The 60,948-nt window shown below is 42.4% G+C and overlaps 2 protein-coding genes across 4 annotated transcripts; one reads left to right on the top strand and one right to left on the bottom strand.

Moving 5' to 3' along the window:
- Nucleotides 1-28,178: 28,178 nt before the first annotated feature.
- gan (gigaxonin) lies at nt 28,179-47,096 on the bottom strand. Of its 3 annotated transcripts, none has more exons than XM_034084902.2 (13): nt 46,741-47,096; nt 45,449-45,645; nt 43,778-43,892; nt 43,306-43,656; nt 40,384-40,452; nt 40,088-40,239; nt 37,827-37,948; nt 37,579-37,691; nt 36,930-37,079; nt 33,530-33,666; nt 29,864-29,998; nt 29,132-29,241; nt 28,179-29,033 (listed from the first exon to the last, which is right to left on the bottom strand). In XM_034084902.2, exons 2-13 carry the CDS (start codon nt 45,631-45,633, stop codon nt 28,861-28,863), a joined length of 1,812 nt encoding a protein of 603 aa, XP_033940793.1. In that variant the 5' UTR covers nt 45,634-45,645; nt 46,741-47,096; the 3' UTR covers nt 28,179-28,860. The 3 variants fall into 3 exon arrangements, with proteins under 3 accessions (XP_033940793.1, XP_033940796.1, XP_033940794.1); XM_034084905.2 differs by having other exon boundaries at nt 45,449-45,597; nt 46,741-47,089; XM_034084903.2 differs by lacking the exon at nt 46,741-47,096 and adding an exon at nt 46,388-46,734.
- acd (ACD shelterin complex subunit and telomerase recruitment factor) lies at nt 31,746-50,147 on the top strand. The gene is made up of 2 exons (XM_034084906.2): nt 31,746-32,457; nt 47,297-50,147. Exon 2 carries the CDS (start codon nt 47,616-47,618, stop codon nt 49,407-49,409), a length of 1,794 nt encoding a protein of 597 aa, XP_033940797.1. The 5' UTR covers nt 31,746-32,457; nt 47,297-47,615; the 3' UTR covers nt 49,410-50,147.
- The last annotated feature ends 10,801 nt before the right edge of the window (nt 50,148-60,948 follow it).

A 60,948-nucleotide genomic window follows, 5' to 3' on the forward strand; every position in this document is an offset into this window, starting at 1 on the left:
ATCAAGCAACAATTATTGCTTTTATTTTAAATCGTATAATTTCGGACTTTTGTTGCCGTCTGTGAGGAAAATAAATGGGGCTCAGAGCCTCAGGATACTGAAATCTGTATTTTTAAATATTTTTTTCCTTCTAATTTGTTATTCTTTTCAAAATAACACACTGTTATTTATTCACCAATAACACACAATTATCCTTGCTTTTATTTATTGGTTTAATTCCATAATCTCGGGCTTTTTTGGTGTCCGTCAGGAACTGAATTTCAAAATAAAAATAACCGGAAACAGACGTAGGCCTATAAGGGACATTTCGAGCATCATTGCGATTGTCAACATTTCTGAGTTTAGGATGGCCGAAGACACTACACTACCCATAATCCCCAGCTATCGTTTAGGACTACAGTTCCTGTAAGGTTACGCAGAGCGTCAAACAGCTGTGTGAAATGGAACGAAACCACGCCAGACTATCCAAAACTGGAATCGAACACCCCTCCAGAACTACACATGCTGGCTATTGTGTTTCGCAAAATGTTCTATGGGACGTCTCTACTGAACTTTTTCGTTTTTCCCACAATTAGAAGTTGCCATTATTAAACACATTGGTGTTATCAAATGTAAAACATATAATTAATAAATGGGTGAAAATCACTTGTGTCCATAATGCGCAGCATTATATTAATGCCGTATACCCACATGACAGCTCATTGCTACTTTGTAATTCTACTCCACTACAATTCAGAGGTTAACCTGGTATTTGTACTCCACTACACTTATTTGAGTTACTTTGCAGATTCTGATTAATTATGTGAAATATAAACAACCCTTAAATCAGACTTTAGTTACACCTGAGTAAAATTCATGTACGGTGATTGTCAAGTGCCAACAATCAGGAGAGATATTTGATAGTTGGTGCTTGAGAAGACTAAACATGTATCTGCAATTGACATGAATGGAAACAAGTAATAAAGTATATTCATTACTCGTTATTCTCTACTAATAGTTAATTAAAGACTGTATATTATGGCTATTTTGCACATCCCTTTCAAGATTTTCAAAGGTTTATTGACATATCATACACAACTACGGTGTAGTTATGCAATGAATGAAAAACGTGGGTCACAGGTTCCTCAACAGTGCATTACAAGACATCTATCAATATGTGTGTACCTCCACCAATAAACTGTCATATTCTGCACATTACTTATTGTATCTACATACATAAGAGTATAATTAATGTGTATAATATCAGTTAAAATAAGTGCTTCAACATAGTTAACATTGCAGGAAAGCAATATATTAGACGTTAATTACTTTGTCAGGCTTAATATTTAATGTTTAAATAAAGGTTAATCCGTTTTTCTGTTTTGCACCTCCTCCTATTAATATCTGTGTACATCTTGCACTAAACTGTTTTATTGTAGAGATCACTTATAGTATCTTCTTGATTTTTTATATTCTATATTTCTATATTTATACTTTCCCCCTATGAAAGTATGTACCCTTAATATTTTTTTAATCAAATATAACACATAAAAACAATAATTCAATAATGTGCTTTAACCACTAGGAGGTGCACACAAGGTGCACACAGCCATAATAACTGTGTATTATTAGTGTGTATGTACAACATCTGAAGATGTATAGTTTTATGCATGCTTTCACATCATTTTACAGCATATTGCTATACTATTTCAGACTCAGTATTTACATTCTTACATTCAAAGAAAATCAGTAATATCTTTGAAAACTACAGTCCTTTTCTATCAGCTGTGCACCATTATGGTGTAAATATAATAATATAATAATAATATCTATGAATTAGATCAAATGTAAAAGTCAGCCGAATTAGTGTTGATACTGCAAGGAGACGTATTGTGTGAAGAGAAATTGAAGATGTTGTTTAATTGTTGATATATTTATGATCCACGTCAAGTATTCAGTTTCGGCGCCATTTCTTCCAGTTTTTCCAAAGGTCTTCTCATCAGGGCTCTCTAAATAAAGAACTACGGCAGATCTGTAATATGTAATGCAGCCGAACCGTGTATTACAATGCCGTTATGTGATGACTTTCAAAGAGAAAAGCAAGAGCACTCGGAATTAAGTATTATTTTATACTTTTAAAATGTTTTCCGGATTTCATATAATATAAACACCAAATCCCAGCATGCATTGCGGCTAACACATCCAATCAGCGAGCTTAAAACCATAGCTGAGGATCTTGGGTAATCGCTCGAAATGCCTACGTCTGTTTCCGGTTATATTTATTTTGAAATTCAGTTCCTGACGGACGCCAAAAAAGCCCGAGATTATGGAATTAAACCAATAAATAAAAGCAAGGATAATTGTGTGTTATTGGTGAGTAAATAACAGTGTGAGTAACCATGTTCCTTTCGTCAAAAAAGTGACAGGTGGTGTGACAGCTCACACCTCTCCCTACTTATGCAAATGAGCTCTTTGATGTCAGATTGGCGTGAAAGACCCCCCGGAGTGATTCTTTTATTGTAGCAATTAAGATAGTTAAGGTATTTGACTCCTGACCCCAAGAGTGGAGTAATTGCCCCGCATTTAGATTAGCCCCAGGCACCCCCTTTGTGTATAGGCCTTTTATTGTATCAATTAAGATAGTTAAGGTATTTGACCCCTGACCCCAAGAGTGGAGTAATTGCCCTTCAATTATATTAGCCCCAGGCACCCCCTTTGTGTATAGGTCTTTTATTGTATCAATTAAGATAGTTAAGGTATTTGACCCCTGACCCCAAGAGTGGAGTAATTGCCCCGCAATTAGATTAGCCCCAGGCACCCCCCTTTGTGTATAGGTCTTTTGTTGTATTGATTAAGGTATCTGACCCCTGACCCCGAGAGTGGAGTAATTGCCCCGCAATTAGATTAGCCCCAGGCACCCCCTCTGTTGTATAGGTCTTTCTGATGTATTGAATAAGATAGTCTCTTTGACCCCTCCCCCTCAGAGCCCTTTGTTGTCTAATCTAATTAACCTTTGATGCCTGCCCCTTTGATGTGTAATTTCACACTGATGAAAGCCTATGTATAAATGACTAGGCCACGACCATATAGAGATATGCTCAAAAATAAATAAAAAAAAGACAGACAATTCAGCTTACCAAGTCAACCGTCTGAAGCGCCAGTCAAGAAACGAATGCGGCATAGGGGGGGTGGGTTCAGAGTACAGCCTCTTTCTGGTCATGTGTGTTGGAGGAGGGGCTCTGTAAGGAAGGTTGAAGGAACGAGCAGGATTTCTCCCCCGGTTTGACTGCAAAAGACTCTGACTTTTCTCCAAGGGGATCCGCCTACCCTCAACATAACAAGCCCCACCTTTCCTCACCAGATCATTTAAAAATGAGAACCCTACAAGGACATTATAGTTTTTCAGCGTACTCTATAGTTGTAGGTTTGTGAACTAATGTATAATTACTTTTATTAACTATAGGTTTGCATCCATTAAAGTGTATCTTACAGTTCCTTTGTGAGTTAATTACACACAAATCTGCAGAGTTTTATGTTTTGGCTATAGGGGGATGGTGGGTTAAGAGACAGATTCTTAACTAAATCTTTACACATAAATATGCCGAATGTCTGTAAAAAAGTCTTTAAATCAAAAAACTTGCTTTGAGTCAGAAGCCTAACGAAATCTCATCAAACAGAGTACTTTATGTTAGTGATCCTCTTTTATACACAAAAGTGTATCTTTTTGTAGTACTTTCAAATTATAGCTCACTCGAGATGGTTTCTCCAAAATGACAGCATGTACAAAGTTACAACATATAAAACACAGACATGAAAGGCAGACAAATACAGCTGTAAAACACAAATAAAATGGCACATTAGCCAGTCAATATGCGAAGTAAAACAAACTATTAAAATCATTCATAAACTGGCAACATTTAAAACGATTTCAGGATATACGAGCACTCACATCGACCAAAACTAAAAAAGTCGAACGAAAGCTCATCAAACAGAGTACTTTATGTTAGTGATCCTCTTTTATAAACAAAAGTGTATCTTTTTGTAGTACTTTCAAATTATAGCTCACTCGAGATGGTTTCTCCAAAATGACAGCATGTACAAAGTTACAACATATAAAACACAGACATGAAAGGCAGACAAATACAGCTGTAAAACACAAATAAAATGGCACATTAGCCAGTCAATATGCAAAGTAAAACAAACTATTAAAATCATTCATAAACTGGCAACATTTTAAAACGATTTCAGGATATACGAGCACTCACATCGACCAAAACTAAAAAAGTTTTACGCAGTGACTGACATTCTGTATGGGAGTTCACAACCGAGCTGCTGTAGGGAGTTGAGTATGTTATGGCTCTCGGGGGATGGTGGGTTAAGAGACAGATTCTTAGTTTTTGGACTGCCTCAGGGGATTAACGAAATATACTAAAAACAAAGTACTTCATTATCTACTTTTTTTCAGCTTTTATACACAAAAGTGCAGGGAAGGTAGGCAGATTTAGAACACTATATGTGCGATGAGAAGGAAGAGGGACGGGGGAGGAAAATTCAGAGGATGAAGAAGCAGAAAACAGCCATTATTCTTCACTCTTCTGTAAAACGGACAGTTTCAAGAAAGATGACACCGTGTTTATGCATGACATGCAAAATATATTGAAGCCCTATTAAAAAAAAACAAGTTACAAGTATATTGTGTGAAAATATCTCAGAAAGTCGTAATATTGTTTATTAGTGATACCTGAGGATATTCTCTTTTTTATTTGTAGCGACTGTGAACTAATGTGTATTTACTTTTTTACTAACTATATAAGAAAAGTCTCTCTGAAGAGAGGAAATAATAAAACAATTTAAAAAACATAATCTTTGTCTTTTATAATTACTTTACACCACTATAAGGAAACCCAATATGAGGCTGTATGGTGTACTATTAGACTTTGTTGTAGGCAACAAAGAGAGGTTTTCTTAAAATGTGTTCCTGCCCCCAAGCACTCCATGCGGCTCCAGGAGGGCTGATCAGAACAAAGGGTCTAAAGCAGACGCAGAGTCTCCCTCGATGGGGGGGCATCTTTACACATAAATCTGCCGAATGTCTGTAAAAAAAGTCTTTAAATAAAAAAACTTGCCTTTTTAGAGTCAGAATCCTAACGAAATCTCATGAAACAGAGTACTTTATGTTAGTGGTCCTCTTTTATACACAAAAGTGTATCTTTTCAGTAACTTTACCAGAGAATTTAAGCATAAATCTGGCAAATGTTCAAAAAGCCTTGTTTTTCACTGAAATAGCCTCAAAATCACAAACTGCCATTAAGAGTCAGGGGGTTAATGAAATCTACTAAAACAAAGTACTTCATTATCTACTTTTTTCAGCTATTATACACAAAAGTGCAGGGAAGGTAGGCAGATTTAGAACACTGGGATAATACCCATAAAGAATGTGTGTTTCTGCTCCATTTCACTCCATGAAGCCTCCAGCTTGTACAAGGGCTCCGCCTCCACTCAACATAACATGTCCCGCCCTCCTCACCAGATCATTTAAAAGTAAGGGAATGGAAATAGACGAAAATAAATACGCTCAAACTAGATAACAGGCCAGTCATTTCCAATCACCAAGGCACTTTTCAAAAAAGAAAAATGGCAAAGAGAAGCATAGATATGGGTTTAATCAGCGAGACGCCTGTGACAACGTACAGCCATCAGTCCGGAGCGCCAATCAAGAAACAAATGCAATATATGTGCCGGGTTCAGACGCCTCCAGCCGAAGAACTTCATGAAGAATGGAATCTGAAAAATGGCAGATTTATGCTTAAATTCTCTGAGAAAGTTACCGAAAGATACACTTTTCTTTTTAAAAAGCTGAAAAGTAGATAATGAAGTGTGCTTTGTGTGTACAGACACACAGAAAATACTGAACAAAACTGAAAAACACAACAAGAAGGACTGTAATACACATGTATCAGACACGCTCCCCTTGCTATAATGATGACAGTTTTTAGATGTAAAAAAACACTTTTTTTTATTTTCTTCACACACAAAATCAATAGTTATACTGATTGTAGCATCCCCAGGACAGTCTCCAGCTTAGAATTCCCCATATTACTGGAGATATCGTGATGGAGTTTTTTCCCTTCAGTCAAAATATTCACGTGTATGCTGTTTTCAACACACAGATGCATTATATCTACAAACAGAGCATACAATGAGAGCACATGATACACTTTTGATGTTTGTTTCATTTCTGAGATAATGTTACAGAATGTTTCGGAAAATGAAGATTCCAGGACCACTTTAAATGTTTCGTTTACAATCGTTTCCCAATGACCCAGAATAGTACTGCCAGAACGAACGATATCCAAAATGTCTTCTAGTTTACAAACTTCAGCCATTCTTTTTACACAGGGGTCACTACTCGTTCTGTTTTCAATCGTCCCCATCATCACACTTATTAAACGGGTAAGGACTACATTATGATCAATATATACAGAGCGTTTTGCATAGTAGTTTCCCATTTTTATTTTACTTAAAGAAAAAAAGTCACTGTATCGAACAAGTCCCTGGCTTCTCCATCCAACTGCTGGTTGTTAGTCTTCTTCTTCTCCATCCAACTCGGCATGGATCTTTTCAAGTCTCTCCTTGAGGCGTCTGCAATTTTTGAGATTGTGAAGAAAAGCCTCCGAAGCGCCTTGGATCCTCCAATAATCCGTGAAAATGTCTTTATCATTAAGAGTCTGGTCGATCTCAGTAATGAAGTCCGTGAGCCAGAGTCTTTTCATTAACGCGTTGTAATTGTTTCTGAAGTAAAAATCGGACATGTCATTCAGAAAATCGTGTTGCCTCTGGCCGGGGTGACTGACTCGGCACCCGTTGCATATTTCTTCTCTGTACCGATGTATCACCCTCTCCACAATATCAACCAACACCGCTTTCACTGTGTCCATAAACAGAGACGTTTTGGCCCAAGGAGCAAAATCAGCAGCAGTAGTATTGCAAGATTCGGGTTTCCCACATGGTGGTGTTGCTGGTGGACTCTGTTCCTGGCTGCAACTCGCGGGGGGAGTCTTGGCTTTTCTCTGCTCCATGGCTAGTTTACAACGGTCGTCTTAGCGAGGTCCTTCGTTTTAGATGATATGCTGAGTGGAGGGTAGGGCTTATTGTGTTGAATGGGGGTAGTCAATTATAGAATTGAGAGTTTTTAGAAAAAAGTTCTTTAAGCTTTGTAGCTTTTTCATCTCATCTCCAGCAATAGGTCATCATTTAAGAACAAGTAATAGTTTTGTCACGATTCTACTGAAAAAAGTCAGAAAAGTATAGTTGCGTACATCAGGGTGTATCTCAAAGTATCTTGGTAACATAAAATAACTAAAATATGTAAGTTTATCAGAAAAGAAAAAACCTTGTTTATCTGAACAAGTGTTGCATACGCCAAAGTGTGTCTAAAAGTATCTTAGTAACACAAGAAAAAGAGAAGAAAGCGTTAATGTTAACAAAAACTGGATTGTTCCACTGAAATAATAAATAAATAATTTCAAAAAGTGCGCTTAAAAAGAACAAATGTATTCAGATAAAAGTATTTTGTTAGACTATTAAGTCCACGATGGTTACATTTAACCCCTAACCCATTTGTATTATATGTTTGTTTTCCTAATAAAGCCAGAGTCACCTGAATTAATTTAGTCTCCATACCTTTTATTTTTATTTTTTACATTTTGTAACAATCTTAAAACATTTGTAGAGAACAAACACTGTGGTTAAAATGAGTGTCTTTATGACGTCTCTCACACAGTTGGTATTTTTCACAAAATTCATTTTTAAACACATCTTCTTGATACAGAGACAACCCCGACATTCTTTTTACATAGGTAGAATACACAATGTCTTTCTTGAGGGGTCCTTAGTTTAAAATGATCTGGTGAGGAGGGTGTGACTTGTTATGTTGAGTGGGAGGCAGAGTCCTCTGTAAAGGTGAGATTCTTTTTCACCAGTATAATGTCCATCGATGTCTGACTCTGTTTAAAAAGTTCTTTAAGCTTTGTAGCTTTTTCATCAATCATTTTCATCCAAGCAGTCAATGGTACCCGCACTGCTGTCTGAAATACTCCACATGTAGAATTAAAAATCTCCAAAACAAAATCATCAGAGGGGTCCTTCCCCAGCGTCTCCAAATGGCTTGCACGGTAATACCATCGCCCCGATGGTCCGCTTTTAGTTTCCCAGACGGTGCTTGTCAGGACTCTTCTCACTTCTGGCAGCGGGGAAATAACTCTTTCTTCCTCCACATTGAGGGGCGGCGATGAAATCTCTTCTTTGATCTCGCATGCTGTCTGTGTTTCTTTGCTTTTCTTTGCAAATATCTTGTTCCACTATGGTTTCTTGATGCACTACTTCTTCCGGTACCGTGGTTGCGTGGAGATCTCTGGAAGACACCAGAGTTAACACAGCCCAATCTGTTGAGGTCAGTGTCGCTTTAACACTGCGGGGTCCGTACGTTTCTCCATTCTTCAGATTGTAGAAATGCAGTTCATTCGCCATATAGTTGAATACATAACCCCAAACATCGCCATTTTTCAGATTCCATTCTTCATGAAGTTCTTCGGCTGGAGGCGTCTGAACCCGGCACATATATTGCATTTGTTTCTTGATTGGCGCTCCGGACTGATGGCTGTACGTTGTCACAGGCGTCTCGCTGATTAAACCCATATCTATGCTTCTCTTTGCCATTTTTCTTTTTTGAAAAGTGCCTTGGTGATTGGAAATGACTGGCCTGTTATCTAGTTTGAGCGTATTTATTTTCGTCTATTTCCATTCCCTTACTTTTAAATGATCTGGTGAGGAGGGCGGGACATGTTATGTTGAGTGGAGGCGGAGCCCTTGTACAAGCTGGAGGCTTCATGGAGTGAAATGGAGCAGAAACACACATTCTTTATGGGTATTATCCTAGTGTTCTAAATCTGCCTACCTTCCCTGCACTTTTGTGTATAATAGCTGAAAAAAGTAGATAATGAAGTACTTTGTTTTAGTAGATTTCATTAACCCCCTGACTCTTAATGGCAGTTTGTGATTTTGAGGCTATTTCAGTGAAAAACAAGGCTTTTTGAACATTTGCCAGATTTATGCTTAAATTCTCTGGTAAAGTTACTGAAAAGATACACTTTTGTGTATAAAAGAGGACCACTAACATAAAGTACTCTGTTTCATGAGATTTCGTTAGGATTCTGACTCTAAAAAGGCAAGTTTTTTTATTTAAAGACTTTTTTTACAGACATTCGGCAGATTTATGTGTAAAGATGCCCCCCCATCGAGGGAGACTCTGCGTCTGCTTTAGACCCTTTGTTCTGATCAGCCCTCCTGGAGCCGCATGGAGTGCTTGGGGGCAGGAACACATTTTAAGAAAACCTCTCTTTGTTGCCTACAACAAAGTCTAATAGTACACCATACAGCCTCATATTGGGTTTCCTTATAGTGGTGTAAAGTAATTATAAAAGACAAAGATTATGTTTTTTAAATTGTTTTATTATTTCCTCTCTTCAGAGAGACTTTTCTTATATAGTTAGTAAAAAAGTAAATACACATTAGTTCACAGTCGCTACAAATAAAAAAGAGAATATCCTCAGGTATCACTAATAAACAATATTACGACTTTCTGAGATATTTTCACACAATATACTTGTAACTTGTTTTTTTTTAATAGGGCTTCAATATATTTTGCATGTCATGCATAAACACGGTGTCATCTTTCTTGAAACTGTCCGTTTTACAGAAGAGTGAAGAATAATGGCTGTTTTCTGCTTCTTCATCCTCTGAATTTTCCTCCCCCGTCCCTCTTCCTTCTCATCGCACATATAGTGTTCTAAATCTGCCTACCTTCCCTGCACTTTTGTGTATAAAAGCTGAAAAAAAGTAGATAATGAAGTACTTTGTTTTTAGTATATTTCGTTAATCCCCTGAGGCAGTCCAAAAACGAAGAATCTGTCTCTTAACCCACCATCCCCCGAGAGCCATAACATACTCAACTCCCTACAGCAGCTCGGTTGTGAACTCCCATACAGAATGTCAGTCACTGCGTAAAACTTTTTTAGTTTTGGTCGATGTGAGTGCTCGTATATCCTGAAATCGTTTTAAAATGTTGCCAGTTTATGAATGATTTTAATAGTTTGTTTTACTTTGCATATTGACTGGCTAATGTGCCATTTTATTTGTGTTTTACAGCTGTATTTGTCTGCCTTTCATGTCTGTGTTTTATATGTTGTAACTTTGTACATGCTGTCATTTTGGAGAAACCATCTCGAGTGAGCTATCATTTGAAAGTACTACAAAAAGATACACTTTTGTGTATAAAAGAGGATCACTAACATAAAGTACTCTGTTTGATGAGATTTCGTTAGGCTTCTGACTCTAAGCAAGTTTTTTGATTTAAAGACTTTTTTACAGACATTCGGCATATTTATGTGTAAAGATTTAGTTAAGAATCTGTCTCTTAACCCACCATCCCCCTATAGCCAAAACATAAAACTCTGCAGATTTGTGTGTAATTAACTCACAAAGGAACTGTAAGATACACTTTAATGGATGCAAACCTATAGTTAATAAAAGTAATTATACATTAGTTCACAAACCTACAACTATAGAGTACGCTGAAAAACTATAATGTCCTTGTAGGGTTCTCATTTTTAAATGATCTGGTGAGGAAAGGTGGGGCTTGTTATGTTGAGGGGTAGGCGGATCCCCTTGGAGAAAAGTCAGAGTATTTTGCAGTCAAACCGGGGGAGAAATCCTGCTCGTTCCTTCAACCTTCCTTACAGAGCCCCTCCTCCAACACACATGACCAGAAAGAGGCTGTACTCTGAACCCACCCCCCCTATGCCGCATTCGTTTCTTGACTGGTGCTTCAGACGGTTGACTTGGTAAGCTGAATTGTCTGTCTTTTTTAAATTTATTTTTGAGCATATCTCTATATGGTCGTAGCCTAGTCATTTATACATAGTCTTTCATCAGTGTGAAATTACACATCAAAGGGGCAGGCATCAAAGGTTAATTAGATTAGACAACAAAGGGCTCTGAGGGGGAGGGGTCAAAGAGACTATCTTATTCAATACATCAGAAAGACCTATACAACAGAGGGGGTGCCTGGGGCTAATCTAATTGCGGGGCAATTACTCCACTCTCGGGGTCAGGGGTCAGATACCTTAATCAATACAACAAAAGACCTATACACAAAGGGGGGTGCCTGGGGCTAATCTAATTGCGGGGCAATTACTCCACTCTTGGGGTCAGGGGTCAAATACCTTAACTATCTTAATTGATACAATAAAATACCTATACACAAAGGGGGTGCCTGGGGCTAATCTAATTGAGGGGCAATTACTCCACTCTTGGGGTCAGGGGTCAAATACCTTAACTATCTTAATTGATACAATAAAAGGCCTATACACAAAGGGGGTGCCTGGGGCTAATCTAATTGCGGGGCAATTACTCCACTCTTGGGGTCAGGGGTCAAATACCTTAACTATCTTAATTGCTACAATAAAAGAATCACTCCGGGGGTCTTTCACGCCAATCTGACATCAAAGGGACTTAGCTCATTTGCATAAGTAGGGAGAGGTGTGAGCTGTCACACCACCTGTCACTTTTTTGACGAAAGGAACATGGTTACTACTACTAGCGTGTTATTTTGAAAAGAATAACAAATTAGAAGGACAAAAAGATTTAAAAAATACAGATTTCAGTATCCTGAGGCTCTGAGCCCCATTTATTTTCCTCACAGACGACAACAGAAGTCCGAAATTATACGATTTAAAATAAAAGCAATAACTGTGGCTTGATATTGAGTAAGAACATGTTTTTATGAACCACACAGCTTCCGGTCTTCCACGACCCGACCGGAGAAAAAGACGTGCTGCAGCCTGCAGGCACGAAACACATTACCAGTAGAAATACATTGCTTTTAAAATCGTGCTGTGCAACACGAAAAAAAGGGGCAAATCGTGATGGTGAACACGAATCAATAGATTAAAAATCGTGTTGGTGAACACGAAATGCCGTGAGACTGGGTTGTGTCTTCACATAACTCGCAAAGACGGCTCAAGGAGCTTCTTTCATTTAACCCTTCACATTCAAACAGAAACTGAACAGGCAGATTCGAAGGATTTATTTCTTTGGAAATGTTATTTGAAATACAATTAAATCAAGTTATATTTGTAAAACTAATGAAAGATATAAGAAAAGAAATATTGAAAAACAAAATATTTAAAAAAATATTTTTAATGTTTTCAAATATTATTTTTTTGAATATTTTAGGCCCTCAGAGAGAAAATCCCATTAGTCCCAGCAGCTTCTACTGAAGCCAGTCCCCAACTCCGGGGACTTCCGGCCGGGGACTTCGGGTGGCAGTATATGCCGTGAAGTTGTTTGCGGCCTGCCAGTAAACCCAAAACAGAAGAAGAAGAAGTGATGTCAGCGGCTTCATTTGCGTGATCTTCCCTCAGGGACTTATTCCGGTGTGAACGCGATCTGCTCTGGGGGAACTAAGTGCTGGGGACTAAGTACGGCAAAGTACTTGGTGTGAAAGCGGCTATTGACTCTGAAACGAGGGAGCCGGTAGTGGTAAAATGCTAACTCACTTCCGGGTTTTAGGACTCGTCACTGCACCACTCTATAGAGAACCGCAGTGACGCGTCCTAAAACCCGGAAGTAAACTTCTTCCGGTTCCTTCGTCAAAAACACAATGCAAATTCTCCATAGGATTTTGGAAAATAGCTCGAAATAAGGTCTGTGGTTGATACACATTTAAGAGAGGGATCACGTTTTGTTCAGCCGGATGTCTACCCTACTTTTATAATTTTTGAATCATAAATCTAGTCGCCAAAAGCGAAATGCTAACGTTATGCTATAAACGAACTACAAGCCAGTACAGCAGCAGGGTCGCACGACTTCAACGTCACGCCAACTTAAGATCGTTTCAACTGACTTGCACTGAAACTGCACTTTGAACACTTTAAATATATTATTAACATTTTAAATTGTATACCCCGTTTATCTAGGCCCTTTTTGTTTTGTTTTATGTATACATGTCACACTGTGGGAAACGATATTTCTGGATGTATAACACATGTAGAATTGTTGACAATAAAGCTGACTTTGACTTCCGCGTGCTTGCATATTTTAACAAAGCTTTTCATTTTAGCCACACTGAATTTAACTAGAAGTCATGGCTGTGTCAATTACCAGTCTGATATCGTTTTACAAAGAAGACGAGAAGAATGGAGATAGAGGAGAGAACCACTACAAGTCAGGACACGTAAAACAGTGCAGCCTAGATGAAGGTGTGCTTACCGGTGTTGTCAGGGCTAGCATGAGGGACAAGGTTTATAGTGTCGGTGAGTAGTGATAGCAAGAGTACCGTTAACCTAGAGTTCATTTATTCACATTAATTCCCATCAACAAATCCATTTTATGTGTCACATGAAATCTTTATTAGGCAAAGCAAGTTTATTTATATAGCACTTTTCAACACATGGCAATTCAAAGTGCTTTACAAAAAATGAAAGACATTAAGAAAATGGCATTAAAAAGAGAAGCTAATAAAATAAACATTAAAAGAAAAAGTACATGGATAAAAGTTACGGTGCAGTTTAAGATATGAATAGTTCAATTAAAAGCAGCGACAAAAGAAAAGTCTTCTTGCTGGATTTGAAAGTAGTCAGAGTTGCAGCAGACCTGCAGGTTTCTGGGAGTTTGTTCCAGATGTTTGGAGCATAATAACTGAATGCTGCTTTACCATGTTTAGTTCTGACTCTGGGGACAGAAAGCTGACCAGTCCCTGAAGACCTGAGAGATCTGGATGGTTCATAGTTTAGCAGGAGGTCAGAAATGTATTTTGGGCCTAAACCATTCAGTGCTTTATAAACCAGCAGCAGTATTTAGAAGTCTATTCTTTGACACACAGGAAGCCAGTGTGAAGACTTCAGAGCAGGAGTGATGTGATCCACTTTCTTAGTGTTAGTGAGGACTCGAGCAGCAGCGTTCTGAATCAGCTGCAGCTTTCTAATAGATTTTTTAGTGAGACCTGTGAAGACACCATTGCAGTAGTCCAGTCTACTGAAGATAAAAGCATGGACACGTTTTTCCAGATCCTGCTGTGACATTAGTCTTTTAATCCTAGATATGTTCTTTAGCTGATAGTAGGCTGATTTAGTAACTGTTTTAATGTGACTGTTGAAACTCAGGTCAGAGTCCATGACTACACCTAGATTTCTGGCTTTATCTGTTGTTTTGAACATTGCAGACTGAAGCTCAGCGCTAACTTTTATACGTTCCGACTTGGCTCCAAAAACCATTACCTCAGTTTTATCTTTGTTTAATTGGAGAAAGTTCTAAAATTTGAAATGTAAAATTCTCAAATCTGTTGGGCATCAGGGACCTGAGGCAATTGTGGCAAGCATGGCATAGTCTGAGGAGCAACAGAGGGCAATTCAGGTGGATGCCACTGGTCAGCGAACCAACCCAAACTGGCATTTGTTCAGGAAAGGAAGGTTGACTGCCAGCAACTTTGGAGCTGTCCTGAGGTCAAAGCGTGTGACTGCTTCCCTTATTGCCAGGGTGCTAGGGCAACAACAGGCCCTTGATGGTGTTTTGTCTGTACAGTGGGGGACTATGAATGAATGTGAGGGCGTGTCAGGGACCAAGCAGTAAGACAACAGGACACAGGAGTGGTTTAAAAAAACTAGGGTTTTTATTTACCCAAAAATCCACAAAACATCATATAATAGCAAGGCCTATAAAAGTGGTCAACAGACAATACCTCAAAGAAACATAACAGGTGTTAACTCAACAAACGGACCTGCTACAATGAAAAACCAAGGAACCTATATAGTGGCTTGGTCAAACCAAGTTGAACTCAAGGGATAATTAATAGTCACATCATACAAAGGACACTGACAAAACCCAAATCCCCCCTTGACATGGAAGCAGGTGGTTTGTCCCAATCTGCCCCAATTGGCTCCTTGCAGTATTTATGAGTCCTCAGCGCTCGGCCACGCCCTTTGCTGAACCAGGAAGTAACCTCCCCCAATGGACATGGTAACATCTAGAGCAAATGTGTGGTGTTAATTGGCATGTTTTATTGTAGCTGCACTAAAGCAAAACTACTGAAGATGAGGATGCAGTGTAGTTGGTTTACCCTGTGTGGCTGTGGCCATCACAGGGCGTCAGGGCATTCGCCACTGCAATCCATGAGTCAGGTTTGTGGCTCTCCCAATCAGGAGTGCTGAGGGCATCTCCAGATGGTCTGGTAGGGTCTTCCGCTGTGCTGGAGGTAAAGTGTCCCTGCGGAGCCAGGGAAATCACAATTAGTGAAGCATTGCAAATCAAGGGCTTCTGTGTCAGTAAGGAGGGAGAAACATTCAGCCTGCGTGAGGAGCATCCTTACTGGCACCAAGTGCAAGGTCAGCTTCACCTCACTGCAAGAAAGAAGAAGAAATTAAAAAAATTGTGCGTTTTTAATTTACATGTACTCGCCTTTGCAATGTTGTGGTTGTTAGAGTGTTAGGCTTCCTGTCAGCTCGTCTGTTGGGAAGATATAAAATATTAGTTTCATGGAAGTCACACCGTCACATATAAGAGCATTAAGACATACAGTACATAGGCTAAAACAAAAACATCTAAAGATATAACCTTGCACTTTGTCTCGTGAACATTTTCACTATTTTGACATTTTTAGGGCCTGAGCACGTAGTGCAAAGACCTATTGAAATCGTCAGTATTATTATTCTTCTGTTACCGGTTCTGCACTTTCTACCTGTTTTTGAGGGGGTTACGACACTATTCATGTAGCGACATTTGGCAACGCCGCCAGGACCGGTGAAAACATTCTGGATTCGATGGGAGAACATTTTTCAACTTGCTCTCTAGCGCCACCTGTGTAAATTCAGTGTTTCGAAAAATTTACAAAGTCACAGCGTAAGTCTGACGGACCTGACATTTTGCACACTTATCCGGGTGAAGCAGCTCTACATATTATCCTCTCATATCCCGAAGCTCCGCCTACTTTGATTTTTTTTAAATTAGCATAATGTGAAAAACATTGAAATATTAACTTAAATTCCAATTTCTTGATTTTCCAAACCAAACTAAGTGCACAGCATCAATGGAAGGGCAGACACATTACCGTACAAAATTAGCACGAGGTGTGGAAAAATGTGGCCGACATCAATCAATCTCACAATTCATCCAAAATGTATCCAAATATCACAGATTTCGGTGGATAGCTTCAGTGTGTCTTGGGGAATAGGCACAACAAACAATGTTCATTTCGAACAACAGGGGGCGCCAAAACCACAACTAATTTATATCTCAAGAACCGATGGACTAAAAAAAAAATATATTGTCATAGACATACTGGCAGGGTGAGTATAAACTGAGATTTAAAGGGTCGCAACCAATGAAAAATGTGGGCGTGTCCTATTCAGTTTTTTCTCGAAATCGAAGGGTTAAAAAATGTACCGAGCCATAAGTAGGGGAGAAAATGAGTTACGGCCTTTAAATTCGGAACGCATGTCACAGCCCACAACCTTTTCCAGACTGTAGAAAAAAATCGGACGTTTTAGCAAATATGTCTCAGTAGCGCCCCCTATTGTGCGGTAGTCAAATATAGTTTCTTCGAACTACCCGAAACTTGGCACAGAGATTCCTCATGGAAATGCGGACATATTTCAAAATGGCTTCCATTATCTCCGCCCCCCATGAAGTTGGCCATTTTGAAATATGTCCATTTTAAGCGCATTTTTGCATACTTGTCCTAGGAAAATGATCGGAAAAATTTCAAACCAGGACAAGATCAGCCCATATCCAATGTGATGCTAAATTGCGAATGAATAGTCGACTGCTCAAACGGGGAGCTCGTAAGCTAACGGAACATGTAACAATTTTGACGATTTAAATGCCACAAAATCGCTAAAATGACTTTCGGACGCAACATTTGGAACACACGTCACAACCCACGTCTTTTTCCAGACTGTACACAAAAAATGTACATTTTTGTACACCAGCTCAGTAGCGCCCCCTATTGTGCGATAGTCACATATAGTTTCTCCAAACTACCCCAATCTTGCCACAGACATTACTGATGGAATTGCGGACATATTTCAAAATAGCTTCCATTAGCCCCGCCCCCCAGAAAGTCGGCCATTTTGAAAAATCTGTGTTATTCATGCATTTTAAGCGCTTTTTCGCAAACACCTCCTCGGGAAAAGATCGGGAAAATTCCAGTCCAGGACAAGTTAAGCCCATATCCAATATCATGTTAAATTGCGAATAAAATAGTTGCTAGCTCAATCGGGGCGAACGTAAGCTAACAGAGAATGTACCATTTTTGACGATTTACATGTCTCAAATGACTCCAAACTACTCGCATATAGTTTTCCAGATATTCACGAAACGCTGTATACACATTACTATTATGATGGCACACAAATTTACCAGCAACAGCTCTGCTTATTAATTTCCCACATTAACCATAAACACCCAATACATATAAAACTCCTAAACAATGTATGGTGAAATGTTTTCCATCTTTGTTTTTCTATCTACGACTACAAACAGTATTTCCACTACAAGCACAACAGTAACACATCTTTCTATGCAATACAATAGAACAGTATGTGTTCACAGCCAATCCATGATTTAATGAGTATTTCCTTTGTGCCAAGAGCTGATTTAGTATATTGCATCAACGACCTTTTCAATTAAATTGACAATTCTTTTGTGTAATTAATAGTGTGTGAAACCAGGCAGAGTGAGTGACATGGTGTCAACACATCGTCTGCTCTGCTTAACAAGCTAGCAGGAATGGGGGCTAACTCTCCAGGTGTTCCCACTAAAGGGTCCGTGTGGCAACACAATAAGAGAGGTGAATTATGTCCAATAACGTGTCACCACAACACTCAGATTGGGTTTATTCTGTACAGAAAGAAGCCTTTGTACTGACTAGAACGCGGAGCTTCACTCCTCTTCCTTTTCAACAGCTAGTCTTCATCTTTACTTCTATGACTTTCACCCTGCCTCACTTTGATAGCCATAATTTGAATTATGATGAACAACAAAGAAACACAACATAACCTTTTTTGACCAAGTAAACATGAAGATTTAAAGGCATGTCATAGACATGGTCTATAAGAACGTTGTGGTGCAGCAGGTCACCTGATGTCAGTGTTGTTACCAGACGCTTAAACATAAGCAGGTATAGCGGTTCAGAAATATAGCTTATTGATGATGTAGCCATAACATACAGTATCCTGAAAGAAAATATTAGCTTTATTGTAAAGTGACTATTGACCAGGGCTCTCATCAAAAGAGCAAACAACTAAATAAGAAAACTGAATCTCCTCTGAAACAGTACATCATCCTCTATCTAGCCTTTTGTTTTTGCTGCTATATTTTTGGAGTAGCTTGATATTATTCAGCTACTATAATGTCTAGTTGTGTAGGCCCAAGAATAATAACTTAAAAGAAATATCAATATCAACATCCCAGTTTCATTTCAATTGTTACATATATCGAAAGAGACCAGTGTGGTGCGCACCAAAATTTAAGTTCCATTTCATGTATTGAAGTAGTGGCAGCTGGATCTGGATATGTGGTATATTAGCATCCTTTAAATACAAACCGCAAACTGCAAATCAGACATGGCTTACATTTGATACACATAGGGGACGATATATTCAGGTGGAAGAACATAGCAAGATGACATCACTGTTTGAAACTCCGGCGGGGCCAGGTGAGTGTTGGGGTCGAGCAGCGATGAGCAGTATTTATGAGTCCTTAGCGCTCGGCCACGCCCTTTGCTGAACCAGGAAGTAACCTCCCCCAATGGACATGGTAACTCAAGAGACAAAGTAATTAATACAAACAAATACTTGTGTTAGCTGTGCTAAAATGTTTGAAGTACTGTCAGATTACAATCAAATAAAGAGTTTACCCTCTAGAGCAAAAGTGTGGTGTTAATTGGCATGTTTTATTGTAGCTCACTGAAGCAGAACTACTGAAGACGAGGATGCAGTGTAGTTGGTTCACCCTGTGTGGCTGTGGCCATCACAGTGACCAACACACGTATGTAACTCAAACCTGGCGGAACACTCAATTTAAAACAATATGTTTATTCATTTTTCATTCTTTTAAACAACAAGACACACCATCCCTTACAAAACTTACGACAACAAAACATTACAATAAAACAAATGTGAAAAACAGAGACAAAGAAAAGACATTACAAAAATTAAATTGAAATATAAAATATATAATAAAAATAAGAGACATTAATGAAAATAAATTTAAATAAAGATAAAATTGGGCAGTCGCAACATTATCCTAAAAAGTGTACTTCGTCACAGCAGTTTAAGAAATACTTTGCTTTTCCATTCAACCAGATCGCTCTCATGGATTCCCATTGTTACAGTTGAGTGAACGGCCCCAAACCCTCTCACAGGTTTCATCTTTCCTTTTCAGAATATACGTTATCTTTTCCATAGAACAGCAATTACTCATTTCCCTCATCCCCCCTGTGGCCTCCGAGTGTTGGAACGCTCAGAGGCCACAGAACACCCTTTGACTTTGTGCACTAGCAACACGTGTGTCAGCTTGACAACAAGAGGGCAATGTTGTCGAACAAATGGGAAGTCTGCCAGAATCAAAAACTACATTTATTTTTCATGAAAGAAAAGAGAAATGACCCAGACCAATCTCCGAACAAATGTAACCAAGCGGCAGAGATGGGGACTCGAGTCTGCGACTCGGACTCGAGTCGCAGACACAGAGACTTCAGACTTTACTTGGACTCGTGGCCAAAAGACTTCAGACTCGACTCGGACTCGTGTGTTGGGACTCGTGAACAATCATTGTGTTTTCTATTTTTGGCGTATTAAAGGTGGGGTAGGTACATTTGAGAGAAACCGGCTCGAGATCGCTAGAATTTGAAAATACACAACCGGAGATAATCTGCTCGAGGCTGCTACTTCCTTATAGAGCCCGCCTCCTCCAACACACACGAACGTGCACATGACCAATGAGGGCACGAGATAAGTTTGTGCCCAGATGGAAGGCTGACAGGCAGGTAGGCCATCCAGTTATTTTAGCCGGGCTCATTACGCAGACGTGCGCGCCTCTGTTACTACCTCGTAGTAACACCATGGCGACCGGCGGCACACCTGCAGCTGTACCGCTTGTAATTAGGTTCAACTACAAAAACTTCGAACAAAACGCTGGCGGCACCAACAAAAGGAGCGCACACTGCAAAGTCTGCAATATCAAAATCAAGGATGCTGGTGCAACAACGTCGAATTTCATCAGGCACTTGGAAAGTCACCCGGAGAGGTCAGTCACATTAACGCATATGGACGGTTAGCAAACACGTTTAGCTCAGCATCAGCTGTGATGCTAACTTAGCTTGCTGCTAGCTTTGTAACTGAATATTTGAAAAGATTAGTGAATTGCTTGTCACACTTGTTTGAGTTGAGTGGCGTTGACATCCAACTCTTGACATGACATAAAAAAGGTCGGTAACGTTAATCATTACGTTCCGCTGCCACCATCTACTGGCTAACGTTAAACGTAGAAAAATACATAGTTACATACATAAATACATCTGTGGGTTTATAGGCAGGTTACAGGTTTATTGTTGACCACGTAGCGTTAATGTTACAGGTTTATCAGGTTACCATGACACTGGCTTTGAGTGAGAGGATAGAGGAATATGTTTATTAATAGTAGACTTAAAATATGTCATTAGAGACCCAGTGTAATTAAACAATACGGTTGCAGAGCTGTGCAGTATTCTTAACAGACTGGATAGCAGCAGACAATAGAAGGCTTATTACAACCAGAAGAGACTTGAGACTTTTATTTTTTTTAGAGACTTGAGACTTGACTTGGACTCGTGACCAAAGACTTGAGACTTGATCAAGTCTCACCCCACAAAGACTTGAGACTTGACTTGGACTCGTGACCAAAGACTTGAGACTTGACTTGGACTCGTGACCAAAGACTTGAGACTTGGACTCGTGACCAAAGACTTGACTTGGACTTGCAACAAAAGACTTGTGAACATATCTGCAAAGCGGATCACATCTTGAGGTTTTGAGCATCTAAGGGTTTAAGTTCATTTGGACAAAGAAATGAAATGTTTTGAACAACTCCCTTCACAATATGGATTATTACCCAATTCTCATCTATTGAAGTTCTTCCAAGTGAGTAATCATCGGCCTGATGTTTAACAAAGAGTCCTATTGATTCAATTAAAGTCCAGTTAACCATCAAGATAAACACATTACTATGAATGTGACAAAGTAAAGGGGGAAATGAACTTTCCTGCACTATACCATCAACAGATGTGCAAACACATTCGTTATGCAAACAAGTCCAACTACTGGAAAGAATACACGTGAAAGATTCAAATGTATTGTTGGAGAGAATGCGAGAGCAGATGACAAACCAGTCATAAATAGTGGTCTTATAAAGTTTTAAGTGGCTTCTGGGAAACGTTTATATTAAAAATGTCTACTATTTGTATCACCCCTCGAAATAAAAACCCACTGAAGAAACCAGAATGTGCTGGAGTGGTGGTTCACGGAACATCCCATGTGGTGTGCACATTCAAACACTGATCCAGCAGGCCGTTGACGTTTTATTCTCAAATTAGAGTTGACAAAGGTTTCGCTGCTGTGGATTATTTTATCTATTCAAAAGGAATATTTACAAACTATTAGCAGTCTTACAATAACCACAATAATTCTAATGATAAATAAGGTTCAGTATTCCACTTACATCATGGCATGCATCCACAGGATTACACTCTTTCTTTAACATAGGTATGGGTCAAAGGAATCTAACACAAACAAACCAGTCTGTTAAAGTCAGGATCAACATTTCATCCACTGATCCACGTGCCAAGTCACAGTTCCTTTGTTCTTCCTTCTCTGGTGGGAAGGAAGCGAGCGACCGGCCTGAAGGGCGGAGCTTTGAAGACTGTGATGGGGAGTGGTCTACACTTGATTGACAGAAGTGGTGATGCAGGTTGAGAGGGGAGAGACTTGTGATCCCACCTGTATTAATACTTGGAAACAATCCAGAACAAATGTATAAGAAAGATGCCAACTTATTCCTTGTAAATATAGTAGCATTAAGTAAACAAACGACAGGCAGCTGGTTAAAAGATAACTTCATTCAATACAATTGTAATGACCACATATCAGTTCCATCGCCATCAGGTCAAACTGCCTCGTTGCTGGACGGACTAAGAGCAGCAACGTCTTCCGTTTTCAAAACTAACATCAACTACAGAAATGGATGAAACAATGATGTGCGACTGCCTAGCCCGTTACGTTGTGCTGTTATATCCACAATGCTACCAAACCAACTTCACATTAACAATGGAGAACCACAAAGAGATGTGGGTTCCTGCGGGAAGAGGACATTTGGTTCCATCAGAAGAAAAACAGAAATGGGTTAAGACACACAGTGAAGTCGAGCACTGGTGTACTCATGGATAACATCTTCCAGAATGCAGTCACGTAAGTCCTGCCCGTCGTTCACACTGCCTTGACAACAGTCATAGGTCACGGAGAATAAGTGCTGTTTAGGATACAGAGCCGCTTGGAAACCTGATCATTGTCAAGCTGTTATAGACATAGTGGAAGTGTCCAAAATAAGGAAGCACTATTTCCAGACAGACTTCGGCTTCAGGAACAACTTTATTTCAGCTGCTGTCAGAGAGCCTTCCTGTTTCTGACATGTTTACACTTGGGTTTAACACAGGGGCAATACTTACATTCCCATATCTTATACAATATTGAAATCATTCCTTTGGCTTGTTGATCAGCTGAACATTATGATCAAGCTGTAATGGCTTGTTGACAGTATTGAGATTCTGATCCAAATGATGTTTTAACTTATGTAAAACACACATCATTAGTATAGAGGTGTTGGTAAACTTGGATATAAAGTCATTGTGAATGATCATCTGGTGTAATGACTACTTCCTATGTAAAGACTGCTTCTACTACCAGAGCTATGGTTCACCCTGGCTGTGCCGAATGTGTGTGTTGGATTGCCTTTCTGACATTATGATGTGTGTTTGAGTCAACAGTCCTCGAGCTCCACTGAGCGCGTGTCATGTTATGTGCTGCCCCTGAGCGGAGGACAGACAGCAGCAGCTGTAACTCACACAGAACAAATGGGGTCAAGGGATGCCAAAACTGTTCTGACTGGAAAGCCAGAGGTCAGCAAGGCAGCGACACATCCAGCAACTCAAGAGAGTGACTCAGAGCAATGTCTATTTGTGAACAGGCTGGGCACAGAGCGCTCGGTCAAAGATCACATCTCAAGTCAAGCGCTTGTGCTCCAACATGCTAACATTCAGTTAGTGTGTGGAAACTGTGGAATTCATCTTTCTAGGATGTGGTCAGTGAAGTGAATGTTGTTATTGCATTTCAGCGTCTCTCAGAATACACCTTCATCCATTCTGTTGATGCAAGACCAGTCTGAACAACGCATGCAGGGATTAGTTGTACGGTGGCCCTGAAGTGCAAGACACCGCAGCATTTCACAAAACACTACAGCATTTCACAAAACACTACAGCATTTCACAAAACACAACAGCATTTCACAAAACACTACAGCATTTTACAAAACACTACAGCATTTCACAAAACACTACAGCATTTCACAAGACACAACAGCATTTCACAAGACACAACAGCATTTCACATTGGACGGAAAGGGTATTCCTGAGGGAGAACACTTCTTGTTTGTGATTGGACAGAGCCAGCCAGAGAAGCACTGCTGTGATTGGTTGTTTTTGCTGCCAATCAAGAAATGACTTTGTGATTGGCCCAACACATCAGCCGTTAGCTGTTAGCACACACTCAGAGCTCACAGCTCCTCATATCTGTTCAGAAACTGGCCAAAAGTTAAAGATATGCAAAACACAGACTGTCTATGTCATGGCGAATACAGTCGCTGCTTTATTTATGTCTGTATGATGTTGTTGTGAGCGTGGACGGAGCAGCTACAGGTTAGTTTAGCCTGATGGATCCGATTCCGATAGGATTTACATGGAGATACGGCCCGCCCCCTCTCCAGCGTCTTGTTTGAATGACAGGAGTAAACACAGAATTAATGCTTTATTAACTCATGGTTTTTAAGGGGCTTATCTCCATGTAAATACTATGGTAGACCACCCAATATTCGCATCGCTCTAATCGCTCGAGTTTCACCGCGGCTGTCAGCTGTGTTTGCTTCTGTCAATGCTGTCATTCAAACAAGAGGCGCTGGAGAGGGGACGGGGCGTATCTCCATGTAAATCCTACAACAAAATGAACATATTTGACTGTGATTTAATTGTAATACACGTTTCAAAGAGATGCCGAAGTAACTACATACTGATAAAAGTTAGTAAAAACCATGAATTAACGCTTTGACAAGTCTGCAGACAAGACGGCAGGCGAAATGCTTTTAAAATGCGTGTTTTCTGAATCGGATTCATCAGGCTAAACTAACCTGTAGCTGCTCCGTCCACACAACAACATCATACAGACATAAATAAAGCAGCGACTGTATTCGCCATGACATAGACAGTCTGTGGTTTGTACATGTTTAACTTTAGTCCAGTTTCTGAACAGATATGAGGAGCTGTGAGATCTGAGTGTGTGCTAACGGCTGATGTGTTGGGACCATACGTTGTGGGACCATGGTTGGGACATATTTCGCTGTCGGGTGTTGACCAATCACGAAGCGTCATTTCTTGACTGGCAGCAAAAACAACCAATCACAGCAGTGCTTCTCTGGCTGGCTCTGTCCAATCACAAACAAGAAGTGTTCTCCCTAAACTTGGAATACCCTTTCCGTCCAATGTGAAATGCTGTTGTGTTTTCTGAAATGCTGCGGCGTTTGGGGAAATGCTGTGGTGTTTTCTGAAATGCTGTGGCGTTTTCTGAAATGCTGTGGTGTTTTGTGAAATGCTGTAGTGTTTTGTGAAATGCTGTAGTGTTTTGTGAAATGCTGTGGCGTTTTCTGAAATGCTGTAGTGTTTTGTGAAATGCTGTGGTGTTTTGTGAAATGCTGTAGTGTTTTGTGAAATGCTGTGGTGTTTTGTGAAATGCTGTAGTGTTTTGTGAAATGCTGTAGTGTTTTGTGAAATGCTGTAGTGTTTTCTGAAATGCTGTGGCGTTTTCTGAAATGCTGTAGTGTTTTGTGAAATGCTGTGGTGTTTTGTGAAATGCTGTAGTGTTTTGTGAAATGCTGTAGTGTTTTGTGAAATGCTGTGGCGTTTTCTGAAATGCTGTGGTGTTTTGTGAAATGCTGTGGTGTTTTGTGAAATGCTGTAGTGTTTTGTGAAATGCTGTAGTGTTTTGTGAAATGCTGTGGCGTTTTCTGAAATGCTGTAGTGTTTTGTGAAATGCTGTGGTGTTTTCTGAAATGCTGTAGTGTTTTCTGAAATGCTGTGGCGTTTTCTGAAATGCTGTAGTGTTTTGTGAAATGCTGTGGTGTTTTGTGAAATGCTGTAGTGTTTTGTGAAATGCTGTAGTGTTTTGTGAAATGCTGTGGCGTTTTGTGAAATGCTGTGGTGTTTTGTGAAATGCTGTGGTGTTTTGTGAAATGCTGTAGTGTTTTGTGAAATGCTGTAGTGTTTTGTGAAATGCTGTAGTGTTTTGTGAAATGCTGTGGCGTTTTCTGAAATGCTGTAGTGTTTTGTGAAATGCTGTGGTGTTTTCTGAAATGCTGTGGTGTCTTGCACTTCAGGGCCACCGAAAGTAACCTACCATAGCCAATAACAAATACATGTAACGTATTTTATTTTTGTTGTTTATACATATCTTATTTTACTATTTTATTTATGCATATGTTTTTATCTCTCCAGTTTAAAACGATATGTCTGGTTTACTGTCCTATAGTTTACATTGGAATTATTTCAAACCTGTTTTATCCCAATAATTATAAAAGAGTGCCTTGGAAATATGTGTTTACATAAATTGTGATCAAACCGTTTGAGACCCACTGAGATAACTTAGACTAAAGTGAACTATCTAAACACTGAGAGTCCTTTACCACACTGAGCTGAAGTTATCAGCCTCTCAGTCTGACTGGAGAGGACTCTCCTCCACATCATTGTAGAAACATCTTCTTCTAATCCGTTAGAGCAGCTAGCACCAGATGCTAATAACAACAGCGCGTACCGGTGCACCCTGCCTTTCTCCCTCGCTCGCTCCCTCGCTTTTGGCTGTCAGATGCGGGTGCCAGATAAGCCAACATCCCCCATTTTCATCACTTACAGCGCCCATCGTAAACAGGGCAAATGAAAAGTGTAACCGGGATGAAAAGGGTGTTACATTTACTTAATTATGAATATTGTTACATCAAGGCCGAACATTAGGATGAGCCCCGACGGTCAAAACCTTTTTTCCCCCTCCCAGAGCTGTCAGCGCAGCGCCTCCACAGATCTGGCGCCCTAGGCGAACATGGTTACACTGTAGGAAGTGTAGGTACAACGCTACATTCCCCCCCAATCATACAGTAGGCTACGGAGAGCAGCGAGAAACATTTCCTCAGGCATCGAAAAGCGGAACCGAAATTCACATTTCTAAATGATGCCGTTGGAATCAAACCCTTCAAACTCTTCATTTTCCATCAACCTTCATCATCTGCTGCACGAAGTATCTACACGGTCACACATAATTCATTCATCATGGCACTAAAGGTCCTTACACTGTTATTTTGGGATGTCTGCACCAAAACTGACAATTGTGAGAAATGTGGCAAAACATTGTCAACTTTCTGACCTGAACACTATCGGCAGAATGACATAATTTGTTGGACAACAAGTATTTGTAAAGTAATGCTCTGAGGGATCTTGGTTTGATTCAAAATGACTACATTGCATAGGTAAGGTGACCTTCGGTTGTCATTGCTACAATAAATCCTTGGTAATGTTGACTCTGTTGCCAGGAAATGGAAATGTCTCAATAACTGATGTCTCAAAGTCAGACATTTTGTTGACCCACCCACCCCACTGGCCTTCAAATCAAGAGGACATATTGTTATATTTGATCTGGATTTATCCTTTAACGCCCACATAAAATCCATTTCAAGGACCGCCTACTTCCATCTACGTAACATTGCAAAAATCAGGCATAACTTGCCTCAAAACGATGCAGAGAAACTAGTCCATGCATTTGTTACTTCTAGGCTGGATTATTGTAACTCTTTATTATCAGGGAGTACCAAGAAGTCAGTCAAGTCGCTTCAGCTGATTCAAAATGCTGCGGCTCGTGTACTAACCAGAGTTAGGAGAAGGGACCACATTACTCCTGTTCTGGCTGCCTTACACTGGCTCCCTATAGAACACAGGATAGAATTTAAAATTCTTCTTCTCGCCTACAAAGCCCTTAATGGGCAGGCGCCATCTTACCTTAAAGAACTCATTATACCCTACTGTCCTACTAGGGCATTGCGTTCCAAGAATGCAGGGTTGTTGGTTGTTCCTAGAATCTCTAAAAGTACAATGGGAGCCAGAGCCTTTTCTTATCAAGCTCCACATTTGTGGAATCAGCTTCCAGTTTGTGTTCGGGCGGCAGACACCCTATCCGTTTTTTAAGAGTGCGCTTAAGACCTTCCTTTTTGATAAAGCTTATAGTTAGGGCTGATTAGATTCAGCCCCTAGTTTTTCTGATATAGGCTTAGTCTGTCGGGGGACATCTTACTTCTTCCTTCTCTCTGTCTGTACCTGTGTACTCTCATGTTCCGGTCCTGAGTCCTGGATCGCGAGTCGTGGCTGTGGTCCTGGATCATCGGTCCTGGATGGATATCCTCGTGGATTCATCTTCCTATTATACACACATGCATTTCCAAACATCTGGACTACCTATGTTGCAAATGTATTATCTTTTCAATTTACACACGGCATCTATTGCACGTCCGTCCTGGGAGAGGGATCCCTCCTCTGCTGCTCTCCCTGAGGTTTCTCCCATGTTCCCAGAGGGTGTCGTATTGTCATACTGATATTCTGTACACACTGAAGTCCACTGAGACAAATGTAACATTTGTGATATTGGGCTATATAAATAAACATTGATTGATTGACATGAAGTCACGCTGGATACCCTTGCAAATGTGAACATTTGAGCACTTATTGAAATATTGACATGGTAGTTCTACAATGCAAATGAAAAACTTGGTCCTAAACGTGATACAGTGTAGTCTGACACAGATTACGACCAATATTTTATTAGAGTCAACTGTGTGCCATGCTACGAACCCACAACATCATTGTTATTTTATGTAAAGACCGCAGTTCTCTCTGATTGTCAGGGACCGACACCAAAGTCTGCCTTCCCCTTAAAGATTTATATTACTATAGCATTTATACCTCCGCTGCAGCTGTAACAAATATTAGGTCAAATGATTATGTATGTTAATGACCAGAAAGATGGACAATATAAGACTAAAAAACACAACATCCTAAAACTCAAATTGTAACACAGCACTTTCATAACTTATTTTAAGTAGCAGTTTATCAATAATTGTTTGTTGTTTGATCCCTCACCAAGCAACAGTTCACCAGTTAACATTACTGATGAGGAATGTCCATTACAATATGAAGCAATTCCCACAGTAAAAAGCAAAACATATTAAAGGTTTATAAAAAAAGCCATTAAACCTATAATGTAAAAAATATGAACTTTTATCCTGTGTCTCATTCTCGTATAAGCCCGTGAACTGAGAGTCACAACCCTCAACTCTAGCCAATATAATACTTTAGTGTTCTTAAAATCCCCAAACCCAGACGTACAGCAGGTAGACAGAAGCAGCGTACAAAAGTGGAGTGTGGCGCCCACAGGGTCACACTCGGACCCGGAACATGTCCTGGCTCCACTGCAGGCGGAACAGTCGACAGTTGGCGATGCGCAGGGCTGCGCACGCTGTTTTGGAGAGATCGCTGGGTAACATGGGTCTGGTGCGCTGCCACGTCCCAGTACTGCGGCGAAACTCCCTGATGTAGTCGAAACTTGTTCCTGTAGGTCAGAAACAGCAAACTCACACATGTAAATATTGAGCGGACTGTAACCTGATCAGAAAACTGTGGTTGTTGGACCTGGTTTCTCTTACTGACCGGTGTCCAGGTCTCCAACCACATAGATGCTGGCTCCGATAGGCACAGCGCCATAAACGAAGGAGGAGCTGGTCTGGATACACAGGGTCTGATCATCCAGGAACATCCACCTGTACTCAGCATTACACACATATTGGTATCAAAACAATTTGTTCTGTATTTTTTATTGAAAACTTTCTTATTTTCATATTAGGAAATATGTAGGAAATTGATAGTTGAATATTCTGTTCCATTTTGTACGACAGTCAAGTGTATATGATTGCACTGTACAATGCATTCTCTATGTATGTCTCGTGTCCCCACCAAATTAACTTCACAATGGAAATGAAAAAAATGGTTGATTTATCATTAGCCCATATAAGGGGGGGAACAAAGACAGACAATAGCTGTTTTGCAATTTCATCTGGAAATACCTATCTTTTATTATATTATATAAATGCTATATTTAGTGCCAGGAACTGTATTTTGTTCATTAACGTAACTGATGGGAATCCATTAAAGAATACAAATGTAGAAAGTCCTGCTAATCAAGATCATGCAATAAAGTCAACATTTCCAAAAAGACTCAGCTGTTGTTTCCAAGGCTAAATGGAACTTTGAGTCAAAATGTTTAGACAATAAAGACATTTTCCTTAAAGAAATTGAAGTATTACAGAATCTTATAAAAGTTGTTTTGAATGTGGTATAAAAGTAGCTTTAACACCCTCCTAGACGCACTGCTCCCATACTGACCTCCTCATCTCGTCATGGTAGAACTCAGACTTGCAGGTCATCATCTGCCTTTGCTCTGGGTTTTCTTGCTCTTTGCTTCTCACTCCGCCAAACACGTAGAGCTCCTTGCCAACACCACACGCCACCGACCCAAACCTGGCCAGGGAAATGATTGGGAGTGAATGTCTCCTATTGGCTAATTCCTGACAAATCTTGAGACAAAAGTTATCAACTGACAAGAGACCAGTATTGACATAGACCCTATGATCAAAGGTTTCACAGCGCAGAAGTTGATCATGGACAACTAGTTAATGTGAAAGATGCAATCATGGTTGGATAAAAAGGTAATATAAATTCCTTCAGCCAAAGAAAAAGACTAGAGTGATCTGACTATAGCAACAATTTTTAAAAGACAAAAGACAAGTTATGTTGGGGGCTAATCTTTCCTTAAGAAGTTGAACTTTGGGCTAGTATTTGCTCGTTTCAAAATCATTACCCGTATACATAAATGGTAGTACGAATCAAAGCATATGCAAAGACAAAGACTGAATAGAACATTTTTACCTTGTTGTTGTGATTTTCACAGTTACTTATATCATTTTATTTTAAACGTTATTATCCTTGTGTGAACTCTTGTCTGTACTGTGCTGTATTTCATGCCTAGTCTGTTGCTGCTTTAAATCCTACATTTCCCTACAGGGATTAAGAAATGTCCATCTTAAATATGTCTTCACCTTAAAGCCTGTCTCACACTGTCCCGAAATTGACACCAGATGGACACACGATAAAGGAAATGTTCAAATTCGGCTCTGATCGTAACAACATCGGGCCATTCGTGAGGGCATCTTAAGCCATCGTATGACCGCCGGTGGAGTTTCTCAGGCTTCGGCAGCAACTTCGTGAGCGGTGGCAAAATCTTTGGCATGCCAAAAAATTGCCGAAGGACCTTGCGAAGGTTCATTTTCGTGTTGAATTCCTGAGTCCATTTTGCCCTTCGTAAGGCCATCGTGAGGGCATCTTGTCAAATCGTGTGTCATCTTCGTCTTTACTTCGTGTGATCATCTGTATCATCGGGCATTTTTCGCCTCATGAAGACAATACGAAGGAAACAAGAAGCTGCCCGATTGTCTTAGGAAGGCAACACGACTACGTGAAGCCCTCGCAATGCCGTCGCGTAGCCATCGTATTATAGTACGATGACATCGAGATGGGACCACGGTGTCGCGAAGACAGCCACATTTGAGTAACTCAAGCGTTTCCCATGTGTCATGGTAACGTGGACATATAAAAGGCCAGCCTCAGAGCATCTTCCTCAGTCAGTCCTGAGCAACTCTACAGAGCAGAGGCGTGTGTAACTCCCAAAGCTTCAATCACAATTCAGTTCCTGCAGAATGGCATACTTTGGTGATGACCAGGAAAAATAAGGCAGCAGCATTGCTTCTTTCGATGCACCTCAGAGAACATGATGAGCAACTCTTACAGGCCCAGCACCTCCTCTTACAGGTAAAAATAGTCTTATTTCACTTTGTCATTTCTTGCTATTTGTGACCTGCTCTATCGAAATCAGTAGCAGTGATGATACCTGTATTAAGCAGGTGAAACAGGAGCATGAGGACACAGTGTGCTATGTTTCCTTGAAGATCGCTTCTCTGGTTGTTTTAATGCACAACAAAATCATGTAAACATATTATGTAAATAATCCAATTTGTGTTCTGTGAAACTGAAAAGGATATTACATTGTTTTTGTTACTTTCGTTGCAGTTGTATGTCTTAAATGTAATTTAGGTTAACTTCCTGTTTTATTTTGAAGGAGAGTTTACGCTGTTGACAGGGAGTTGTTGTTGCTATGGAAACAACATGCCTTCGTGTGGTTCGGGTGCCATCCCGATGGCAAGTACGATGCATTCTGTAGGCATCGTACTTGCTTCGGCTGTTGCTTGGCTGTTGACCAAGTTCGGGGGTTCTTCGTGCGAAATTCACAATTCCATATTCGTGTGTCCATCTGGTGTCAATTTCGGGACAGTGTGACACCAGCCTTAAGGATGACGGGTTCTCCAATAGGCGCGTTCACACCGCAGTACTTTTCCCACTTTAGTTGCGATATAGTTCCGAAATGTTGCCTTCACACTAGGGGTGTAACGGTTCACAGAAGTCACGGTTCGGTTCGTACCTCGGTTTGGGGGTCACGGTTCGGTACGGTTTGGTTCAACAAGAAAAAGCAAAAAAAAGTCCCAAATACGTAATTCCAGGTTTGTTGTTATTTATGTTTGAACAGTAGTGCAAGTTTCAGTTTAAAAATAAAGAACTCTGACATTTTGAATAATTAACTGTATTAAACAGTTAAAAACAAACCATACACCTTACACTCAGATGGCCATATTATCTATAATGGCTGATGTCAAACAAAAAGGTTTCATCAAGCTGTAAAACTAAAAAGAATGTCTTGAAAATATGACATCAATAATAAGAAAGTGTTTCAAGAGCGCAAAGTCGTTGAAAAACATATGCCAAAAGCTTCCGTTATTTATTTTGGTCTCTCGGCTCTCATGTCTATTGGCTTCTTAAAAACAGCGGGGATCAGCTGTTGAACAGCTGTTGTCTTTTGCCGGGCTCCGGTGAGTGGCAAATCTGGGTGATGCCTTCTGATATGATTTAGCATGTTTGGCGTGTGTTCCCATTAGCATACCGCACCGCTGTCTAACAACGCCGACACACCGTCCTCGTCCGATCCACCACTCGCACACTTCATCGTTATTGTAGTCCACAGGGAACCCGAAATGTTCCCACACAGCTGATTTAAAAGAAGCAGGTGGGTTCTAGCTCCTGAGTGTTATCTGAAATCGCCATACTAACTTTTCTTCTTCTTGTATTTTGTTCGTTTTGTTGTTGTGTTTCTTCTTGTTCTTCATTTGTTGTTTAAGGGCGGCTGGCAAACAGCTTTTAGGCGCAATACCGCCCCCTGGAGTATATATAGTGTAGTGGATACTGCCCTGAATTACTTTTTTCCCACTCGTAAAAAAAAGGCGTATTCGTCGTGTGACTGCATGTGCCGAACCGTGACGTCCGAACCGTGACGGTACGGGACGAATACGGATACCGTTACACCCCTAGTTCACACCAAAAAAATCCGGAACTAAAATTAGTTCATGAGAACCTTTTTACCCCCTTTTCCCTCCCTGCTAGAGAAGAGTGACTTTCGTGGGAGAAAAAGGTTCCCATTTCTGATTGGCTGGGCGGAATGCTAATCCTCCCCCAGGGACTTATTCCGGTGTGAACACGATCTGTACTTAGTTCATGAGAACTAAAGAGTTCTCATGAACTAAGTTCTCAGGAACCTTTGTGGGAACAGTACTGCGGTGTGAATGCGCCTAATGACTCAAGTGTGACTCAACATCCTCAGTTATAGTCATGTAACTATCCTCTGAACTTTTTGTGATGACTGTTTCAGTATGACGATCTGCCATTTGAGGGATATTAAGCTGAAGACAAAACTGACAGTTGTGGGAGAGCTACACACAAGTTCAGACTTAAATATCACTGTCGAAGCGAGTGCGTATTATGTGACAGAGATGTCTGCACTGGAAAGAAAATACACAATAACATGGAAAGAAAATAAACAAATATTGCATTTTATGTAAGATTCTTTTGTCCTGACCGCAGCAGCTAAGGCTACAGGATTGTGCTTACCTTCTCTCCTTCAGAGGACAGAGGCCCGTCCACTGCAGGGTTTTCGGGTCGTAGCATTCAACGGAGTCAAACAGCTTCCCGTAGGAGCCCCCGCCGATGGCATAGATCTTCTTATTCATGGAAGCGTAGCAACCCACCTGAAGGAGCAGAAAAACAGCTGTACGAGTCACAGCATGTTTGGAAGTGTTCACGGTGGAAGATTCATCACTTGGTCTGAGTGTTGTATTGGCCCTGGGCCCATTCTTTACTTTGTTCAGTCATTTCAGTAACATTGTGTGAGATAGCGAGCTAAGAAATAAGAGGCAGGAAAAGTCAGTTTTTATGTTGTATGGAACTATTTGTCCATACAAGTCTATATAGTTGGGTTGAGAGAAGGTTTTGATTAGCACTGAAACGAAAAATGGACAGAACATTTTTTTACTTTTATTTTGAGAGATGCATGACATAAGGGACAGAGAAGAAGGACGACCTTCAACATCCACAGCCAAACTTAAACCAGAGCTTCTGCAATAACACAGTTAGTATCTTAAGATATTGTCTTAAGATACTTATTTTTGTTGCGTATAAGTGTATAACTTTAACCTGATGGTGCTAATAGAAAAATGTACAGGGTTCAGTGATTACTTTTATTAGTTATGTTTATCAATGACTTTTTAATACTGACCCACTTAAAAAACAAAACTGAACGGAACATTATCTATTGGTAAGGGAGGGTATTATTCATAAAGTAGCTGGAACTGACATCTTGGCCACTTGTCACTTACAGATAACATTACATTGCTTGCTTAATCTATCTGTTAAAGTGTGGCCTTTTTGTCATTCAGGCAGAGCCATAAAGATTTTAATGGAATAAGGCAATGACTTTGGGCGATATTTTTAAAATAATAACAATGTTACCATATTGCTTCAGGACCTTAAACCTTGTATGGGATCATCTCAAAAGGCCAGTCGGCATTGTTCCACCAGCAGTAAGCAATGTATTATGTGTGTCCAGTGGAGCTCGTGGACACACACGTGTTGGAGACGAGCAGCAGGGGCAGATGAGAAATAGCTGGTACACAAGTCCACAGAGTAAATGCTCCTGAGGTTTGTTTAGCAGCAGTTTACTAACAGAGCTGCTGTGCTCCCAGATCTCAGTCGTAGGGAGACGGACATTCTGAGTGACATTATTTCAGAGAGCCCTAGTTAAACATTTGACAGATAGGACTAAATAACATGAGCCGTAAAAGTGATCAGAATCCAAACTATCTATGACATGAACTATTTTGATAGTTACAACTGATGTGTTTTTATTTATAACATCAGCCGTTAGCTGTTAGCCCTCAGAGCTCACAGCTCCTCAGATCTGTTCAGAAACTAGACAGAAGTGAAACGAGTACAAACCACAGACTGCCTGTGTCATGGCGAATACAGTCGCTGCTTTATTTATGTCTGTCGCTGTGAGTGTGGACGGTCGGAGCATATATAACGTTAGCTTAGCCGATCTCCATTCAGAAAACACGCATTTTAAAAGGTTTTTCGCCTGCCGTCTGTCTGCAGACTCAAAGCATTCATTCATGGTGTTTACTAACCGGTATCAGTATGTTGTTACTTCGGCATCATTTTGAAACGTGTATTACAATTAAATCACGGTCACATATGTTCATCTTGTTGTAGCTGTAGCCCCCTTGCCAGCGATTCTCTCTCTAGTTTAGCATACTCAGCCCGACTCAGCCTGGTTGTTGGCCCGGAAAGAACCTGGATTTTATGGGGCCAGAAAAACTGTGAAATAGCACCCGCTAGCCGGTACTACGCCAAGTGGAAACGCAACCGCGCACGGCACGCTTAAACCGCGCTGTAGTGGAAATGCGCCATTAGAAGGTCTGCAGGAGGGCCCCTCACCCCAGAAGACCTCAGTCTCCTCAGCAGGTAGTCTGCCCTGTCCCTTCTTGTACAGAGCACTGAAGCAGCAGAATTATCAGTGCAGTCCAGTTTATTGTTCAGATGAACAGTGTTGGCGCCGTCTGAAGTCCACCACTATGTCACCGTGTTGAGCTGGAGGTGGTTCCTCTGGCACCAGAGGGGGAACGTTACGTTACATGTCACTTGTTAGAGGCTTTTATCCAAAACGACTTGCACACATTCAGTTCTGTGGGCAATCAGCCTCTCCCCTGATCCGGAGATCAGTTCACTATCCCACTGAGTCACTCATTAGAGATGAGTCATCAGAGAACTTCTGCAGGTGACAGGAAGCAGTGAAGAGCGTGAAGTCTGCAGTGGAGAGGGTGAAGAGAAACGGTGCCAGCTGGAGCTCCCTCCTCACCTGGTTGGTTGTGAGGGACAAGGTGCAGTCAGCGGGTGGGGGGGGTGGTGATAAACAGGAGACACGATGGTTGTTAAGAGTGACTGTGAGCTGATGGTCGGGGGGTGAGTAGAGGTGGGAGAGGACCATTTCCAGGCCGTGGGGACAATGTGGGGTGCAGTAGGGGGAATGGGGAGGGGCACCAGACTGGTCGTTTGCCCACTGCTGGTCCCCCCGGACCTGGGAGTAGCCAGAGATGGTCTTCAGGCCTCTCCAGCTGTTCCTCCATCCTCTTCCTGTAGCTGTTCTTCCCCTCTCTGATCTTCCACCTCAGCTCCCTCTATATAATCCTCTCTGTTCCACAATCTGAAGGCCCTCTTTTGTCCTTCAGGAGAGCCTTTATCTCAAGGGGGGATCCAGGGTTTGTTGTTTGCAAAACACTGTGCAGTCCTCTTGGGTAGTACGTTTTCCTCACAGAAGTTACTTTCATCAGTTATACAGTCAGTTAGGCTGTTGATGTCCTCCCCGTGAGAGTCAGTGAAGACATCCGATGCAGTAGTGTCAACACAGTCCTTCAGGGCCTCCTCAGACCACTTCTTCACGGTGTGTGTGTGGACACCGGCAGTCTGTGGACCAGAGGTTGATACACAGGCAGGAGGTGAACCAGATTGTGGTCAGATCTGCCCAGGAGAGGAAGGGGAGATGAGCTGTATGCCTCCGTGGTGTTGGCATACAGTAGGTCCAGTGTTTTATTAGGGGACGTATTATTTGTATGTGTTTTTGAGAGAGAGGCCTGATTGAAGTCTCCAGAGATTAGGATGAGGGCATTAGGGTGCTGTGATTGCAGTCTGCAACAGTTGGAGTTGACGTCACAAGTGTGAATTTTCGTGGCAAACAGTGTGTTCTGATTTTGTACCTAGGTTCGATATGATCATTCATAGCGATATTACCATTCCCTGCTTTACTTCTGATATTCTAGAATGTATTATGCAACATTATCTTAACAGCACATCTGGGATACAGAGGTTACTGCTGTTGTGATCATATGTTGTCCCAGTCATAAACTGAGTTACATGTCCTACTATCTTGTCAATGTGATATTAATATGCGTGTTGTTACCTTGCGGATCATGGTCATACTGGTCTGCATTTTCCAGGCACTGCAGTGAGGGTCGAACACCTCCACAGTGGTCAGCTCTCTTTCTTTGGTCTCTCCTCCGAGGACGTAGATCAGACCGTCCAGCTCCACCACGCCAAAGTTCTGACGCGGCTGTGTCGAGATCAAAAGCAGCAATGAGACACACACTCAATCCCACAGAAGCTCCACACACCTGATGCAAGACTGCTGTTATGTCTTCCACAGCTCTTTTAAGCAACAATTTAGATAATGGTTTACAGTATATGAAATTAATCTGATATTATTATTGATCAAAACAATAACATCTTAGTCTGATGTGCATCCATACGTTTTGATGTGTACAACAAGAAATATTCAAAATATAATGTGAATGACTTTTCCTATAAAGCGGCATAAGGGACAAGGGGTTGATTTGTCTGTGTCAATTCTGCTGTTACTGCTGACACCTAGTGGCCATGGACACCAGCAGATTCCAATTCAATTGTTTATCTTTTTTCAAATCACTCAGTGTAGTAAAAGAAAAGAAAAAGGGCAGAGAAATTGTCAGAAAGAATTGTACAGTAAAGATCAGCCGTTGAAATAGTTTAGTGGAGGGATGAAAGTGCTTCTCTCAGGAGAAGTGCAGTCGTACCTGTAGCATTGGGGGTATAGGGCTCCAGGTGTTGGTGTCAGGGTCATATTTCTCTCCACTGTCTAGGACTGTGTTGTGTTCATCTGCTCCGCCGATTGCAAACAGGAAACCCTCTAATAGACAGAAGCAGAGTAGGATTATTATACTTCAACTTATCTTCATTTTTAATGATGATCATTCATTCAGGTGATGACTAGCAACAGATGTGTTCCCTGCAGGACTTCAGGTTATGGCTGGGCCGCACTGACCGGCAGTGACGACCCCGTGGCCCAGGCGGGGGGCGCTCATGGGCTGCAGCGTAATCCAGGCCTGCCTGCTGGAGTCGTAGAGCGGGCACATGCAGCGCGTCTCAGAGGTTGGCTTCCTGGTTCTGTACAGGAAAAATCCATCAGGTGGTAGCATGTTAGCAGAACATGTGACTTTGGGAACTCATGACTAATTTAACCAAATTTCAGTGTAAAATAACATTATTTATCAGTCATAATTATATCATTATCTTTTCCTAAAAAAAATGTGTGGAGTGAAGAGCTTCTTTGTAGCTCATAAATGAACACTAAACCTGTCCGCCAAACATCAAAGCTTATAATTATTACAGTTATGGTGGAGATATACAGTATATATCATTATTAGGGTGGTCCTTAAAATTGAAAGTGGGAAAGTCTAAGCTCCAGCCCCCAGAATTCATTCTATTAGTCAAGAAAACTCTCCTGGAGAATTTTTTCCTCAATTTGACAACATTTACCACTTCCTCATCGACCTTGAAGTTTAGCCTCAGTGGCAGCACCGTGCTGCTGGTGTGGCAGCCCAGGGCGATGAGGGAGGGGTATATGTTGTCAGATTGAGGAAAACATTCTCCAGGAGAGTTTTCTTGACTAATAGAATGAATTCTGGGGGCTGGAGCTTAGACTTTCCCACTTTCAATTTTAAGGACCACCCTTCAAACTTCAAGGTTGATGAGGGAGGGGTAAATGTTGTTGGAATTTGAATAAAATTCCCAGGAGTTTTCTTGACGATCATAAGAAATTACAGAGGTTGGAGCTTAAAATAAATGAATTCGAAAAAATTGACATGGCACAAAGGACCACCATAATCATTATACACTGAACAAAAATATAAACGCAACACTTTTGTTTTTGCTCCCATTTTTCATGAGATGAACATTTTCTATAAACACAAAATAACCATTTCTCTCAAATATTGTTCACAAATCTGGAAAGATCTGTGATAGTGAGCACTTCTCCTTTGCCGAGATAATCCATCCCACCTCACAGGTGTGGCATATCAAGATGCTGATTAGACAGCATGATTATTGCACAGGTGTGCCTTAGGCTGGCCACAATAAAAGGCCACTCTGAAACGTGCAGTTTTGCTTTATTGGGGGGGACAAAAACCAGTCAGTATCTGGTGTGAGGGGTAGGGGTAGGGTTAGGGTAATATTGTGAATCGAGTGGCCTGTGTTCGTCGTCCATAACATACGCCTGCCCATACCATAACCCCACCACCACCACCATGGGCCACTCGATTCACAACATCGACATCAGAAAACCGCTCACCCACACGACGCCACACACGCTGTCTGCCATCTGCCCTGAACAGTGAAAACCGGGATTCATCCGTGAAGAGAACACCTCTCCAACGTGCCAGACGCCATCGAATGTGAGCATTTGCCCACTCAAGTAGGTTACGACGACGAACCGGAGTCAGGTGGAGACCCCGATGAGGACGACGAGCATGCAGGTGAGCTTCCCTGAGACGGTTTCTGACAGTTTGTGCAGAAATGCTTTGGTTATGCAAACCGATTGTTGCAGCAGCTGTCCGAGTGGCTGGTCTCAGACCATCTTGGAGGTGAACATGCTGGATGTGGAGCTCCTGGGCTGGTGTGGTTACACGTGGTCTGTGGTTGTGAGGCCGGTTGGATGTACTGCCAAATTCTCTGAAACGCCTTTGGAGACGGCTTATGGTAGAGAAATGAACATTCAATTCACGGGCAACAGCTCTGGTGGACATTCCTGCTGTCAGCATGCCAATTGCACGCTCCCTCAAAACTTGCGACATCTGTGGCATTGTGCTGTGTGATAAAACTGAACATTTTAGAGTGGCCTTTTATTGTGGCCAGCCTAAGGCACACCTGTGCAATAATCATGCTGTCGAATCAGCATCTTGATATGCCACACCTGTGAGGTGGGATGGATTATCTCGGCAAAGGAGAAGTGCTCACTATCACAGATTCTTTCAGATTTGTGAACAATATTTGAGAGAAATGGTTATTTTGTGTTTATAGAAAATGTTTTAGATCTTTGAGTTCATCTCATGAAAAATGGGAGCAAAACCAAAAGTGTTGCGTTTATATTTTTGTTCAGTGTATGTATACACATATAAAATAAATGTCCGCACTAGCCGCATCCCCACATCCCTGGCGCTCTGTGGTCCTGCCTGGGAGCCTGAGGGTTCTGGTAAGTCCGATAAGATAAATTGATTAAAAAAACTAAAATGGTGAACAGTGACTTACTTGCGATCCTCTCCTCCGGCTATGACAATACATTCTGAGTAACCTCTGGGTTTGAAGGCGGCGAGCAGAGCCTCACCCTGCAGGGGGTCGCCGCCCAGCACCTGCTGGCAGTACTCTCTGATCACCTCCCTCATCAGCGGCTCTCCCATGGCCTGATGGGATAGCGTGCACGCACCAAAGAGTTAGCCCAGAAGAGTATTGCCTCAAAAACGCAATGTGAAGCAATTACACACAGGGTGTGCTGTTACACTGTGGGTAATACTACAGAGCAAACATTTACATCTGGACAGTTCTACCTGCTCCTTCAGGTAGCTTGCATCCAGACCCTGCTGCCACACTGCAGACATCACTTGCTTCATGTGTACCTGCAAATACAGATGGAAGACTCAAGGTTTGGTTTATTAAATAAACACAAGCTAAATTAATTCATTTTGGCCACCTGAGGCCTGTACTACGAAGCAGGATGTTCGCTTAGCGAGCTAACTTCAGGGAAAACTCTGGGTTTCCGGTGCTACGACGCTGGTTCTCTTCTTACCGGGCTAGATCTCCATGGTAACTTGTGCTGAACGGTAGGGATGCTCCGATCGCCAATTTCGGGGCCGATCGCCGGAATCAGTATCGGCCGATTCCGATCGAGTGGGCGGGGCCTAAATGGAAGATTTAAACATCACTTTAAATCTTCCATTTAAAGTGATGTTTAAAACTCAGATAATGCTCATTCTCTGGAGCTTCCACAAACAACAATTAACTTAATTATTACATTCAAATGATGTTCATTATTCAAGTTTACATTCACTTTGGAGAATAACACGGGAGAGATGAGCGGAAGCCTCTCTTTTTCTCTCTCCTGACCACCTGTCAGCATCTCACTGATCCAGTAATGAGTGACCCGACAGTGAAGAATACATATATTTATAACTAGTGTAGCTTGTTCCAGAGGTAGATAAAATAGCTAAGTGTGTTCGGTCTAACTCTCGTGTGTTTCGTTCCGATTACCGGTCCACACACACACACACACACACACACACACACACACACACACACACACACACACACACACACACACACACACACACACACACACACACACACACACACACACACACACACACACACACACACACACACACACACACACACACACACACACACACACACACACACACACACACACACACACACACACACACACACACACACACACACACACACACACACACACACACACACACACACACACACACACACACACACACACACACACACACACACACACACACACACACACACACACACACACACACACACACACACACACACACACCTTAAAATAATGCCAGACCGGTGAAGCCATTCTGGCGAGCTTGTTTTGCCGCACACAGAGAAAAGTGTCATGTATTTTATGTCATGCGATCGGCTCTCGCGATCAGCATGTTTAGAGAGCATCGATCGGAGCATCCTTACTGAACGGCTAACCTGCTCCGGAGCAGGTTAGGTTGCAGGCTAACCCCCTAATCCCACCAGGAGCGTCTGCGCTGCGGCGTTTTTAGCGATCGCGGCCACTCTAGTCAATGGGTGCTATTCCACCAGACCCGCTGCGCCGCGGCTCGAAGCGTCCCAGAAGCTCCTCGCCGCAAGGAATTTCTAAAATATAGGATGAATCCTATTTTTGACGCGGCACAGGCAGGAAGTGGAACGTTCATCCATCAACTGCGAGGCTGCACACACGACGCTCCATTTCCGCAACGTTTTGAAACGCGCCTGGTGGGTTATGACGCAGGAGGAGGTCGCAGCGCGGCGCAGTCGCGGCGCAGCGCGGCGCAGTCGCGGCGCAGCGCGGCGCAGCGCAGACGCTTCCGGTGGGATCAGGGGGATAGAGATCAGGTCAGTGAAAGTACTGCCTGCTGACCAATCAGAGCTCAGTGTGTGGAGTTTAAAGCGATCAAGTCATATTACAGGAGAAAGGAAATACAGAAAAAACACTGTTGCAGCAAAGACGGCCGGCAAACATCAACCGACTGTGTGAACGTGAACATGAACAGAACATCACCTCCATCTTCAGAGCAGTCTGACTATTAGAACATTAGCGTTAAGAAAGCTCTTAAATATCTGCCACAACATCAGTACCCGGATCAGAGTCACATTAGGCCTACGCAGCCCACAGTCCGCGGCACTGTGAGTGCAGACGTCGATGTGTCCCATTATCATTTATATCACTTCATAATGTATCATATGTCCTGATCCGAGTCCCTGAGCGTGTCTGGCCGTGCAGCACTCTCAGCGTCACAGACTGGATGCAGAAGCATTATTTTAACAGCACATTAAGTTGAGGAAACACTGAGTCAGAGGTAATGAAAGTCAGACGGTGTGTTAGACGGGCAGTGACATCATGAACCTGTTGATGGACGCATTCCAACACTTGTTCTGTTCCAGCTGGGTTCCCCTTGCAGGTGCAGCTCTGAGGCTTTGATCCTGATCAAGTGTTTAAGTCATGGATGTTTAAAGTTTAACTTCTTCATATTAAAGTTCACTTTTCATTCAGGAAGTATGACGCTGCGCTGTCAGTACGCTTGTCCATGTTTGTGATTGGTCAAATGTTGCTAACCCTGCCCCTTCCATGTGAACGTGCACTCAGCCGGACAGAGGAACCCTGGCTTGAGCGACTGAGTTGATAACCAGCGTCGTAGCACCGCTTAGCGAGATCGCGTTTGTTTTGGATCAGGTAAGCCGTAACTCAAAACATATCCAGGGTCTGCTGAACTGGCTTCGTAGTACAGGCCTCTGGAACAAGCCCATAATACAACATTAAGCGCCTACATATTTGTTATAAAGTGATCATGTTGGAAAAAGGTTGCCTATTGCCACATCGTGCAGACAAAGAGTAACATTAGGATATAATGGAGTCACATGTCTCCACCTGGTTAATACAGTAAAACATTCATTCTCCTTTTCACAAAGATATGGGCTCTTTGCTGATGAAGCAGCCAGCCAGTGTTCGCCCTATACGAGCTAGTCCCTATATGTGTGCATCTGCTATCTGCTGCTTAGGTAGCTGAGAGTAGGGTTTTCATCTTTAAACAGCTGCCTCATTCTGCTGCAAACAAGGTGGATGATTACACACGATAACCTTGCAAAAATGTCCCAAATTGGGATCAATAAAGTACTTCTTATCTTATCTCTCTTATCTGCCCATCGAACCTCAAGAGCACATCACAAACCTTGCGATCCTCTGAGTCATGTCCGAACCATCGCACCACAGCCTCCAGGACGTGCCTTTCGTTGCCCACATTCAGTTTCTCCATGGCCAGCGCCTCACAGAGGCGGTCCGCGGGCAGCTCCCTGAACTCCTCAGTGAGGGCCACATCGCCAAAATGCGTCTGCAGGAACTCCGTGGCGACGTGGTGGACATGGTTAAGGCAGTAGTGCAAAGAAAAGAGCCGGATTCCAAGGCAGTTCTCTGCAGTGATGCAGCTCTCTAGGAACTGGCAGCACAGGGCCTTCAGGTCGGTCAGGAGGAGCAGGTCGGACGCCTGAACCATGTCCTGGATGGTCTCCTCATTCAGAGTGATCTGTGTGTGAAGGACAGGTCAGTTGGATGTACAACAATATACCAGGACAGGCAGGAAACAATGACTAATGTGTACTGGTCCTAAGCGTGTCACTGTGCTTCTTTTGAGCCTACGCACTCACTTCTCCGCTGAAAATGTAGTCCAGGATTTGTTTCATGATGGGCATGGAGACCCCCTGCAGCTCGATTCTGTAGGTCGACCCATCTTCCTTTGGAGGGTTGTAGTTCAGCTTGGTCCTAACAGAACCATTAACAGAACATAGTATGACAAACATGAAAATAAACTACACACCTGATGATCTTTCATCAATTTATACTTTGGGAGTGCCCATGCTGTAACCAAGTGTCTGGGCTGACTGACTGACGTTCTGACAGACTGACGTTCTGACAGTCTGATGTTCTGACAGACTGACGTTCTGACTGTCTGACGTTCTGACTGTCTGATGTTCTGACTGTCTGATGTTCTGACTGACTGATGTTCTGACAGACTGACGTTCTGACTGTCTGATGTTCTGACTGACTGATGTTCTGACAGACTGACGTTCTGACTGTCTGATGTTCTGACTGTCTGATGTTCTGACTGACTGATGTTCTGACTGTCTGATGTTCTGACTGACTGATGTTCTGACTGACTGATGTTCTGACTGTCTGATGTTCTGACTGACTGATGTTCTGACTGACTGATGTTCTGACAGACTGACGTTCTGACTGTCTGATGTTCTGACTGTCTGATGTTCTGACTGACTGATGTTCTGACAGACTGACGTTCTGACTGTCTGATGTTCTGACTGACTGATGTTCTGACAGACTGACGTTCTGACTGTCTGATGTTCTGACTGTCTGATGTTCTGACAGACTGACGTTCTGACTGTCTGATGTTCTGACTGTCTGATGTTCTGACTGTCTGATGTTCTGACTGACTGATGTTCTGACTGTCTGATGTTCTGACTGACTGATGGTCGAGCTGACTGATGTTCTGACTGTCTGATGTTCTGACTGTCTGATGTTCTGACTGACTGATGTTCTGACTGTCTGATGTTCTGACTGACTGATGTTCTGACTGACTGATGTTCTGACAGACTGACGTTCTGACTGACTGATGTTCTGACAGACTGATGTTCTGACTGACTGATGTTCTGACAGACTGATGTTCTGACTGACTGATGTTCTGACTGTCTGATGTTCTGACTGACTGATGGTCGAGCTGACTGATGTTCTGACTGTCTGATGTTCTGACTGTCTGATGTTCTGACTGACTGATGTTCTGACTGTCTGATGTTCTGACTGACTGATGTTCTGACTGACTGATGTTCTGACAGACTGACGTTCTGACTGACTGATGTTCTGACAGACTGATGTTCTGACTGACTGATGTTCTGACAGACTGATGTTCTGACTGACTGATGTTCTGACAGACTGACGTTCTGACTGACTGATGTTCTGACAGACTGATGTTCTGACTGACTGATGTTCTGACAGACTGATGTTCTGACTGACTGATGTTCTGACTGACTGACGGTGGAGCAGACTGACGGTCTAGCAGACTGATGGTCTAGCAGACTGACGGTCTAGCAGACTGACGGTCTAGCAGACTGACGGTGGAGCAGACTGACGGTGGAGCAGACTGACGGTCTAGCAGACTGACGGTGGAGCTGACTGACGGTCTAGCAGACTGATGGTCTAGCAGACTGACGGTCTAGCAGACTGACGGTGGAGCTGACTGACGGTCTAGCAGACTGATGGTCTAGCAGACTGACGGTCTAGCAGACTGACGGTGGAGCAGACCGGCTCACCTGACATAAGGGCTGGCAGCAGCCAGGATGTTCTTCTGCACTGGGAGCTCCTCTCCATCCACCACCAGCAGCGCATCATGGAAGCTTTGCTCCTGCCAGAACAGGCGGAGGACTCGGAGGAGTTTCTGGGAATGTTGTGGGTCCGAAACCTTCGAACCAGGTTCACTTGATAAGGAATCGGGCATGTCTAGACTTGACTTTTAACAAATGAACAGGGGACATTTTTTTTATTCGGCTTGCATGAAGGATTACACTTTTTTGGATAACAATCATTTGCAACAATCGGTTAGTAGCCAAACGCTACTCATTACACGGTTCTCTACGTGAACACCAGAGCGGGGAGAAGTACTCAGCTCTTGTACTTGTAAAAAGAGAAGTACCAGAGTGTAGGAATACTGTGTTACAAGTACAAGTCCTGCCATCTAAATGTTACTCAAGTAAAGTACACAAGTATTGGCATGGCATTCTAAATACACTTAAAGTACTCATTATGCAGATTGGCCCATTTCGGATTGATATATATTCCATATGTTTTGATGAATTATTCATGCTTATCATGCATATCACAGCTGGTAAAGCTGGAACTAGCTTTTATTCTTTTATTAACTTAGTAGTTTGTGAATTTACTCCAGGTGTAAATAAAGTTTTATTTAAGTGTTGATTATGTTGTATATCATCAATCCATTATGCAAAGTAACTAAACACATTAAATACATGTAGTGGAGTAAAAGTTGACTTTTTACCTCTGAATTGTAGTGGAGTAGAAGTACAAACTAGCAGAACAGGGAAATAATCCAGTACCTCAACATTGTATTTAAAAGACACGTACTTAATGACTTTGCACCTCTGCTGTACACACCCCAGCGGACAACAGTGAGCTGTGGGAGTATAATTGTTAGAATCTAGTTCTGATCATTCTGAGTTAAGAGAATCACTTACCAAATATTAGTAATGAATGTTAGTCTCGCTGACACATGCAGTCTGTCTGCTGCATGTTCACTTTATCGGCTTCACCCTGTAGCAAAGGCTAGGCTAGTAGCAAAACAACCGACATGTCGATGATAACAGTTGACTGTCGAAGACCACATCATGTCGCTGGTAAAACCATGTCCAGTTTAACATCTGAAAGGTAACTTAGCTAACGTCTTAATCGGTTTGCTTACTTACTGGCAAACATGGGAAGACAAACATGGTCATTCACGTCGGTGAGACTCATGCCCTGTAGGTTTACACTGGTTCACACGGTTGTGTTTTTCATTGGATTAATTTCACTTTGGTTTTAGGTTTCTTACCTTATGGCAATAAATGTTGAATGTACTTGTTCTATGGGTACCGGCTGGTCCTCGCTGCCTTTAGGACGACATAAATCACTCCAGTAAATAATGTTATAACTGGACGTGAAACCAAGTACTGTGCTGCGTTCAATATAATACGGAAAATACGATACATTCCTATGACACATAGTTAAATGGGTGATCTGTCCAAACAAACAAAAACATATCAATAAATATATTCACACAAGATACCATGTTGTGGCCTAAGACAACCTATTGATGTATACATGTTAACAAGTTAGCTAACAATCTATTTTATACAGTCAATGGTAGTAACACGCCTTTTATTCTCACAGAGCTTTCGATTGTCATGGAACATGAATGCAACATCAGCTAGGCGGAAAGTGTATTGACGAGTGACGTTCCAATACATACACGTCTACTTGTGTGCCAGCATAATTGCAGATTAATTTATTGTATGCACCATTTATATTAGTTAAGTAATATGAGTGGCCTTGTATAAGATGTTTTTGCAAACTAAGACCAAACATGTTTTCCTTTGTTCATTTTCTAGATCTCCAATGGATGTGCGAAGTGACAAATAAAATAAGCGGAACGGGACCATCAGACGAACCCACCAACACAACGCCACCGAGAACAACGTTACACAAGCCAATTGCAATTTCCGCTGGCAGGCAACTCTCCTTAACTTGGTCATGTACACACCCTAAATAAAATGACTATGCAATGATAAAATAGTTAATAATTATTCACTGCATATAGCTAATGCAGATATTCTAGCGATGCGGTGATGCTTTGATGGAGGAACCAATGAGCATCGGTCATGTTGCCAACGGAACAAAGCTGGGGACACTCCGTTTGAAACTACAAACATGAATAGAGGTGCTCGCAGCAGACTGCCTCCATGGATAGAGAGTCTGGTCCTCAGCTATGGCAGGGAGGAGAGGAGCAGCGGCGGGCGGCTGAAGGCGCATGTCATCGGGGTGGGTGAGATGTCTCAGTCCCAGGCCCAGGGCTCCGAGGGCCCCACGGGGCTGCTCTTCCTGTCCGACGGGGAGCTGCAGATTCCTGCCATCCTCTCAGCATCAGCCTGGGAGCATGTCCAGGAGCAGGATGATCGCGAATGTTTCACCAGCCTTGTGAACACCACAGTGTGCATCCACGACTACCAGCTGCAGTTTCACATGGCCCCGGAACTGACTAAATGCAGCTTCTTCTTATTAGTTGGAGAGCTGGCTACAACTGCTGCCGGTCAAGTAAAAGACACACCCCCTGTTAGCACCAGCCAGCCCTCCATCAGGCTGAAGATCTGCCAGACATGGAGGGCCCTGCTGGCTCATCAGGAGACACAGGACTCTCAGGTGAGCCAGTGGGGGGGTGATCTGTCGGAGCTGCTGGGGGAATGGCAGCATGACTGTCTGCATGCTGTGCTTGGGGATGTTCGAGAGGGACTGAGAGCAGCCAGCAGCCGCTCTAAGAGCCTGCAGCCCTCCAACTCAACTTATAACCCACTGCTGACCCCCCCAGACACATTCACTGCCACACGCTGGAGCGTTGACAGGGTCCGATTTAAAGGAGTGAAACCTTTCGTTGTCCCCACTAAGTGCCTTCTCCTTCCTGACCAAGATGCTGAGCAGCTGCACTCACAGTTACCTGTTGGAAGCAGGACGACCGGTGGAGTGTGTGCTGCCTCCGAGGACAGAGAGAGAGATTTACCTCCAGTCTTTACAGCTCTGCAGACCATGCAGCCTTCTGGTGACGATGATGCAAAGTGGGCGATAGCCAAGCCGGAAGTTGGAGAGAGAGATGCCAATGGCAACTCGCCTTATGCTGCGGAGCACAGCGTGTTACATGAGGACGGAATCACGGTGTTTACTGATAGCCACAGGCCTTTGGCCAACCCTTGGGACATGTTTCCTCCACCGTGTGACACCTCGTCATCCTCTGATGTGTCAACAGAAGCAACACCAAACCATTCGCCACAACATCCCACTGCTACTGAATTTAAGTCTGATGATGGTGTAATCTTAACCAGCATGCAACAGCCTCTCCACAGTTTAAAGGATACATCAGAGCTCAACAAAGAAGAGCACAGCTTCCTCCCTCCATACCAGAAAGATCCACACTCAACCAGCCTCCATGCCACTGCGACTCCTTCAACTCCCACATCTGTGAGTCCCCCACTGCCACGCCTGCTTTCTGCCACAGACACACAGCACGCACACACAGCACAACAACATCTCCCATCTTTGGACAAAGAAAGTCAGATTTTGTTAAAAAACATGAAGGGGACAAATGAGAGAAAGAGAAGAGAGCCCACAGCAGAAGCCCCGAGCACCTTAGTGGAGCAGGAGACTCCGATCAGTGGCAGCCCTCCGTCTTGGCTCTTTGACGCTCAGACGGGCTGCGGGGCTGAAGAGGGGGGCCGTCACCAGCCGGCTCCACCTGTAGGGTCTGGTTCCAGGAAGCCAGAGAGTGCCACTGTGCACAGTGACGGCAGGCGTTTCTCCTACTCTTACCGAGTGTCTGCACAGAACCAGCAGGGTCTCCGTGGATTCAGCGTCGCAGAGGCCCATCTGCACTGGGCGGTGAACTATCTTGTGGTTTCAAAGCAGAAGGATCCTCCTCCAAACACATCAGTGTCCTCTCAATCAAATGTCATCTGAAGTTCTAAGTATGTCAATTGTCAAAAAGATCAAAAATAAATAAAGATATCTGAATGACATGCCGACGTTCTGCTATCCCATGGAGATGTGGGCAGAACTCATGCCGTTTCTTTCCATGCAGTGTACATGTGTTATCCTCACCTTTTCTGAAATGGTGTATTTGGATACTTCCGCAAACTAAACAGTCTTGTAATTGCATGCATTTGATATGACTGCATAGCTGAGGCTCTTATTCACATGTGATAAAAGTAGTCCTCATATAGCCATTTCAATATAGTGAGGCTGTATAAAGAAGAAGATATAAGATGATCGCACACTTCACAACCACTCACTGCAGCCTGAGGGCGTATGTATATTCACATTAATGGGTTTCTTAGCTGTTTCCAGAATGGGAGTGAAGAGATTAAAAGCGATGTTTGCAGAACTGTCAAGGGAATCAAAGCCTTTTCAAAGTCTTACTGTAAAGGAATTTCATTTTTGTTCATTCTTGAGTGGTACATGTTTTTCAAATGTAGCACCAAAACCCTGTCATGTAATACGTTATGAGAAATGATAGAGCCTGGCATCATATAATTCCCTCATAATATTCCCTCAAACATTGTAATTCAAATTTGAATGGGCATCTCACCAAAACACAATGTTTATAACCAATATTAATACACAGAGCTGAGCTGCATCTCAAATCCATCTTCAGATTCCCAGTGTTAAGATGATGTAGGGTACTGTTGTGCTCGTAAAAACAAAATACGAGTGGATATTTGATTTTCGTTTTTAAATTTTAAAAATAAACTTGAAATACAAGGCTTTGTTCTTTATCATTATCAAAAAGGTATTAACTAAACTTAAACAACGGGTTGATTTTCATGTTCTTCCTCTCAAAACAAAAAATCAAATCACTAGAAAACAGAAACAAAAAAATGCTAGTTTTTTCATATTCTGCTACCGGAAGTTGCTGTTTACAAAATAAGAGCGCAGATCAGTCCGGTCCTATCAGGGTCATACGTTTTGATCATTAAAAAAAATACAATTTATTTGAAAGTTCAAGTTTTTATCCTGAACTTTGAAAAATACAATAATGTATTTAAAATTAAAATAAGTATTTGAAATAATTTTTCAGGTTGAATATTATTTTGATTCAGTTCAGCAATTTTTTGGAATAAAATATTTATGTTCATATTTCACTTTTATACATATTTTGATATTTGAATCCTTATTTTTTTTCAGTTGCAGATTTTACGTTTTTCAAATTCAAAACAATAATTTATTCAGTTAAAAATCTTATTTTATCAGGTTTCACATATTTTTTCGCCTTCAGACATTTTTTCACTTTCAGATCTTTTTTTTTCTCTTTCAGAGGTGTGGCCCTGATGTTGCTTGGGGGGCGGGGCTTACCAAAGAGTAGTTTGGCATCCTGAGTGACAATCCTCCCTCTGTCATGTTGCCTTCATGGATAGGTAGCGCGAGAAATATAACTCAAAACTTTCTATACACAATACTCCCGTGATTGGTGGGAAACAAAACTGATACAAGCGTCAAAGTTCCATTAACAAAATTGTTGCATTGATTATTATTTGTCAAATTGTGTGTATAACATAACAACATAACACCCCTCTTGATCTTAATGTCAAACATAGTCCTACACAACCAGCTAGTTGCTATATTTGTCAGTCTGCTGCTTGTTGTTAGGCAGATAGTGTTGCGTATGCGTTGATCACAGTCACCAGGGGCCTGTACTACGAAGCTGCTTCAACCTAACCTGGATATGTTGGAGTTAGCCGGTTGGCCTAATCCAAAACATACGCGCTCTCGCTAAACTGTAATACGACGCAGGTTATCAAGTGGATCGCTCAAGCCAGCCGTGTCCTATCTAGTTAGGTGCGCGTTCACATGAGAGGGGTGGTATCTGGAGCATTCGACCAATCACAAACATGGAGAAGCGTGCTGACCATAGACATATAAAGAGTAGACGCCGCATCGACCGCTACTGCCTATTGGCGCTGACGAGCCGTGGGGCCGCCATCTTGGACCGGTCACCCGCTCCACTCAGTGTAATCTGTCTGGCAGGCGCAATGAAGTGTCAGCGCATTTTATCAATCATAACTCGCTGAATACAAAACTGATTTTCACGGGGGGGTTTTCTGCAAACGTCATATATGTAGGCATGATACCGGACACATGATTCGGCGTATTTTAATATTCTTAGTAGTATCAAATACCAGAATATTCTATTGCTGTTAAGCAACAGCAATAGAATATTCTGGTAGAAGGCAAGCTTGCTTGCCTTACTCATTCTCTGGGCTTAAAAACATTCAATGTTTTAATAATTTAAGTTTGCTTTTTTTAATTCTTACTCTTGACCAATCTTATGTTTTGAAACCTGAAGAAGCTGGAACTCCAGTGTGGACTTCTCGTGTTAGATGTCTTGATTTTTGTATATTTAACATGTTGTTTTGTATTTTTACAATACAATATAATACAATACAATATTTTTAAGCAACAGCAATAGAATATTCTGGTATTTGATAGCCTATATGTTATGTATGATAGGTATTTTGCAAAAGACACACGATATATAATATAGGCTAATATATACACACACACACATTTAAAAAACACTAATGGTCTACTCCAGGGGTCTCCAACCTTTCTCCACCTGAGAGCTACTTTGAAAAAATGAAAGTGGCCAAGAGTTACATCGCTTATTCACATAGCACTCATCAGTTGAATTAAGCTACTTTTGTACACGTGTGAAATTGCAATACCTAAAGCTTATCTAAAATCTTAACTTCACATCAAGGTCCAAGAAAATGACAATTTCTCACATATTAATATGGACAACATAGTAAGTACATCACCTTAATCACCACCTTGCAAGCATCTTATGGCACATGTGTAAAATAAGTGCATTCACTCTTTTTCACAGTCAGTGAGAGGACTGGCGCTGCATGGAGTCAGTCTACCATAGAGGTGTATGCTGGAGTGTACCCACTTAGGTTCACTCTAATAGAGTCATTTAAATGTCCATCAGTCAGTCTTGTTCTGTATTTAGATTTCATTCATGTCAGAAAAAGCTGCTTCACAAAGGTCTGTAGAACAGAACCAAATAAAGCAGACATGTTCAGTGCTGCTTGGTGAATGTTCTTAGAGTTTTCTGGGTCTACAAGGCTCCAGAAATGTTGTGAGTTTTGCTGAGACTTAATACTTCTGCAGTCGAGCTGCAGCTTCAAGCAACGGTCTTCTGTTAAAAAAAGGACACTGAATGTCCTAAATGAGGCATCACACACATGACTTGAGTCTGAACACAGCAGACAACAGGAGTATTTACAACAGCATTATAAAAACAAAAATACTGCATGTGGGTGCATTCTCTGTTTTACTGTTGCATTAATCCCATGAATGTATGAGAGTAAGTTAGCTTCATCATATCTCAATCAGTGATTAAGTGAATAATAAAGTTTCTATCGGGTCACTGTCAGCCATTAGGGGAGGGGGCGGGGTTTGGAGGAACGGAGAGGAGACGGTGATCGCGGAAGCTTTCCTCCTGCCTTCACACACTTTACACGCGTATATATCAACTGAAAATAGCAAGAGGACTTTCATACTCTGCAATCCAAGACTTGATTAAATCCATCAAAAACCTGACATGACGATAACGAGTGTTTTTCAAAAACACAAATCCCTCCCTGTGTGTCTGAGCCGCAGTGACGCGGCCTGATTCAGAGCGGGTCCTTCTGCCGTTGGTTCTGACTGGTGCTGCTGGAGAAAGCAGACTGCTCCGTGTGTGGTGTCGCTGTGCCGCTGTGCCGCTGTCACGTCTGCTCCTTGATCTCTGCGTCACGGACCAATTTTATATTTGTGTGACAGAAACTATTTTAAAATAAAAACACTTTATTGTCCGGCCGCGGCCGAAAAATCAAGAAGCAACGTTACTACGCTATAATCGATAATCGAGCGGCGAGCTACTGAAAAGCTGCCCGCGAGCTACCGGTAGCTCGCGATCGACGTGTTGGAGACCCCTGGTCTACTCTATATGATAGAGAAGCAGAAGCAGATTGTGTAGGCCTACTACTCAGCTATTTTAATAAGTTGAAAAATGAAGAAACAATAATACATTATACAAAGCCAGAAGTTATATATCAGTAAAAATTAATATCTATATCTATGTCAGAGAAAATGAAAATCTAAATCTATATCTATATAAAAAATGTAAATGTTCAAGTTAAACACAAGAACATGACACCACCCCGCCCAAACCATATTTACACAAAGCTGCTCATGAAAGTTGAAATGAGCTGAAAGCCCTGACAGAGGACTGTTTTCTTCTTTCTCGTGCTCGCTTTCTGCAGCTCAAGAGAGGTGAGTCTGGCAATGTGTCTTATTTTCAGAAACACAACCAATGACAACAAGTTGGAATAACGGTTGTCGATGCCAAACTGCGTCTCCTCAATGTGTTCCCCAAGCTGAAAAACATCCTTCGTTCCAATCTCCTCCCGGACCATGTAGGTGACTGTCGACTCCTTTGGAGCTTGCCTTGTTGAAGCTTGGCGAATCGCCCTCTCTGCAGCTCTCAGCACCTTCACTGTGCCTTGTGATGGAATCACTAGGCCACCGTTGTGTTTCAGGGCTAGAAGGTGGTAGCTCTCATCACATGATGAAGGTACAGCATCTCTGACCAAGCTTGCACGGCACACATCACACGGCACACATCACACGTCACACATCACACGGCACACATCACAGGACAGCTTTCGCAGAATCTGCCGGACTACAATCCTGCGATGTAGACCAGCGGGGCATTTCCCACCAGACCACCAAACCGAGTGGGAAGATAGCTGTGGTCACTCACAACAGCCGAAATGCTGGCGAATGGAGATGGGTGCTCTTCAGCAGTTTCAGCAGAGGACATCTCGACCGCAGACTGGGACACGGTGTGATCTTGGGCTGCCACATTGCCTGTCTCACTATGGAACACCCAACCATCAGACGGCGGAAGACGGCCTGGAACTGGCGTGCAGTTATTCCAGCCACCTTGTATGGAAAACAGGCACACAATACATACATTACTCATAAGTCACTTTCAGAATGTATTGCAGACAAAAGAACATCAACCCCACCTGACGCTCTGATGGAATTAAACAGGAGCTCAAGTGATCCTGGCTGAACCTGTAGGTGAGGACATACCGCTGAACTGAGCAGTTCAGGAATCATCAGCATCAACATGTCGATGTTAATGACACATCCGATGACTGACAAGTACCTGCAAAAGAAAAACATGTTATTACTCTGATCATGGCAAAACATATACAGTACACTTGTAGGACACTTAGCTAACTAGGAACACTTTAATTACAGAACTGGGATAACTTGAGAACAAGAAGACAGGCAATACATACCATTTGGACACCGACATGTGCTTGATGTTGTGTAATACGTACCATTAAAAGCATCTGGGACCTCAAAAACACTGAATACAAGATCATTCCAACACACAAAAGTGAACACAGAAAAACATGTAAATAAAAGAGCATCATGTTGGCAGACCAAACTAAAGGAAACACGTTGTAACAGTAGCATCATATGAACCTGATGGAGAGAACAGAGCATCTTATGAACCTGATGGAGAGAACAGAGCATCTTATGAACCTGATGGAGAGAACAGAGCATCTTATGAACCTGATGGAGAGAACAGAGCATCTTATGAACCTGATGGAGAGAACAGAGCATCTTATGAACCTGATGGAGAGAACAGAGCATCTTATGAACCTGATGGAGAGAACAGAGCATCATATGAACCTGATGGAGAGAACAGAGCATCATATGAACCTGATGGAGAGAACAGAGCATCTTATGAACCTGATGGAGAGAACAGAGTATCTTATGACCCTGATGGAGAGAACAGAGCATCATATGAACCTGATGGAGAGAACAGAGCATCTTATGAACCTGATGGAGAGAACAGAGCATCTTATGAACCTGATGGAGAGAACAGAGCATCTTATGAACCTGATGGAGAGAACAGAGCATCTTATGAACCTGATGGAGAGAACAGAGCATCATATGAACCTGATGGAGAGAACAGAGCATCTTATGAACCTGATGGAGAGAACAGAGTATCTTATGACCCTGATGGAGAGAACAGAGCATCATATGAACCTGATGGAGAGAACAGAGCATCTTATGAACCTGATGGAGAGAACAGAGCATCTTATGAACCTGATGGAGAGAACAGAGCATCTTATGAACCTGATGGAGAGAACAGAGCATCTTATGAACCTGATGGAGAGAACAGAGCATCTTATGAACCTGATGGAGAGAACAGAGCATCTTATGAACCTGATGGAGAGAACAGAGCATCATATGAACCTGATGGAGAGAACAGAGCATCATATGAACCTGATGGAGAGAACAGAGCATCTTATGAACCTGATGGAGAGAACAGAGCATCTTATGAACCTGATGGAGAGAACAGAGCATCTTATGAACCTGATGGAGAGAACAGAGCATCATATGAACCTGATGGAGAGAACAGAGCATCTTATGAACCTGATGGAGAGAACAGAGCATCTTATGAACCTGATGGAGAGAACAGAGCATCTTATGAACCTGATGGAGAGAACAGAGCATCTTATGAACCTGATGGAGAGAACAGAGCATCTTATGAACCTGATGGAGAGAACAGAGCATCTTATGAACCTGATGGAGAGAACAGAGCATCTTATGAACCTGATGGAGAGAACAGAGCATCATATGAACCTGATGGAGAGAACAGAGCATCTTATGAACCTGATGGAGAGAACAGAGCATCTTATGAACCTGATGGAGAGAACAGAGCATCTTATGAACCTGATGGAGAGAACAGAGCATCTTATGAACCTGATGGAGAGAACAGAGCATCATATGAACCTGATGGAGAGAACAGAGCATCTTATGAACCTGATGGAGAGAACAGAGCATCTTATGAACCTGATGGAGAGAACAGAGCATCTTATGAACCTGATGGAGAGAACAGAGCATCTTATGAACCTGATGGAGAGAACAGAGCATCTTATGAACCTGATGGAGAGAACAGAGCATCTTATGAACTCGATGCATAACGGAACAGAGTATCGTTGAACTCATGTCGTGAACTTTTCCTGCATGAATAACGAGCACTATTTGAATAGACCTCTTAGATCGTGAAGTGGTGCTCCATCTTTTGTCACCAAAGTCACCAAAATGCTTTCCTCTCTATCCACTTCAAAGCACCCGAGGGAGATTTGAATCCTTTGGCACGAGGACTGCGTCCATTCATTGTATCAAACAGCCTGTCAATAATCTATAAAGAAGTATCTAAATCACTATCATTACAGTGTTTCATTAGGTATCAGATAGTTGTAATCAATACTCATCTATTGAAGATATAAAGAGAACAGAGTACTTATTTCTAAACTGTATGTTCAACATGCAAACTTAGTATTTGCTTGACTTCCTTCTCTCCATAGGCCTGCTTTGTGCTACAGCACATTTCACACAGAGCTTTACCACTCTAACATGTGTGAAGGTATGTGTAAAGTTATATACACACTTTTGTATTTATGAATATGCAATATCACGGTTCATGAAAATATTTGCATGTTGAACTTAGAGAATTATCAACAAAGTGTTCCTGATGCTCAAATCACATTTTGATCAATTATTTAAAACAAACACGTACTTGGTTCTATAATCACTAACTGTTTACCTCAATGAATTCTGCCGTTGCCTCACAGCCTTTGAACTGAGAGTGCCTCAGATCCCTCACTGTGCGGAGAGCGACTGGCACGGAGCGACTCAGGGACACCCTCATCTTGTGTTCTCAAAGTAGACATGTTTGTCTGTGATTTTATTGGCAGCACGCAGTCCGTCTTTTTTTTGCACATCATTGAGATGATTGATGAACCTCCACTTGATCTGTCCGGTGGTCGTTGGTACTGTATGCCTGCAGAGAAAGATTCAGTCACTGCTCAAACAAGTACAAACAGCAACATGTTGATCATCATGTCCAGCCATAACTGTGCAAATGAACAGACAACAATATTTAGATACAACTTTTAGCAGCAGAGACATAACTTGTACAAACAGGTCTACAACAATCATCATTTACCTGCAACATATTACCAACTTCAGCATGTGGCATGCATCCATCATTACGAATACTTTGTCACCAGTCGAGGGATGCGGGACACTGGTTTGAAGTGGCTCCTGTGGGTTTCCCTTCAGCTCACAACACCCAAGTCGGTTGCACATGCTGATGTGGGAGGCATCGTGACAGATACCACCCGAATGCCCCGTGCAGGCAGCTCCTCCAAAGCATGACTGAGAAGGACCCTTTGTGTTTCAGGTGACAGAGACTTCGTCAGGTAATATGCAATGGGAGCCTTCCAATGTCCTTGTAGGCCAACCACCATGAACACAAGGCCTCAGTAGCAGCATCGGTCTCATTGTTTCCATCACGCACGTCTACAAAAGCAGACATTGACTGGTTATGTGAATTATCTAGCACATGTTTTCTGATGGCCATGGCATCCAACATGAGTGCAACACATCCAGACCCGGCGCCAGATCAAATCTAAAGGGAGGGCCCACAACACCGTCACGTGCTGCGTGCCTGCGGCACAATATATATCAAACAGCGAGTCCAACAGCATTGCGTAAAGACGCACACTTATCGCAAATACATACACAAATAAAGGGCAACATAGAAACCACTTTTGAAGCATTGTGTGCGTGGCAGCACAGCCACTGTGAACCACGAGCAAGGCACACTGGTTAAGGATGGCAGCTTCCTCGTCGTTGCACTCGGAGAGAAATAGTAGAGACGGAGACGATGAACTGTTTCGCCCGCCTTGGGCATGGTTTATGTTCCTATGCCCTGCAGGTGCATCTTTTCGCTCAGCCGAGCTAACTTAGAACAACAACACATATATATCTGGACTGAATGTGCATCAGGTGAACACACCCTCATTTACATATGACGAAAGCCTGCGTCCTGAAGTAGCACATAACACTTCAGTGCCTCACAGTGGTACAATAATAACATGACAGAGCTTGAGTACAGAATAGACATAGGCTAATATATATATATAACAACAACAACTGAGGACATATGCACTTTCCCTTAACACACACATTTGAAATAAAAATATAACAGCAACAGCTTTGCTTGGGCCGCCGTTGACCGGAGCAGCAAACATAATAATACAGAGGGAGCGACGCGACATTATGCAGTGCGTAATGTGGCGCAGTAAGCACTGACATATTGACATGCAAACATGACTTACTACTTTATGCTAATAAAGCTAGAGACGCAGTTTGCCTGAAGAATGGAATCGCCTCAGCAAAGTGTCCTTCCACTCATCCCTGCATTTCCTGGTCAAGTCCTTTTCAAACCCGAGTTGAATAAGGTGAGCTTTCCGCTGGTGCAGCATGCTCCGTCGGTGGTCACTGAAAATGTTTTCAGGGCTGAAAACGAGTTCTCACAGGTAGCAGTGGAGGCCCCGAAAGTTAAGGCCGACTTAAATGCCCCTATGACACTTGGCATGGCTTCCAGGGTCTTGTGGAAGGTGGTGAGGAGTGTTTTAATGGTCCATTTTCCATCATCTGGGGGCGTAGAGCCTTCCATTTGTGCGCGAAGAAACTGTCGGGCCACAACAAACTCGGCTTCTACAAGTTTAGTGCTGGTCAACTCCAACAGGGGCAATACTTTGTCTGTGTTCAAAAATAAATCACTCTCAGGATCAAGTGAAGCCAGTGATTCCATCAGTGCGCTGTTGCGCTCTCCAAAGCGTCGTGCCATCTCTCCACACACTGCGCCAATGCAGCTGTTTCGTCCTGGTCAAGCCGTGCTCCAGTAGATTGCTCTACAACGTAATCTTGTAGAGTTGTGTTTTTTGTTGTGTGTCTCTTCTTACTTTGGGGCGGGTCAGTTGTGTCCTCTGCTGCTCCACACTTATCCCATAGCGCACCAAACTCGGTTTCTGTGCGCAGGCCCGCAACACACTCCGTGGCTGAGTTCACCAGTTGGACAGCTGTCAGGAGATCCATGTCTTTCGATTGTAGCATTCTATTAGGTGGTTCAAGAAGCATCAACATCTTGTTAATCAGAAGCGCAATGAATCTGAAGTCCAGCTTTGAGATGACACTCAGCAGTCCCACAGCTTCCACTCTCAGTCAGCTGGGAAGGAGCGTGCACGTTGAACTTCCGTATGTACAAGAGGTTACACACATTAAAACAATCTGATGGGCTGTTCTGCGGACATTGCCTGCACTACCACTAAATGGAGCTGATGATTGAAGCAGTGCACGTATGGGATTTCCCTCTTCAATGTATCCTGAAGGAGTTTCTGTACTCCACCATGTTTTCCCGACATCAGGGAGGCCCCGTCATACACTCGGCTCAGTATTTTGTCTTTGCTCAGTCCAGCCTTGGCCAGTTCGGAAATAACCGTTTGGGTTAGAGTGTTGGCATCCCCTCTGTCTGCAGTGGCTATGGTCAAAAGCCGCTCTTTTATCTCACAGTTTGCATTGATAAACCGAAGAACAATGGAAACATTCTCCTGCCCGGTGGGATCCCTGGTTCCGTCGACTTTAATAGAATACACTGCATCCCCCATCTCTTCGACAATATGCTCAGTCACTAAGGTGCTCATTAGTTCTATTATGGCATTGTGCATGTCGTGAGAGGTGTGTGTTGCTGTGTGGGGAATGCTTTCCATTATTTTGGCCAACTCTGCATCTTTGTGCTGCGTATACTCAAACAGCGATAGGAAGAGCCCACTGCCTGACTCAGACATGCTGTGTCGAGTGTATCGTGGTCACCTCTGAGAGGGAGTTGGTTGACAGCTAAAAAAGCTATCATATCAACGACAGCTGACACGTAATAACGGTTCCGTGCCAGCTGATCTGTGTGCACCAAAGTACTAATTTCCTTATTTGTTTCCTCGCGTATCTGTCTCTCTCTCCACAAACTCTCACATGCAATGTGTTCTTTTGATGCGGCATGCCTTAGCAGTCCTTTATCAGTCTGTAATGCGTGTTTCCAGTCGCAAAAACCTTTGACAGTAAAAGCCGCATCAGATGAAGACGTAGGCCTATTCACTTTAAACTGTCTACAGGGGAAACAAAAGGCTGCGTCTGCTTTTAAAGAATATTTAAGCCATGGTCTGTTGTTGTCGGGCTTGCCACGGAGCCCGGCCGGGCCCAGCCCGAAAAGGCAACGTGGGCAACACCTCCGCTTCTCCGTCCCGCGGGCCCACCACCTACGGGAAACAACGATGGGGTCGGGTGCGCTGCCAGACGGGTGGCAGTGAAAGCGGAGGGTCTCGATGGACCAGACCCGGGCGGCAGAAGCTGGCTTTGGGGACGTGGAACGTCACCTCTCTGGGGGGGAAGGAGCCGGAGCTTGTGCGGGAGGTGGAGCGGTACCAGTTGGATCTGGTTGGGCTCACCTCTACGCACAGCGTCGGCTCTGGAACCTTACTTCTGGATAGGGGTTGGACTCTATTCTTCTCCGGAGTTGCTC

This window comes from Pseudochaenichthys georgianus, chromosome 6 (genome assembly GCF_902827115.2).
Source record: "Pseudochaenichthys georgianus chromosome 6, fPseGeo1.2, whole genome shotgun sequence".
In the NCBI taxonomy this organism is placed as follows: Eukaryota; Metazoa; Chordata; class Actinopteri; order Perciformes; family Channichthyidae; genus Pseudochaenichthys; species Pseudochaenichthys georgianus.

Bases quoted from the DNA above. Each gene is read 5' to 3' on its own strand.
- gan (XM_034084902.2), bottom strand. From the start codon at position 45,633: ATGCCCGATTCCTTATCAAGTGAACCTGGTTCGAAGGTTTCGGACCCA. The intron at 43,893-45,448 runs GTGAGCCGGTCT...TGGTTCTGTTAG, and splicing joins GCTGCCAGCCCTTATGTCAG to GACCAAGCTGAACTACAACC. The intron at 40,453-43,305 runs GTTTGTGATGTG...CTGTATTTGCAG, and splicing joins ATGACTCAGAGGATCGCAAG to GTACACATGAAGCAAGTGAT.
- acd (XM_034084906.2), top strand. From the start codon at position 47,616: ATGAATAGAGGTGCTCGCAGCAGACTGCCTCCATGGATAGAGAGTCTG.